The sequence below is a fragment of the Erigeron canadensis genome, chromosome 4 (genome assembly GCF_010389155.1).
Source record: "Erigeron canadensis isolate Cc75 chromosome 4, C_canadensis_v1, whole genome shotgun sequence".
Lineage (NCBI taxonomy): Eukaryota > Viridiplantae > Streptophyta > Magnoliopsida > Asterales > Asteraceae > Erigeron > Erigeron canadensis.
This window is the reverse complement of record NC_057764.1, coordinates 31,649,148-31,721,236: the sequence shown is the minus strand read 5'-3', so window position 1 is coordinate 31,721,236 and position 72,089 is coordinate 31,649,148. Positions and strand designations below refer to the sequence as shown.

At 32.8% G+C, this 72,089-nt stretch overlaps 5 protein-coding genes across 6 annotated transcripts; 2 read left to right on the top strand and 3 right to left on the bottom strand.

The window, feature by feature from the left end:
* Positions 1-4,411: 4,411 nt before the first annotated feature.
* On the bottom strand, positions 4,412-6,572 carry LOC122595095 (expansin-A1-like). Its single transcript, XM_043767400.1, has 3 exons — positions 6,405-6,572; positions 5,526-5,838; positions 4,412-5,120 (listed from the first exon to the last, which is right to left on the bottom strand). Exons 1-3 carry the CDS (start codon positions 6,535-6,537, stop codon positions 4,814-4,816), a joined length of 753 nt encoding a protein of 250 aa, XP_043623335.1. The 5' UTR covers positions 6,538-6,572; the 3' UTR covers positions 4,412-4,813.
* A 25,256-nt stretch (positions 6,573-31,828) lies between these two features.
* Positions 31,829-36,734, top strand: LOC122595560 (RNA-binding KH domain-containing protein RCF3-like). Its single transcript, XM_043767941.1, has 6 exons — positions 31,829-31,905; positions 33,343-33,963; positions 34,486-34,872; positions 35,223-35,477; positions 36,058-36,309; positions 36,414-36,734. The coding sequence occupies exons 2-6, from the start codon at positions 33,382-33,384 to the stop codon at positions 36,504-36,506; spliced, it is 1,569 nt and encodes a 522-aa protein (XP_043623876.1). The 5' UTR covers positions 31,829-31,905; positions 33,343-33,381; the 3' UTR covers positions 36,507-36,734.
* Positions 36,735-38,899: 2,165 nt separating this feature from the next.
* On the top strand, positions 38,900-43,041 carry LOC122596422 (2-hydroxy-palmitic acid dioxygenase MPO1-like). 2 transcript variants are annotated; one of them, XM_043768997.1, is made up of 5 exons: positions 38,900-39,820; positions 40,680-40,719; positions 41,497-41,559; positions 42,024-42,095; positions 42,629-43,041. In XM_043768997.1, the coding sequence occupies exons 1-5, from the start codon at positions 39,771-39,773 to the stop codon at positions 42,743-42,745; spliced, it is 342 nt and encodes a 113-aa protein (XP_043624932.1). In that variant the 5' UTR covers positions 38,900-39,770; the 3' UTR covers positions 42,746-43,041. The 2 variants fall into 2 exon arrangements, with proteins under 2 accessions (XP_043624932.1, XP_043624931.1); XM_043768996.1 differs by lacking the exon at positions 38,900-39,820 and having other exon boundaries at positions 40,304-40,719.
* On the bottom strand, positions 42,763-46,652 carry LOC122596424 (cytochrome P450 704B1). Its single transcript, XM_043768998.1, is given in 6 exon segments — positions 42,763-42,990; positions 43,444-43,644; positions 44,200-44,624; positions 45,095-45,401; positions 45,987-46,202; positions 46,377-46,652. Coding segments are annotated over 6 exon segments (1,605 nt in total). The 3' UTR covers positions 42,763-42,810.
* A 20,470-nt stretch (positions 46,653-67,122) lies between these two features.
* Positions 67,123-68,317, bottom strand: LOC122597409. Its single transcript, XM_043770007.1, has 2 exons — positions 67,852-68,317; positions 67,123-67,769 (listed from the first exon to the last, which is right to left on the bottom strand). The coding sequence occupies exons 1-2, from the start codon at positions 68,315-68,317 to the stop codon at positions 67,123-67,125; spliced, it is 1,113 nt and encodes a 370-aa protein (XP_043625942.1).
* Between the last annotated feature and the right edge of the window lie 3,772 nt (positions 68,318-72,089).

Here is a 72,089-nt window from a genome sequence, read left to right as displayed (position 1 = left end):
GAAGTGGATTATTAAGAGAGGGGGGGAGGGAGGGGGGAGGTTTCGAGAGTCCTGGGTTTCATCTCAGGCATGCGTGGTTCGAGCACCGCATACTACCCAATCAGATGTCACTGTGGTGTTTCGAATGCTAACCGCTAAATACTAACTCGTTGTTCAAAAAAAAATTTGATTTTCATGATTCCTAACAACTTTCAATAATAATAATATGTATGACGATCATGTTCCACCAAAAGTTCATATGAGGATCGATATAACAATTTGGATAATGATTATGGCAACAAATATTAGAATGTTGGATTTTGTTTGCAGTCGTGGTGGGGTGATATATATGCTAATAGCTCCTAATCTACAAAAAGCATATCTTAAACTATAAGCGGACGAAAGAGTTGATGTGGACGTTACTTTCTCAACGACCAATAATTACCAAGAAACGTACATTGCCATCGTTAAACCTGCAATTCTGTCATCAAATATATGAGACATGCAACCAAGACAACTGTTTTATCGATCAATCATTATCTCAAACTTGATTGTTCAGATAGATCATTTTGTATTTTAGTACCTGAGTTGGGTAAAAAACCTCTCACATACCTTTTTTTAAACCATAAAAATCAGGGGGCCGAACATTTATTGAAATATTAGTATGTGAGGGGTTTTTCACCCAAATTGGATGTATAACAGCCCCATACTCACTTTTTTCTTTTTATAATTATTATTATGACTTTAATAGCGTATCAAACGAGTATGGAGTATGGACTAAATTTGTCAATGGTTACATCAAAGCCATAGTTGTTGTTGCCGTTGAGGTTAAACAATGGTGCCTTACTGCCATTATTCAGACTAGTTGATGTAGAAATAAAAACTATATTAAATGAAAACACTCGATCAAAATCAAATCAACAAAAGGTTTTCCCTTTAATTAATTAGTTAAGTCAGAAAGCCTAATATAAGTTTGTAACTATTATAACGGTGGGTTAGTGCCTTCGTGGTTAGGAGCTAATACCTTTCCTAATCACAAGATGTCGTATCTTTAAATCTCCCTTTTATTTTAAAAAAAATGAATAAATTATAAATATAAGTAAAATAACAGAGAACAAAGAACAAAATTAAACACCATTAAAAAATAAAACCACAAAATATTATTTAAAAGCAAAACAAAACCATGCAGCCATAGCCCATAGGCCCATTAGCCCCGGGAAAAAAAAAATTGGTATAAGGAAGGATGAAAGTTTGAGAAAGCCCGGCAAAAAGTTACCAGCAGCCCAAATGCAACTAGCCCATACTAAAAAGGTTTAAGAAAAACCATCTAACCCTAGATAATAGATATATTATGTGCCGGCTTCATATTTCATTTCATAGACCATATATAGACAGAGAGAGGTTAACTGCTACGATACAAATTACAAAAACTACATTACGTGGTCCAACATCTTTGTCTTCAGTTTAATAATAATTCTTTGTGATATTCTCCACATAATCAGGTTCAGAGTTCAAAGATAAAACTAGACTCATTTTTTGGTTTATATGCATGGACAAGTTGCAATGAGCGATTAGTGACAAAGACACGTATTCTTAATAATAATTTACAATTAGTTTTTCAAATATCATCTTAAGCCAACTTATTTAAATATACTAACATGACATCCGCACATTGCAGCGGATATCATAGTACAGATTTGTGTGTGAAAGATGTGTGTGAAATCATGTAAGGGAGTCGGTATGTGTGAAAAATAGAGTTTTGATAGCTATCATGTTCTAGATTCAGGGTAGTTTTTCATGAGGAGGATAGTTTAGACATTTTCTCAATGTAACTTTCAACATAGGGGCTTTTTCCTTTATTATATAAAAAAAGCAATAGTACCCGCGCAATGCGGCGGTGAAATGGTCGGCGTGATAGGTCATAGAAGGTGATAAGTCATAGAGTGTAATAGCCAAATGCCTTAGCCGTACGGGATCCATACTCGGATTTAAAATTCGTCGAAAGTATATCGAATGACATATCTAATAAAAGAGCATGAAATTTTAAAAACACCTGGGAATAAGGATCGGAGGTAACATGAACAAAGTAGCGAGTTGGGACTTTATGTTTGAGATATTCAAATCTAGATTGGCTTTGTGGAAATCACATTGCTTGTCGCTGGCTGGAAGAATAACTGTCATCAAATCGGTCCTTGAAAGTCTCCCGACTCATGTTTTTTCGCTCTTCAAAGTCCCGGAGACGATGGTGAATAAATTAGAAACCATTACACGTAGGTTTCCCTGGAATGGTTCGGGGATTGATAGAAAGGTTCACTGGGTGGCTTGGGATCTGGTGACATCTCCTACCAAATCGGGGGGATTGGGTTTAACCAAATTAAGATAGTCAAATCTAGCTCTCCTTTCAAGATGGCTTTGGAGATATAGAGACGAAGACAAAGCTTTATGGAAAAGGTGATCGATGCTATCCATAACACGATACGATGTTGGGTACCTTTGCCAATCAATTTATCTATAACGGGGGTGTGGAAAAACATTGTAATCGCAATAAGTAAGGTAAAGGTTGCTGGAATGGACATTAACGGACTCTTAAAAAAGGTGGTCAAAAACGGCTCAAGGATAAGATTTTGCATCGACATATGGGCATGTGATGAACCTTTAAAAGAAAATTTTTCTTGCTTGTTTAAATTGGAGAAAGATAAGAAAGTGTGCATCAAGGATCGATTATGTGATTCTGAAAGGAAGTTTGGGAATGCATATAAGTGGGTCAGAGGCCCTTATTCAGCTGAGGAATTAATGAAAATGGGTAATCTTAATAATTTGTTAGATGGGATCGCCCTTAGTGGATAGATGGATTTGGTTGGAGAGAAAGATAAGGCTTTCTCGGTGAAAGAAATTTAAAAATTGTTTATGAATGGTGTGAGTTGTGGTGACTTTTCGGTTTTTTAAATGGATCAAATGGGTCACTAGGGATTGTAACTTATTCATGTGGAGGGTGGCCATGGATCAAATCCTAACAATGGTAGCCCTTCAAAACAGGAACATCGCCTTTAATAACGTGGATTGCTTACTTTGTGAAGGGATGGAAGAGACGATTGAACACATCATGTGTTCATGTGATTCATGTGTTCATGTGAAGTGGCTATGGCGCGATTTGGTATTGAATTGGCATTTGGTGTAAGGTTAACCCGCTTTTTTATTTTCTCAGGAAAAGATATCATTTGTATTGAAGAATTCATGAAGCTTGGAAAAATTACTAAAATGATTTTCAAAGGAATTATTCTCATTGCATGTTAATGCATTTGGCAGGTAAGGAACGGTAGAAGAATCAATGAAGACTCGGTCTACATGGAAAAGATATTCCAAGATATCAAGACTAGTAGTTTCTTTAGTACAAGAATAGAGTTAGGAAGCATAGTATAAATTGGTAAAATTGGAATCAATTCAATATTGATATGTAAATATATATTTGTATCGGTGTCCTTCACACCCGATTTGGAAAACGACACCCTATTTGGATTTGGGTGTGGCGACGTTTTTGACGTGAATAATACTAGTTAACTTTAAAAAAAAAAAAAAAAGCTTCTATAAAGTTTAAACAAAGTACAACAAATGATACATGACACGACTGTACAAGAATAATAGTAATATTTTTTGATGAATATATGGTTGGAAAATGGAATATTGGGTCAAAGATTCTTTTTATTTCCGGGATTGAACTATTGAAGCATTCCACTGTTTCCTAAGTTACCTTTAGGTCTTACACAGACCTCATATAAAAGTAATAAAACTGATCTTGTTGACCATATTTACAAATCTCTAGGCACAAGTTCTATTTGACCAATTTAACTAAGTCTAAAGATTCAAAAGAAACATCTAGAAGACTAGAACGCGCTCACTTCCAAACCCATTCAGTGAGTTCTAAAAAAAAAAAACGTACCCTCTTAAACATGGGTTAAACATATCAGTTAAGGGTTGAATCATTTAAAAGGAAAAACCCATGCTTAAGTTATAAGATAACAGGGTTCTACTTATAGGATTAAAGGCTTAAATTTTAGATAGGTTTTTGTGAGGTTTTTTCTAGAAAGCTAATTTGTTGCCGAAACCACCGGAATTAGCATGTCCGTAAAGAGGAACAGTGTGCATTATACAACTACCATGCGTCATATATGGTGGCATCCTTTTATCGGTAAACTTCCCTTTAAATAAATTAATATAGGTACCAGTTGGTTTCGAACCTGATACATAGTGTCTCTTAAGTGAAACCCCTACCATTAGTGATGATAAAACATGTATAAAACCAAAACTATATTGTGTGACGTTTAGCATGATAAGGCGGAGTACATAACAAAACTGTTTAAAATAAAGCATGTCTTTAAATAAACTAATCCAAACGAGAAGAAAACTAATCGAAATTTTATAACAATTGTACAAATGCATTAAATATAGTAGTGTAGTCACCTTCCATTACTAATAAAAAAAGAGTAAATTTACATCTTTGACTCTTAAAGCAAGAGAAGTAAACTACAAAGTAAAGACCACAGCAAACAAGACACCTCACACATATAACCAAACCATAGTTTCCCAAATAAAGGGCAAAAACGTCGATTAACACTACCTTGGCGGGTGTAAAATACCACCACTGCCCTTGAACACCAAACACAACCTAAACCCCAAAACCAAACAGGGTACCAAACTTACTAATATGTGGTAACTGGTCACCCTTAAAAAAAACAAAATGACTAAAAAGACCTTTTCCAAAACAAGTCTCTAGTCATTGTACCTATTGTAGTTGCTAATAATACCTACCCCCAATATAAAGGGTAAAAACGTCATTTCATCGGAATTGGGCACCCGTGAAAGTCTGACCAAAAGACCAACCAGCAGGAACAACATTGTTGGATACCACAGTCTTACCATCACTAGTGGTGACCTTAAAAGAGAGAGACTGCCCGTTGAGATAAGTATTGGATTGCCAATTTTGACCCCAGTTTCTTGACATTTGTTGCCAACCAGTCTTTGAACCTTTAATAGATACAGAATGTACATCACCAGCACCACCCACGTTTGTGATCAACACTAGATTGAAGTAGGAATGACCATTTATTTGGAACCTGATTCCACCCCTTCTCACACATGGCACCCTGTATTAAACAAAAAACAAAAAGATTATCATCATGCCAAACTGCCAAAGTATACTACAACCAAGATACCTTTATAAATCAGTAAATTACTTAAATACCCTTTTTAACAAAAAAAATATAAGTAAAATTAGCATTCAAATTTTTTTAAACAATCTAATAGGATTAGATAATGTTATCGACAATATAAATAGGTAAATTACTAAAATACCCCTGTAACAACCTTATAGTTTGTTTCTCTTTAATCACAACAAACACTAAATTAGTGAAACCGTCAATTTACCAAAAAAGGCCTTCAATGAAACCATCATAGCTAATGACCAAAATACCCCTTGTAAAAATAGTATTATATCCCTTTTGAAGAGTAAAGGTTGTTTTGGGTAAATACAAATTTTCTTGATTAATTACCTTCTATAAGCAACAGGGACAATTCCAGCTTTGTATTGAGCAATGTGTTGAAAGACAGGTTGGGAGAGATCAAAGTGTTGGTTAGGAGGGTTGCACCAGCCACCATTGTTACTAGGCAAGGCATTGTTTGGTGGGCAGAAGTTAGTGGCAGTGACCTTAATGGATCCAGGCAAACACCATTGATGGTCATTCACACACTTTATTTCAAAACATGAACCACAGCTTAAACCATTGTTGAACAGAGCAGTACTTAGTGCTGCTGTGTTTGTACCATACCCTTGACTATATAAATTCCCATATCCACATGCACCACCTATATGATCCAAATGTCATACAATACAAAAAACATAATTAGTATTAAGAACAAAATTAAAAATGGTTTAAAAAAATATATATATTTTTCTATTTATACTAAGGGGTTACCTTTGTTAGGTAAAGAAAAGGTGGATTATGTAAAATTTAGAGGATACGTATGTTTATCAAATTTAAAAATTTAATTTTTAACCTTTTGTTAAAAGGAAGTAGTCTGAAGTAAGGATCTTATACTAAAATGACATTAATTATTTATGATTTACTTTAATAGATGAGATTACAAATAGTGACAAATATATATGAAGAATAGTACATAAAACAGTCAAATATATATTTTAAAAAAAAGAGAAAAATTACATTAAGGTGATTTGCATTATAAGCTAACTCTAACTACTATCATACTAATTACTAAAACGTTATTTAAAAAAAATGTTGCATTTTTTTATTTTTTATATTACGAACGGCCCAAATGTTGTAATTTATTTCGTAATATCGATAGTAATTGTAAATACTCGACGGGAAATTATAAAATGATAAAAATACCCTTAACATTAAAAGGACACGTACCCATTGTGCCGGAAGCGTCACCACCGCCGTAAAAAGTGGCATGGGCATTGACCCAACCACCATCACCATGAACCGAGGTAGCAAAGGAGAAAAAGCCCACCAGCAAAAACCCTAAAATAGCCATGGAATTCATTTTAAGGAAAATGTGGGTGGTTGTGTGAGTGTGTAAAAGATTGTGTGATGAATAAAAATGGTTGAGCCAGGAAGCATATATATAGAAGTGTTTGTGCAACCAGGGTTAAAAGGAACCCCACTCTATACAAAATATTCAAAATGTTGTCGCGGGCCGTCTTTGATAAATTTAACTTAAAAACATATATATAAATTTTAAGGGTATTTATTCAAAATATAACTTGAAAATAATTCAAATTTCCTCTAATTAATTGTTAGGATTAATTCGTATCAATTTTTTTTCCTTCGAAGTCAAAAGATGGTACGTTATTGGGCGTTACTTACTAAAAGTTGGTACGTTAACTCAATATTGTATTCTTAATTTTTCTCAAAATTAAATCTTTTCTATATATATTTTAACCTCTCTACACTAAGGTGAGGTTGTCTACATCTTAACCTCCCACATACACTGTTGAGGTATTGGGACCCAAAACCCGTGAAAAACGACATTGGGCGTTACTTACTTACTAAAAGATGGTACGTTAACTCAATATTATTCTATTCCTAATTTTTTTCAAAATTAAATCTTTTCTATATATATCTTTTAAATCTTTAAAAAATATTATGTTATCACAATGTTTCTTTATTAATTTAAAAGATTATGATACAATGTACAAGCATTGATACATGTAATAAGCCCTTATACATAGCCTAGGGGGCTATGTTTATTATTTCCTATAATATAATAGACAGTATTTTTTAGAAAAATTAATCTAATAATCTTTTTAATAATTTGAATTATATGACAAGTGTGTGTCACCAAAAAAAAGAATATACTTGCATTTGAGGGTATAAAATACATATTTTATCTTTCTTTTTCCGTTTAATATGTAACATGTACTCTCATGATCATTACTCATTATGATATGTTTTGAATCCAAAATGTTTATGTATATATATATATATATATATATATATATATATATATATATATATATATATATATATATATATATATCAGAAGTGGAGGTTTTTACGCGTAGCCTTGATATGTTCTAACTCGTCTTCATTTATGTCAGTGGGGATTGGCTGCTGCAGAAGCGCGAAAGCCGCCCTGACCTGCTTGCGGAAGCGAGCATCCGCTCTCAACTCCCGCTCATCCTCTATTTTCTGTCTATCCTCATCAATTTTTTTCATCTGCTCTTCTTGCATCAAGAGCATTTGATCAAGCTTGCTCAAAGCCTGTTCTGACCCACTCGAACCACCACGGCTAAAAGTGGCATCCGAACCACTTGACATTTTCCGGCTAACATTACGGCCCAGTGGTCTACGAAGTGCGTTGTCTCCAAACAACCAGTCTGTCGTCACATCCGGGTCCACACTCGACTGCCCCAAATCAACATAATCACTCACGCCTCGTCTGGCAACACTATGTTTTTGCCAAAAGGCGGGACAGTCTTTCAGCACCTCATAACACGCCTCATACTGATATTGGGGCGGTCCATAGAAGTAAAATGTGAAGAAATGGTGGTGAAATGGTGTTGTTTAAATAGGGAAACAAAAAAAAGGGAGGAGCGGGGCATTCCAACACAACGGCTAGGAGAATTTTTTAAAAAAATTGTTTTTTTTTGTTAATGCAACGTTCGACAGGAGCGGGATCCACAATCACCACCACTTTAACGTGTCCAACATTGGAACACATCTTCAGACGCGGGCCTAGACGCCCTTGCTGCTAATAGCATCTTGGACTTGGGTTGCGTCGGACGTGGCTATAAGCATGGGCCTAATAACTTCATATAGTATTTTCCTATTTATATTTATGTTTAAAAGATAAATTTAATTGAAGATATGTGATTTTATGAACATGTTAAATTTAGAGAAGATATTATTTAATAACTTGCCTCATATGAAAATAGAAATAGAAGTTAAACTTTTTAAGTTTTTTTTTTTAAGGTGTGGGTCCTTTATAGATAAACTTTTGATAATTCTCAAAGTTTTATACCAAGACATTTCATCAAGGACATTCCATCATGCATTAAAGTTGTCATCAATAGTTTTCAAAATCATCTGTTCTTAACAACTAATTTTTTTTTAACTAATAGGTTAAAAAAAATAACTTACTATCTTCAGTGATCGTTTTGTGTAAACTTATTTTTCTTATTTCTTAAAAGTCCAATCTAAATTGACTTTATAATAACAATTTCTATTTAATCAACTAATTATATGATAACAGACTAGATACATAATTGAATAATTGGTTGACATATATGTACAAAATATTTAGTCAAAGGTCAGATGTTCATATAATACATTTTGGTAAGTAATACATTGTCAAAGTAAAGATAAGTTTGGTATAATATATGTTGAAGAGAAATTCTTTTTGATAAACCTTTTTTTTTTTTTAATCAAATACATTGACAAAGTGAATATAGACTATAGAGATAGGTATTTAAAAAAGTTTTTATTGGGGAGTTGAAAAAGGGAAGTATTTTGGAGGGATGCGAGCGGGAAATCTGTATAAATATTTGATGGGCCCAACAGAGTACTGTACCCACATGCGAATGTAACGACTTAACCATCGTTTGCCGCAAGCCCGCAACTGCCCTCTTTTTCTTTTCTAGTTTTCTTTCAACATATACGTGAAAGAATTATCTTTTTTTTCTTCTTCTCTTTTCTAGTTTTGAATAATCAATCCTTTTATATTTATAGTTTATTTTGTTGCAAACATTAATCTTTATTAATTCTATTATTTTACTAAGAATTAGTTACTTTAAATTCTTCTTAACTAATTAGTAATTACATAACATGTCTATGTATCAAAAAATGATATGTATATATATATATACTCTGTAGAAACTTTTACACATGTTTCACACATTTTATTTTTTCTTATTAGTTGTCATTAATATGACTGATTCTTTTTGTTAAACACATTTAAATTTCACTGTGAAAAAAAAAAGGAAAGAAAAAAGATTGTTACTTTAACAAGGTTAAGTTAGAGACTTATCCGTTAATTAAAGTGCCTAAGTGACATTATCTGCATTTCAGATGGTACATATATATTAGTTGATGATTTGGTGGTACAGTATAGTTACTGAGCTTGTTTATTTAGATCAAAGCATCGATAACTACCTAGAGTTTAAGTGTTTAACCATGACTACGATATAGTAAATTTTGCCTCTGTCAAACGACTAGCTAGTGACTTGATGAGGATCTCACTCCAAACCAAGATTAACTGAACAAAGTCCTCCTGTACGTGATGTCTTTAGTGCATACGGTCCCAATGGTGTCATGCATCTTATAAATATACATGGATCATTTCAGTCTAAGTTCAATAAACAACTGAGCTTTGTTGTATTAGTGTATGTTTGATAAAATTAATTGATAATAAATAGCTTTTAGTTGTAACAGTTAACTAATTCGATATTTTATAATTATTGTCAGTCTCATTCGGACATATCAATATTTTATACTCCATCCATCCTAATTTAAACATATATGTTTAAATTAGGATATATATTTTATTTTGAATTTTGTAGTCATGCTTTCGCAACTATGAACGTAAATTTTTTGTTTGTGTTATACAATATTTTATATAAAATATATAGATAGATAATTGAGCTTTAGGTTTATTTATCATTGATAGTTTTCATTAATTTTTATGTTGTACAAATAAAAAAACTTACTATCAAAATTAAAATTAGAAAAAAATGCTCACTAAGTTAAATTTGAACACTTAGAGACGAAATTTAGTAAATATTTTAAATGAGTTTTATAATATCAATACAATACATCTTTGGATAGTCACTTTTAATCTCCTTAATTAGCTATATTTTTGTCCTTTGGAGTACGTAGTGAGACAAATACTCGTAAATTACATATTTAAAAACTGCCCGTATAGTTCATACATTAAAAAATGGCATGTCGTAATCAAACATAAAAGTTAAATGCAAGAATTTTAAAATGGCACGTAAATGTCATTGTAATTATAAATGAACCCTTTTGATCAGCAAAATTTTGCAACAAATCAACAACTGGAAATTGCGATAAGGCACGTTACTACTGAACCCCGCAATCATAGATTGAGATGACGGAAATTTCGGAAGGAAGGTCCTAATAAGTTAATGTAGACGTGTTATCATAATCTACAGAGTAATCTACATGGTTGGTCTTGGTCGGTTGGTCCTTGCTAGTGGTTTACACGAATTTCATTAATCGTTCTTGTTTTTAAATTATTACACTCATAATATTCGTGGTTATCACTAGGCTTCATAACTGATCCAAAACTGGAGAGTTGTTGGTCCATGAATGGCACGTGATGGGTAGTTATGTATTTCACTTTAATTTGGTAAATCTAGTTTCAGCTTCTGGGTTGATTAAACTTAATTATCTTAAGAGCGTTTGGTTCATAAAATGTTTTTGAAGGAATTGGAATCTGTCAAAGGAATTAGAATTTGAAGGAATTGAAATCTGAATGTATGAAAATATATTATGTGTTTGATTCACAGAATTCGATGGAATTAACTTAAATGAATTGAAATAAAAACTATAGCAAATGACAATGCTACCCTTTTATTAATTCTTTATAATTTCTTGTTTTAATCTATTCTAATAAATAATAATTTATAATAATAATAATAATATAATGTAAAGATAGATCGATAATGTATTCATCTGTATCCAACAAAAGATCAAAATAACCATCTTCCCAAAAGTCTTTCACCTAACCTTCAACTTTCTCTCTGCAATCAAACTTTTTTTACCACCATCCCTTTTCTTTAATTAATTCATACAAACAAGATCTCAACTTTCCAATCCTACAAGGCTACAAGGATTAGTATTGCTTACCTTGGAAAAACTATGGAGATTTTACTGGAGCGGCTGCTGGAAAGCAAACAAACATAGTGCCGGAAATTTTACAAGGATTAGGACATATAATATATCGATTTGTCCGCCGTTCATACAAATAAACATAAATGAAGTAAAGCTCCAATTTTGGCTTTACTTACAATCTCAATCTGTATGCCTTTTCCATCCAATAAACAGCAGAGACGACCGGAATAAGCAACAACGGTTGCTGGAATAAATACCAGCGGTGGCGGTGGATGGTGATGGTAATTAATATCCGACTATACATCAAATTTGGGAAGAGTTTTTGTTTTGGTATTTAATTGTGAGAAGGTATTTTGGTAAACAAAAATGAATTCCAATGGAATGTTTAACATTCCATCAAGTTCTTGAAGGAATTGTAAATTCTATGTTTAAAGGAATTTGGTGGAATTTTTGCAATTCCAATTCCTATTCTCAACCAAACAAAGGAATTGATGGAATTTAGATTCCAATTCATAAGAATTCCAATGAATTCCAACGAACCAAACACCCTCTTAGTTTTCAGATAATATTTTCAGCCAAAAATTGATTTTAATATAAACTCTAGTTCTCCATCCACCTTGTCGACCCTTATAATTAGTTAACTAAATTTCACAAATCCTTATTAATAAACCCACAACTCGATTTGACTCGTATTTATTTACGGAGTAATCATAACTCATAACTGAAATCAAGTTTAAGATTACAAATTGACCTAATGAGACATTAATCAATGGGAATTGGAGAAAAATAACCATAACCTAGCTAGCTTTACGGATTAATGCCAATTGTTAATAAATTGATTTCTAGTTAGGCAGTTTAGGTATGATAAATAATCATTATGTATTGGGTGACCCTACATCTTTATGTAATTATACTTCTTTATCTACCAATAAACTAAAACGGGATTGAAATATTCTTGAAACGACACGTGGCGTAATTCTTGATCGACATGTGTCTTTTTAATTTAATTTTATTTTATTAAGTTAGTTATTTTAATTGTATATAGATTCAATTTCCTTATTAGACTTATAATTAAATTATAGCTATTGACTTATTAATACAAAATACATTATAACCGATCGTTCTCACCAATAAATTGTCTTTTTTTTTTTATGTTTCAACTCCTATTACTTATATTACTTATAATAAGTTATTAACATGAAGACTTAAAAATTTTGAGGTTATGATCCGAAATTACAAGGCTATTTGCCGTCATCCACTATGCTTACAAGTTTCAATTTTGATGTGATTCTAAAAACTTAAGGTAAATTCAAAACTCCAACTAAACATATATTACGTTTATCATTCGACACTCCTAGTACAATAATAGGCATTAACGATATCTGCTTTATTTTACGTGGCGTCTGTTATGTAATCACCCAACTTCACGCTTAAATCTCAATGCAAAGGTTTGGACATCGACGAAATTTTTTATACTTTATGTCAACATAATGTTGAATTTATTGAGCATCTTTACTCCATATGTACATTTTATACTCAGTTAAAATCTCAGCTGTTTATAAAAATCGGTATCTGCTTGTTGGTAACCTACATTATTAGCTATAAATCTGTGCTGCTTACTCTTGAAATATGTAGTTTGAAATCGTAGATAAGCACAAATACCATATAAGTGGGTAATTGTACGAATAGGCAACATCAAATACCAGTCGAGATACTTAATACATTCGAAGAACTGAAAAAAAAAAAAAAAAAACAAAACTATCACAACAGAAACAAAAAAGAGAAAATTACGGTTCAACCTTTATGACGGGTTATATTCAATTATTCATTCATGGCCGGGTCCGCTGTTTGTACGTTTTTGTAAGAAAAACAAAATATTGCCAAGGTAATGTGTTGTTACCCAATTGACCTCGGTAGATAAGATATATTCTTCATGTACCACTATGCTTTGGTAGCTTGTTTCGGTTTCATATAATATTTCATTAAATACACGAATAATATATAGCAAAAAACAATAAGGCCGGTGTCAAATTACATGAGATTATGCGTCTACATATGAATGTAGCATCTGTTGATTTATATATACAGAATGTTGTATGTAGTGATGAAACTTGAATTTAACCTTGAACCGAAATGACTATATTAAGTTGGTATTTTTTTTTCCCTCTAAACAATATTTTTTTTTTCCCTCTAAACAATATTCTTCCTATTAATACTGATAGTAAAGCAATTTCCTATTAATACTGGTGTAATGCTAGAAGTAAAATAAATTGTAGTTGAATAAATTGGTTACGAAATCCTATGTTTAGTACATTGTAATTATGTTTGCTAGCGTCTTGTTGGATTAATTTTAATAAAACTGCTGTTCAGAAATATATATATATATATATATATATATATATATATCATCAACGGGTAAAGTTATTTTGAAAACTTTTTTTTGTGAGAATCTTTGAACACTTTTCAAATCAAGCTCAATTGATGATTGTTGTTTACATGAAAATTGTTTTTTGATTGTTTTCTGAATAACTTGTGTGTAATTTTGAAGTTTATAATTGTGTGGAACATGTATTATCATCCGTTATACAATTATGTGGAGATTTGAATTATTGATCACATGTGCACGAATATTGCTATAATCACATGTATGCAAATCGATCAAATGTAATCATTGCAATATTCGTACACATGTGATCAAGAATCAAAATCTCCACATAATTGTATAACAGATGATAATCCATGCATCCACACAATTATAAACTTCAAAATTACACATAAGTTATTCAGAAAACAATTAAAAAACAATTTTCATGTAAAGAATAATCATCGATTGGGCTTAACTTGAAAAATTTTCAAAGATTCTCGCAAAAAAAATAGGGTTATCAAAATAACTTTTCATTATCATCAACTAATTATATCTATACTCCCTTATAAAGCAAACTAGCTTTAAGTCATTAAGAACCTGAAAAGTCTAGAATGCCCCTCACCGGCCTTAATACATCTTTTTATACCCATCTCTACAGTTGGATTAAACTACCCCTGAATCTATCTCATTCTTAAAACAAAATTCCGCCGCAACGTGCGGGTATTATGCTTGTGTACATAAAGATGTAATGTAATATGGATAATGATAAATCAACCTAATTGGTGTTCCTAAAGATTTGTCTAATAGTAAGATGATGACACGTGAAAAAATCAGGGGGCAAGATTAGGTTAGAGAATTAGTGGAATCCACATGTTAAAAATCTTAAGGTTTTAAATTGATTTTTAGGCATATAAGTTAGGTTGATTAATCATTTTCCATATAATATATATATCAGAATATTACTTTAGAACACATCTGAAGCACACTAGCTAACCCGAATATAGAAATAATTTGCATTATAGTGACGATCGAAAATGAAATTAAATTTTGTCATATGCTTAAAGTATAAAAGAAATTTGCTTGTGCCGCCTTTCGCGGGTTTTAAGCCCCAATACCTTGACGGTGTATGGGGGAGGGGAAGGCCTTACCTCTACTTAAGTAGAGAGACTGCTTCCATTTCTACCTAAATGTATAAAAGGCCCTCTAACCTTTATATGGGATGAGGATCGAACCCATGACGTCTGTTTCCAGAGGCCAGATAAATCATGTTAAATCATTACCACGTACGTTTTCTCTATATGTAACTTTCCCTACAATCTCCACGTACATATAATATGGACAAATGTCCACCAAAATTTTCCAAATTTGTGTACCGTGGCTGAAGATTGAAATTTGTTAAAGAATTCAAACGATTTACATGAACCAAATTGGTTAGTGTACTATACTTTACATATGATTAAAGCTGAAAGCGCAATTGATGAGTGTCGTGACTTTTTATAACCAACAACATTTTAGAATTTTAATTTACTGGCACGATTATTTAATTAAATAACCTATATATAATGCAGGTACCAAACTCAAAATTTTGTACATAAATAAACATGGTAATGTAAATACTCTATGTACTATCTACCAATAAACTAAAACAGGATTGTAACCTCTTTTAATCGACACGTGGCACTATATTAAAACGACAAGTTTTGCTCGTATAATTTTTGTTAGTACTGGCACTATATCAAAACGACAAGTAGTTACTATTGATGAAAACACTATAAATATTATGGGTCGATCCGTGCACACGTACAGGTATTAGTACTAATATAAAATGAACATGACCGACTAGCGGTCAGCATCATGTGATCCCTTTAAATATTAACGGACTAAACGGTCATAGGGATTTAATCCCAGTCGTTCATATAAATAAAAGTAGGTATATATGTAGAAGTTTTGTTCAGACGAAACGGCAGAGGGTTTTATATTCTTTGCTTCTTCAAATCAATGCCCTTTTACTTTTTGGCTAAAGATTCACACTACTGCTTTATCAAGAAATCAAATTCAAATATCATTTTGCTTAACTTAGAGTAATTAAAAGATAATCTTCCGGTGGCCAAATTACTCAATGGTTATCAATAGGGATTATCAATAGAGCAAACTAGCTGTTAAAAAAAATAATAATAAATGTTTTGTTTTTTTAATAAATGGGTCATAATTTTTATCAAATACTTGAATGTTCAAAGTCTTTATTTTTAAACTTTGATTTTAAATATATTTTGTTGTGTTATATAAAACTTGATAAAAGTTATACCATTAAAAAATATGTATAAAACACAATCAATCCATATAAGTTTTATCATCAAATATTATCTAACACAAATAAAATTATTTATGACCAAAGTTACAAAGGTTAGACTTTGAAAATTCAACACATGACACTTCTAATGAAATGGAGGGAATATTTTTAATATTGCATAATGTAACATAGATGTAGCTATATCATTAAGTTTTCTATAATTTAATTTTAATTGCATGCTCAACATTACGAACACTTTTCTCCATCTACTTTATATACAATACATAAAAATAACATATAACGACCGTTAAACAATACATGGAAAAAACAAGAAGAAAAGAAAAACAAGTGATGTCTCAAATACGACAAATTACCTTATAGGCCATAACTTATAGAAATTATAATCTTTTTATTAGTATCATACGTCAACACAAATTCATATTTTAATTTGTTGTTTATTCTGAGTACGTAGAAAGATTAATTGGTCAAAAAGGCTAGTGTATGCGTTAATGGCCGTAATTAGTGGAAGTTTTGCTTTGGAAAAAACTCATAGTGTATTGCGAAATCTATGTGGCTGCTGGATTGTGTTTTGTTTTGATTTGTAGATATAGATATAGACTTTTCTAAGCCTCCCATGCTTAACATAATTAACCAAAATGCAAAATCACAAACTCACAATACATCCATAACAATGTAAACTAGGGGGTGTTTGGTAGGATTGAATGAAAATGGTGGAAATGGAATGAGAATTACTTCCGTTGTTTTACATGAGACAATGAAAATGAAGAGGTAGAAGAGGTAATCATTTACATTCTCATGATTCCTTCCAAAATGGTGAGAAGTGGTGAGAATGGAATCAAGTTTCCTTATTTTTTAAATTTTTTTTTTCTCATGGATTTAACTATAAATTTTAATTATTTATATCATGGTATTATAATTAATTTATTATAATTTTTTTTTTCATATTAATTTTTTTTTATATTTTTCTTATATTCTTTCTCTGTTGTTACCAAACATTGTAATATATTATCTTTCCAAATATTCGTTCTCTTTCCTACCATTTCCTTTCTTTATTACAATTTCATTCTCTATGATTCCCTCATACCAAACGACCCCTAGGAGTGTTGAAAATAATTAAACCAAAATAACCTGACACAACCCGAATGGGTTTGGGTGAAATGGGTTGGGTTATTCGATTTACAGGTTGTCATTTGGGTTAACCCGAATAACCCAAAGCTTAATCGGTTTAGGTTACGAGTGAAAATTCATTAATTTGGGTCAACCCAATTAACCCGAATAAGATGTTTGTTTGTTTTATATATGCTAATATAACACATCATATTTGTTTAAAGTATATATTCTTGAATATTAACGATAAAACAACCATTTTTTCATTCAATAATTCAAAAAATGCAAAATTACATTTGTTTCAACCGTTTTTGATATAAAAGTTTGTTAATCTAAATAAATATCAATATTAAGTTTTTCAAATTAAAATAACATTATTGCAATGTTGCATAACTAACAAATCTTTTTAAGTTGCACGTAAATTCATCAATCACGTTTTATTTGGGTCACCCAAATCCCGAACCCTAACAACCCAAACCCGGATAACCCAAAGCTTATTCGGTTTGGGTTACGGGTTGATTTATAATTTTTGAAAACCCGAATAACCCCGTCAACACCCCTAATGTAAACACATCTACTATTGACAGATAATACTAGTTTTTCATATAGATTATAGATGAATTCAAATGTGACTTTTCTTTAGTCACCACTCACTAGCCTGTTTTTACTTTTCTTCGATTTAGTGAAATCGTGAATTGAATTGATCGATTGAATGCGAACTTTATAATAATAGAAGTCGAGTAAGTCGTAAAGGGACCATAATAATTAAGTTAGTTATAATTTTGAGGTGTAAATAGACAGGCATATCAAGATTGGATAGTAGAAAACTTTGCTTACACATTAAATTACACCAAACAAAAATTCAACAAATCAGAAATTAGTTATTATTATCATAGAATAATTTTTTAAGCGCGCCTCGTATCCCGACCAGCATTTTTAGTATTTTAACCAGGCAGATTTTGCAGCGAGGGTCGCTGCAAAAACCCATGCCACGTCAGCATTCCACTAAGCCACTTTAAATGGTTTGACCGACTGTTACTCCACTTATTGCAGCGAGGGTCGCTGCAATAAGTTAAACCGGAGCCCTTCAAATAAAAACCGATTCACCCATCTATTCCATCATTTTTCTTCCTCCACCCATCCATTCCATCATTTCCTTACACTTTTTCTTTCGATTTTGTTTAACAAAATTTAACAAATTCATCCACCAAAACACCTCCGGCTACTAACAATCCAGTCCCCTTAGTATAACAATCCGGGTATCACGAAGTGTCGGGATCATCACCCCCGCCAGCCACCACCGCGCAGTACCGCCAGCCGCCGCCGCCGTCCACCGCCACCCATCACCGGGCAGTACCGCCAATGTCGGGATTATCCTCCCCCAAATTTTTCGGCCATTTCAAATTCTGGTATGTATTTTATGCTTTTCCCAATATCCAAACCATTATTTTTTAGTATCTAGACCACTACTAGTTTTTGCAGCGACCCTCGTTGCAAAAAGTGAAAAAATGCGGGCCTCTATGGTATGTTAGTATAGTTTTTGTATATATATTAGTTTTGTTAATTTGTTAGGATTATTAGTTGTTTATAGGATTTTAATAGGTTTGTTAGTATATTGGTATGTTATTATTAGTTTTGTTAATTAGTTAGTTTTGTTAGAATATTGGTATGTTAGTATAGTTTTTGTATATTTATTAGTTTTGTTAGGATTATTAGTTGTTTATAGGATTCTAATAGGTTTGTTAGTATAGTTAGTTTTGATTTGTTGATAATTTAGTGATTTGTTAGGAGCCACTAATTTGTTTTGTTAGTGATTTGTTAGAATATATATCATTAAATGCAAAATTACGTAGATTAAAATTTGTTAAAAAATTGATTAAAATAAATAGGCAAGATTATGTAAAAATTTTGATTAAATAAACTACTTAAGACATAATAAAATTTAGTTCAACAAAAATATAGATAAAAATTAATTATAAAAATTAAGTTCAAAAGTATGACGTATAAAAAATTAAGTTAAAAAGTTAATATATTGATTTGTTAGAATATTTAGTCATTAGTGTTAGGTGTTTTACTTTTTGGTTAGAATATTGACAAATTAAAAATGACGTAGATTAAAATTTGTTAAAAAATTGATTAAAATAAATAGCCAAGATTATGTTAAAAATATATGTATTGAACTAAATATACAAAATATTGTAAAAATTTGAATTAAAAATGTTGATTAAATAAACAACTTAAGACGTATTAAAAATTACTATAAAGTTAAATTTAAAAGCATAAAAGTAAATTTATATTGTATAAACGGAGTTCTAAAAATTATTATCAAGTAAAAAAGATATATATAAAAGTAATAAAATTTGTGATAATTTTGTTATATGATTTGTATTTTGCAAAAAACGTATAATATGATTTGTATTTTGCAGTATAGATGGCGACTTACCATGGCGGTGATGGCGGCAATGAAGACCCACGTCGACCATGGTGGAAGATTACATGGGGCTGCAAAGGCAACGGCGGTAAAGAATTTGGTTTTTTTATAATTCATATTTTAATTTAATATTTTTTTACTAACTTGTCTTTTTAGAATTTGGTTCTTTATAATTCATATTTTAATTTAATATTTTTTTACTAACTTGTTTTTTTAATTTTTGCTAGCCCCACGAAAGGGAAAGGGGAGGGGGCCCTGTCAGAATTTAAATCTGGAGGTCGAGTTCGCGATAAAAGGCCGTCTGTCGATCGACTTTGACACCAGCAACTTAAAAACGTGGCAGGCGATCGACCCAAATTCTTCTATGTATAAGAGCCTCATTGGCACATTGGTCCGCCACATCCCTCAGACATACGACTCCTGGGACCATGTGCCTGCTGAAAGAAAGGAGTTTATCATCCCGACTCTGAACGTAAAATATTATTAATTTTTAACTTCTTCTTTGATGTTTGTATCAATTTTTAATTTCGCTAACTTTTACTTTTATAAATTGCAGACTCGGTTCAAATTGGACCACTTTATTCAGATTCCTAACCCCGAGGATTCTATCAGGCCGGGGTTCAAGCTGTGTGTTGATAGGGATTGCTCGGATCAGTATCGGCTCCGAAAGAGCCAGTTCAAGAGAGCCAGTTCAAGAGAGCCCACTTTTCCAAGAGAGCCCACTTTGCGATTTGACTTCGGTTGATCCTTAAACTGGCCTTTAACATCCTCTAGTAATTCGTCGATAGCTTCGTCATCGTCAGAGTCTTTTCGATGATCGTTGTCCGGAAGGCATGTCGACGGTGTCAGGTCTAGCTTTCTCCAAAAATCATTTATGTTATGCACCTCAACACGTTTGTCTACATTTTTGACGAAAAATAATTACAATATTTGTGCATTTACCAAAAAAAAATAAAATCAATTGCCTATATTTCAATAAACTTACTGCAATGCATGTACGCAGCTAGACGGCAGGCACATGGAAGGCCACAACTAATCCACACCTTACACCCGCACTTTCTCAAGTCTTTTCCGATCTCATTTTTTAATCGTTTAATTTCATCAACCATTATATCAAGAGCTGTCACAGATACAACACAAAGCAGGTCTTTCAAACATGGGTAGTTGTGTTTACCAGCTCTACAAATCATGCTTTCCTCCAGTTGGCCTTTGATTTCTGTATCTTGTCCGAGGAGGATATCATTAACACATTGAATTATTCTTTGAAATGTACATCTCCCCTACAACTCGGACTTGAGGAGTGAATGCTCAGCCTCAACTCTGTTGGTAGTGTAGTTACGGTAGTTGAGGTGCTGATCGACCCAAAAGGACACAAACTTTTCCTAGTACGGGGAAAGCCACTCCTTCTGCAGGTACTTGTAAACCTCTGTCAATTTAACATTTGATTAGCTTGTGTGGGTATATGTGATTTACCAAAAATTAGAAAATAAAAAACTTCAAAAGCACTTCACTTACTGTCTAAACAGGGACCCATCTTCTCTTTTAAATATGATAAATTGTTGGTGTACTCTTTTAGTGTGCGGGACTCGTAAAGTTTTTTCCACCATCAGTAAAAAGGCCCCCATTTCCCTTCCCCTTTTAACGATGGCATGCTAAATTTGTCTATGTTCCTCCATATGTGCACTCTACACAGTAAATGGTATGCTTCAGGCATAACGGTTTTGCATGCTTTCATTAGCGCCAGATCCCGGTCCGTGAGTACCACACGCACAGCAAAGCCTTCACCTAACGTCGACTTCAAACACTCCAACACCCATCTATAATTATGCTCTTGTTCGCTTATGATAAACGCATATGATATGCTAAAGGTCCTGTTTGTTGGAGTGACACCAACGATCTCGACCAACGGCATGTTGTACATATTAGTTTTGTACGTGGCGTCTATTTGGATAACATAAAGAAATGCACGCCACAACTTAAATGATGTCGGATGTATAAAAAACAGATTCTCTAACCGACCAGATACACTGTTTGTTGTATGATAATACAAGTAATTATGCTCCTTAAGCAAACTGAACATAACCTGTTTCGTTTGAACAATATGGCGTACATATGTCGTTTCAGATACTCTATCATAGTAAATAAATAAAAAGATATGTAAATTTGATATAATATACCTGCATTGGAGTGTTCCCATGTTTTTCGGCCGCCTTCTTCCGCATAGCTTTTTGGAGATTGTAAATGTCATCACTTCGGGTCAAGTTTCCTGGAAAATTTTCTTTCAATAGCTTTAATATCTTACGGGGCGTAGTACCGCGATGATATTCTTCTTCCAGAAATAATCTCTCCTCTTCAGTCAACCTTCTTGCGTACGCGTAACCCTCCAGATTCTCAGCTGGATAGTGATTATGTGTGTCGTCTACAACGGTTATCCTCCAACCATCATCAGTCAAACGACCGATTAATCTAAAGGGGCACTGACATTTAAGTGTCTTTTTAACGAGCCCGCCTATCCTATCATCCATTTTCTCAGAAAGATTATAGACTATCGTCACTTTATTTTTTACACCAGCTAAGTTGGAATTTGTTCGTCGTTTGATTAACACATAACCAAGCTGCAATCCTGTACTTTTGGCCCAGTTGAACAATTCTTCGTGTGAATCGAACACCTAAATTAGTTTTTTTTTATAAAAATTATCATTAAATTTTATACTTATAAATATCTAACATTTTAAATATGCAATAAATATAACAACGAAACACAAATTAAATAGTACTAAAATATAAATATTTTAATGATATTTGCCTAAATTAGTTTTTTTTTAAAAAAATTATCATTAATTTGTATACTTATAAATATCTAACATTTTAAAATTGCAATATCTAACATTTTAAAATTGCAATAAATTTAACATCCTAACACAAATTAAATAGTACTAAAATATAAATATTTTAATGATATTTGCATAAATTAGTTTTTTTAAAAAATTATCATTAATTTGTATACTAATAAATATCTAACATTTTAAATATGCAATATCTAACATTTTAAAATTGCAATAAATTTAACAACGAAACACAAATTAAATAGTACTAAAATATAAATATTTTAATGATATTTGCATAAATTAGTTTTTTTTAAAAAAATTATCATTAATTTGTATACTAATAAATATCTAACATTTTAAAATTGCAATATCGAACATTTTAAATATGCAATAAATATAACAACGAAACACAAATTAAATAGTACTAAAATATAAATATTTTAATGATATTTGCCTAAATTAATTTTTTTAAAAATAAATTATCATTAATTTGTATACTTATAAATATCTAACATTTTAAATATGCAATAAATATAACAACGAAACACAAATTAAATAGTACTAAAATATAAATATTTTAATGATATTTGCATAAATTAGTTTTTTTTTTAAAATTATCATTAATTTGTATACTAATAAATATCTAACATTTTAAAATTGCAATATCTAACATTTTAAAATTGCACTAAATTTAACATCCTAACACAAATTAAATAGTACTAAAATTTAAATATTTTAATGATATTTGCCTAAATTAGTTTTTTTTTTTAAAAAAATTATCATTAATTTGTATACTAATAAATATCTAACATTTTAAATATGCAATAAATTTAACAACAAAACACAAATTAAATACTACTAAAATATAAACTAATAATGATATTTACCTAAATTAGTTTTTTTTAAAGTTAACAAGGATACCTGATCGGTGTGGAAAACCCTAGCGTCGTAGTCAAAATGAGGGGCCGCCTCTGGTATCTCAAATTCTTCATCATGTTCTTCTAAGTGAAGCTCAAAACCTTCCGCACCCATTTCGCCCGATATTCTTTCAAAATCCATCTGAAATAATGATAAACTATAATAATAATACTAAAGATCTACAATTTATATAGAAGAAACATATATATAGAACTATAGAAGAAACATATATATAGAAAGATAGATAATACTGAAAGATAGTAATAATAATACTGAAAGATAGATAGAAGAACGATATAATATTAGAACGAAAGATAGAACGAAAGATGGTAATAATAATACTAAAAGATACAACGAAAATGACGCTCATATAGTTTATATTTATAGAACTGTCCGTACACTGTGGACTTGATGGTCCACAGTGGACTTTTGTTTTATTCACTTTTTGCAGCGAGGGTCGCTGCAATAAGTGGATAAAACAAAAGTCCACAGTGTACGGTTACGTACGATGGATTTTTTGCAGCGACCCTCGCTGCAAAAAGTGTGGTCATTTTACTAAAAAACTGGTCGGGTCACCAGGCGACTTTTTTAAGTGATATTATCATACTGTACTTTTCATTAAACCATCTATTATTTAAGATAGTAGACTACTGTACGAGTAGTTGATAAACACTTCAAATTTGGGTCAAACAATAAATGATACAGCTGTAAAACTAACTTAAAACATAACAACGACAGATTTGGGAGAAAAAAGAATTTAAGTCCAATAACTTCAACAGTGATTTTACAATATCTCGTGTGTATTTATTGAGTGAGGATTCTCTCAAGTTAATATTAACTTGATGGGTAAAGTTAAGAGAATCTTAACCATCGATTAAAAATCAAGGGTTAAGATTTGATAATAAACTTTGAATCTTAACCCTTGAGTAAATTGTGACAAATTAAATATGAAAGTTCATCATAAAAAGTGTAAACTTTTAGAATACCATAATTTTAAGTGTAGATTAATTTCTACACACTTTTAGTTTTACATATCTTTACACACATAAAAGCGTGACACATTTTTCAATTTGTTCCCAGTATTTAAAAGTGTAAACAAATACAACATTATTTGTAGTGTAATAAAGAAAAAAATTAATATACACCATAATATACTTTTGTAATACTACCTTTTGGATGTTCAAAGTAATAATGTGTAGATTTGTCATTTAAACGTCTAAACATGCTTAACCGATCATAATATACTTTTGTAATACACATTGGGTCGCGTGAGAAAGGGTGGCGTCACCTATTCATATGGGTGACTTTGGTTTGAGCAAGTTAAAAGATGCAAATGTGGCCCTCCTTTCCAAATGGATATGGAGGTTTCATAATGAACAAAACACCCTTTGGAGGTCAGTTATCATAGCTCTGCACGATACTAAAAGATGTTGGGAATCTCTTCCCATTAACAAAACTATTACGGGAGTCTGGAAGACTATTGTTCATTTTGTTCAGAATGTGAAGGTGGATAGGGTAGGAATAAACAATCTTTTTAAAGGCGTTTGTGGGGATGAGAAGGATATAAGGTTTTGGTTAGATCCTTAGATATCGGAAGTAACTTTGAAAGATTACTTCCCAAGGCTATTTAAACTAGACAAGGAGAAGAAATGTTTGGTTCATGATCGACTCGGTGGTGTTTTTTTCAGTTCTGAAAGGTTGGGGTTGGCGGCTGGTAACGTTTTTTCAGAGGAGGAAGAAATTGAATGGAACAATCTGCACTCAAAGCTTGAAAGGGCACGGTTGAATGAGGGACGAGACAAATGGTTTTGGACGGGAAGCAAAAATGGGGAGTTCGAAGTGAAAGAGGTGAAGAAATTTTTGCGAAGTAACACCGATTATAGCAATAGATACGTTTTTATTGGTCGAAGTGGACTCCTAAGAGGTATAACATTTTCGTGTGGAGAATGGTAATGAACATGATACCCACGGCAATGACGCTCCAAGTAAGGAATTGTAATTTGGATTCGAATGATTGTGTGATGTGTAATGAAGAAGAGGATACGGTCGAACATCTCATGTGTTCATGTGCTACTGCGGTGGGGGGTTTGGCATAAACTCTCTGTTTGGTGCAAAGTTCCACCCATTTTCCTTCTTAGCATCAGAGACATCACGGAATTGCACAAATTTGCGGGTCTTGGGCGAACTGCAAGGAAGGTGTTTAAGGGACTTCTTTTTGTCTCATGCTGGTGTATTTGGAAAGCTAGAAATCGGATGGTTTTCGAAAAAGAAAGATCGGACCCGGATAAAATTTTCTAAGAGATTAGGTCCATTGGTTTTTTATGGTAAAAGAATAGATCAAAGAATAAGAATATAAATTGGGATGATTGAAAAATTTTCAATCTAATGTAACTTTGTTGTAAATATTGGGGATTGTATATTGAGACACTCCATGTTTTGTGTGAGCTGGTCTATGTGAATAAAAGTTTTTTCTCCAAAAAAAAAAAAAAATAATCAAAATATTCTATTTTTTAAATTTTTTTTGTTTTATATGACATTTTATTTTTAGTAAATATATATATATTAAGTGGTCTTGCTGAATTAATAAAAATTTGTAAATATGATAAATAATGCATCACCAAGTTAGAAAGATATAAACTTGCATAAAAAAAACTTAATATTTAATATTTATAAAAATTTAATATTTGCTTACCTTACATGAATTTTATATGTTAAAAAAGAAAAACTTCTACCATTAGGATTTAGGAGTAGTGGGAGAAGCTTTTTAAAAAGCTCCAATCTTCTAGTCATTATGATTTGGAATGAAATGAAGATTGAAGCAGTCTTCTCAAGGCGAATGGATTCTCCGTTAATTAAGGAATCTAAAACCTTGATTTTTGTATAAAAAATGGTTTAACAACAAAGGGCAACATAGAATGTTACCGTTTTACTAAATTATTATACTAGAAAATTAGAAATGTACCAAACAATGTATATAAATGATACACGAGTTCTAAAGTCTTCTAAAATGTTAGTCTAAATCAAAATGGAAAACTAAATTTCATAAACTTAACTTTGACAAGATCGGCAGTTAGCGAAGCAAAATGTAACCAAATGTGAGTGTGTTTGACAACGTTTTTTTAAGACTTAATTGTTTAAGATTTGTGGTTTTGAAAAAAGCAAACTATCAAGATGAGTTATGCTTAGATATAGTTCATGAAAAAGAAGCTTTTGCTTTATCTGCTACGAGTAAAAACAAAACCTTGTAAACAATCTATTAGAAGTAATTTCTAGCACCTATATATCCCAATTACAACCAAAGTTATAATTATTTTTCCCAAGCAATATAATGAAATAACTTAATGTCTTTACATCGTCGGCGAATGACTATAAAGATAAAAACGTGGTGACCATCAGCACATGGGTTTAAGTTTTATTATTATGAACGATATTGAAAGTTGAAGAAGCAAAATTAGAGCGAAACACCTTTCTATATAGAATTTTATGCAACTTTTAATCACTTTTTTTAGTTATTTGTGAAACAACGTGTTTCAAATCATCTTCAACTTATCATACAAGGGTGAATGCCATTCATTATACAGATATGTTCATTGTCTTAAAAATTTTTAATCACTTTTCTTAGTTACTCTTGCTCTACATGGTGAAAATGTGTCTCTAGATACATGTTGTAGTTAATTAGTCATCTTAATTTGTGCCGCTTATGTAATAAATAACATGTACCGTAATTCTTGAATAAAGGATAACGGATTCATTATTGATATCACTATATCAGAATAATACACACACTGATACATAACAAATGATTTGACAAAATAAGTGCATTAAAAGTGATTATGGAAGGTGGCGCAGTGGAATTTGTATAGCGATATAAACATGTTTGGGCCTACTGGGCTTAAGATAGTGTTTTGTTTTGTTTGGTTTTGTTTTGTGTCAACTTCAATAGATTTGTAAACGGATCTTCTTGTCTTATGAAAACAACAGAGAAAATATAAATGAATCTTGGAGTTATTATTAATTGTCTTCACTTTCCGGAGGTGACATATAAACCTTAAAATAATATTTGGGAGGTTTCATATGAAAACAAGAATGCCTACTTTCGAATTAACGTTTACGTATATTATGTTTTACAATCTGTTGTATGCCTATTCATGTTTAAAAAAGTTACTAGCTAGTTACACAATCACGTACAAACATACAAGAACAGAAAGAATATGTTTTTACCTTTTTTCTTTATTAAAAAGTACCAATATACAAACTATATAGTACAATAATGCGTAATATTTTGTTGTTGGACTATTTTTAATTTTTTTTACCTACATAAGGATGGTCCAAATAGTAGCCCGACCCGAGTCTCTAAGTCTGCTTTGTCCGCCCGAAACTCAAGAAGTTGGCTTTGCCAACACAACTTTAGGTTGTCCCCTTCATAGTAGCCCCGGCCCGGCTGGCTTTTTGGGAAGCCCATACCCATGGTACTCACGGCCCTGACCTGCCAATGGTAGTAGGAATCATCACGTTCTCTGGTCAAAGACTTGTCTACTGATAGAACAAAATCTAGAACTAAAGTGATTGAATATATTGATATTTTTGCAGCGATTACTCCTAAATGTCGTCACCACCCTTCTCATCTAGAGAAACTAGAGGTTGGCGTCTCACGCAATGATCCCTCATTAATTTATTCACCAGTTTTGTCATCTCAGTATCACATCAGCACTTTAAAATTGTTGAAATATATAACAATTTTGCCTTCTTTATAATAAAATAAATTAACAAGAATTTTGAGTCCTTGACAATAAATCATTATTAACATCATTAGGTTTTAGTCCATGTATGTACTATACTACTATGTACATGAAAGTCGATACTAAAACACAAGTGAAGTCTTGGGCTTCATTCTTGAGTTTTTTTTCCAAAGGAAAAGAAAAACAAAGATAAAAATTTTTACATTTTTGCATTTTTTTAGTTTTTTTTCCAAAATAAAAGAAAGGGAAGGGAAGGAAAAATCAAGGTTTTTCCCCCCAAAAGTTTTCTAGCCATTTTGGCCTGATTTGGAAGGAAACTCGTGGAAGGGGTGGTTGCAGGTTTCCGGTGGTGGTTGCAGGTGGTAGTTGCAGGTTTCTGGTGGTGGTTGCAGGTTTCCGGTGGTGGTTGTAGGTGGTGGTTGCATTCCGGTGGTGAGCGGGTGAAAGGGGTGGTTGCAGGTTTTCGGTGGTGGTTCTGATTGTTTAGATTATTTTTCTTTCACTTTCCTTTCAAACTCGAGAATGGCTTTTATAAATGTAATCTTCTATCATTTTTTTCCCCTATCCAATTTTCTCCTTTCTTTTCTTTTAATAAAAACTCGAGAATGCAGTGTTGAGTTTGATATCAGACACTTAAAAATTGATATTCGTTCAATGAGATGGAAAACTTCACCAGACACACAATCAATATCTAATTACGTATCTAGTTCATACGCTCAACTATATCAATTATTGCTTCCTTAACGAGATCATATAGAATCAACGGAAGGTCGGGTTTAATCCCTATAAAGAACAGAAGTTCATTAATTTGTTCACATGCTATTTACGTTTAGGACTAATATATATAATATAATACGAGCATGGTACCCGCATAATGCGGCGACGATGACATTAGTTGTGATGTGGTGGTGTCGACGGATGGTGATGGCGTCAGCGTGAAGTGGTGCAGGAAACTGATACAAAGATATTTGAAATTAGGGATAGTGAATATATCTTTTAAAAGTTTATGGAATGATTGTGTAAGTTAATTAATTAAGGGTAAAATGGTAATTTTGCATGTCCCAAAATTGTAAACATTTCAACATAGGGGATTAAGGGTATAATTTTTATATAGTAGTATAAGTATATAGAAGTACTAGCCTTGTACCCGCGTGATGCGGCGTGACATAAGAATAAAGCACCAGTTAAGTAGCGATACCATGTTATTATATGAATTTATGATTCAACTCAAGTGTTTCTTAGTCCGGTAGAAAGTGCAAACCGCCATTATTTGTTTTAGAGTGAGCGTAATTATGTTGATCAATTATTAAATTCAGTAACACGTGTGTTTTTTTTGTTATACTATGTGAGCAACTTCAGTCTTCAGGGAAGGGAAGGGACACGCGTAAGGTTTTTTTATAAGGATATTTTTGGAATTCCAGGGATAAAGAAATGATGGTAGTATAAATTAAAAGGGTAAATTAGAGATTTTAAAGGTAAAGTGTTAAATTTTAAGGAGGTAGTTTGTTTATATAGATAGTATAGATATAGTCATATAGATATATATAGATGATAAATAAATGCATGCATTACCAATTTACCATGTTCCTTATAAAATCGCGCTAGTTAGGCACTTCTTAATTCTTATTCACATGAGAAGTTCCATACAGATCAAGAACATTACTTTGTGATGTAAGTTGCATCTTGTCAAATTGGTCCCCGAGTTAAAGAATTGAGCTAATTAAAAGACGAAGCCGGCATATAACAATTGAATCCCTATTCGGGCTGATTATCTAAGACACTAACACAGCCATTAGAAGGCCAACAAATCAATAAATTATTATAACTGGATGGCCCAACAAATCAATCAACAAATTTGTTTTTAGCCCATGATGCAAAAGATACATGGTCGGCCTGATAGTCTAGCTTAGCCCATTTAATGGAAGTTTGGTTAATATAATGCTTTTTGAAGATTCAAGTGAAAACGGAATGAAAGTCTTTTTTTCATATAAAAGGAATAGAGATTTCATCGAGAATATTTACGTACAACATAATGAGATTTCTCAATATTTGAACAACCAAATACATTAAAGAATGAAGTTTAATTCTAATTAAAGCATATTTCATCGATCATATTCTGTTTATTAAACGCGACCTTAATAATAGATACATACTAAGATATCACATAAATCTTAATCTTTATAATACTTAATCTGGATCGATGGATGAATTTATTTCTTCTTGATTGCAAATGTATCGTGATCATCATTAAAACTCCATTATCAAAGACGATTTTGTTGTCATAAGTTTAAATGTGCTGGCCTGTAACTAGATTTGTTACATAATAAAGTATAATATAATGGAACTAAGCCATCATCAATAACGATATGTATAACTAAAATAAACGCCACAAGCCCCACAATATCAATGAATACCACAATCATAGTTATTGACTCGACTCGAATTCTGATTTTTTGACTCGTAACTCGAAATGTTACTTGAATCTTAAATGTCAGGATATTTGATAATTTTATAATTATATATAAGTATTTATTGTAAAATATAGTATTTTATTGATATATTCAGCTAAAAATAGAAAATACTATTAAAATAATGTCAATTTAATAGCAAATAAAAGAGTTAATTTATTAACAAAAAAAAATGAAAAAAAGTTAAAATTTGTGACTCATGACTCGACTCGTGACTCGGAGCATGACTCGGACCGACTCGCATAACAAAACACGAATAATGTTACGAGTCTGGAGCAAACACGAGTCACCCACCGATTCGCCTCGTTTTCACCTTGTTTTAACTCGACTCGTAACTTGTACGAGTCGACTAGTGACTCGTACGAGTTTGACAACTATGACCACAATATCAATAACGATATGTATAACTAAATCCAACTATACAAAGATTTCAAGTTAACTCATTCACCTATTAAAGTCAACCTCGAATCTATTGTCAATTATCTTCTCAAAATGTTCAAGTGAAACGACACCAAGTTGTTACATCAATATCAATGAATACCATTATTTGTATTAAGAGAATAAGATCTTCCTTTAAAAATCAAAGTAAAACCATTTATGTAGCAATATAATAAAAAGTAAAAATAATTACGTTTTGAGTTAAGATAGAACAATAACACGTTTTTCTTTTATACAACGTTCTATAAAAGACCATCAACTGTTGTCGTGCTTGGCCAACATCGACGTTATACCCATTTGCTAGCTAGTAGCTGTTGGTGGCAACACCTTTAGCCATCATCCCGCATTCCCACTATTTACACCGATCTGGTTGAGTTATTTTTTATTCGTTTTTATTTTTATAAATTACCCCAATAATGTAAACTTTTTAGGCCGGTCAACCTGATGTTGAGAATACTTTATGCGGTGAGCACTCGGAGGGTCACATCGGCCAAGTCGGAGAGTACTCAAAGTAATCAGTCGAATCGAGTCAACTCGGCCCCTACCTTGTGACAACTACTCAGGGAATAATTGGCTCGACTCGATGAAATTTACAACAATTTAAAACTATCTACCATTATTCACGCACTTCACAAATGTCATGAAACATCGTTTCATAAAATTACATATCTTCAAATCTTTAGTTAAGATTAAACACCTCTGAATTCCAATGAAAACATTTAATCAAATAAGAAAATAAACTTTGTGAAAACATAGGTCTAATTAAATTAGACGTATATGAATCAAAGTTTTAACAATTTAAAGGGTGTGAATTGTAAAATAGATTCAAGTAAATAAAACGGTGCCCCTTTTTTGGTAGTCAAAACCCTACTCTTTATAAATAAAAGATCTTTAGAAATCAAAGTAATTGCTACAGTAAAACAAAGACATATCATCCTCAGCTCTACACACAGTAAAACCATTCTTCCCTCAATCTTATTTATTTACTTTTTCTTTTTTTCTTTTTTCCTTTTTTTTGCGATTTCTAACTTTAATTTGAATCTGTGTTATATATAATATATATATATATATCTATATCTACGTTATTAATTGGGATTGTAAGTATGCATTATATGCTTAGTTTATTCATGTAAAGTCATAAGCTCATTCTGTCTATGTGGATAATAAATAATTAAATATATATAGTATATGTCTTTTTTTGTTATGTAAAAGCTGTGCATTATGATTCCTGAATGTGAAAGTTTGTAACTTGATGCCACCATTGATGTGGGTATTGTTGTTTTAGGTTAAGGTTTTGCTATTTGTAGTTATTGAGCTTGTCTTAGGTATTTTTTTTATAAATTTTTCTTGCAAGTTAGGGGAGTGTTTGGTTCGTGAGATTTCGTAGTTTTTTTTTGTCGGATTTGGTATGTAAATCATTAAATCCCATTATAAGAATGTTTGGTTTGTTAAATAGAAACTGGGAATTAAACACAAGTTTGTAGGGTATCAGGGAGGCACGATGTAGACTGTCGTATTCGTAACCCTACTTTAGGATTAAGAGGCTGCTTCTAGAAAGACTTTCGGCTTAAAAAAGTGAAAATTATTTATAGGCTATTAGGTTTGTAAGTTGTTCTTGGAGCATATAGCTTAGGCGCGCTTAGCTGGTTCCACAGATAGGGGCAGTTCAAGAGTATTCCAGGTTCAATCCTCCTATGAGCCAAAGGTTACATGATTTGATAATAAATTTCTTTTGCGAGGTTGGATTAGTTAGTTTGGCCACCATCTTAAAGGGTCATCCATTGGATGAGCTTGATTTGACTCACACGTGATGGGCCTGAGATGGTTTGGTGGGCAGGTTAGGGTTTTTGGGAAATCAACTTTGTGGAAAATACAATTATATATGCTTGACTTTGATTGATTGAAGTGACTACCATGTTATATTCATAATCTTCCAAATAGTATAGTAGCATTCATTTTATTATCTTTCTAACCTAGAAAGACGTTCATTTGTCTATTATGGTCAGATAAGCCATGTACGTTATCTGACTAGTGATATGGCTTATGTAGTTATTTGATAAGCAAACTGAGATTCATCCTAGTTTATAGTTCCTCTAATGTATAGTACACGGTTATCAAATCTGATAAATGCAATCCATCTGCAGTTAAAGTGTAACACTTTTCATGATGAGATTGTAATTTTTGACATGTGTTTACATCTTAACTTTTCGCCGGTTTTGATTTTCGAAGCTAAAATTGTTTACCTCCCTATATGTTTTTTTTTTTTTTGGTTTGTTCCAGGCATTTAGCTAGAGTGATATAGAATTTGATATGTGTTTATATGTTATCTTTTTTCGATTTGTGAAGCTAAATCTGTTTATTGCCCTCTATTTTTCTTGTTATGTTTCAGACATTCAAGCAGAGTGATAGGTCATAGTAGTCCGTTCTAATGGCTGGCCAGAGAAATGACTATGCAAACCGATCTCATTATCAACCTGATTTCCCTGAAAGTGAAGGAGGTAAGAGAACAAATCCATCTGATGAAAGGGAATCACATGGCATTGGACCAGAAGATACGGTGTACCGATACCTGTGCCCTGGTAGAAAAGTTGGAAGCATTATAGGGAGGGGCGGAGAAATTGTGAAGCAAATGAGATCAGAGACGCAGGCAAAGATTAGAATAAGTAACAGTGTGCCTGGATGCGAGGAGCGAGTTGTCATTATCTATAGTTCAAGTGAGGAAAGTAATAATTTTGCAGATAGTGATGATCTTGTTTCACCGGCACTTGATGCGCTCTTTAAGGTGCATGATAGAGTTATTGCTGAAGAAGCACCTCCTGTTGAAGATGAATATGATGAAGTTCAGCAAGTTACTGTGAGAATGCTTGTGCCTTCTGATCAGATTGGATGTGTGATTGGGAAAGGAGGACAGGTGGTCCAAAACATACGTAGTGAAACAGGGGCTCATATCCGTATCCTCAGTGGTGAGCATCTGCCAAATTGTGCATTGAATTCCGATGAGCTTCTCCAGGTATTAAAATCGTTTTTGTTACATATTTGTCCTTCTGTGTAGGTTCTTTCCTAATTTGAGAGGCTGTTACTCTTATTTAACAATATTTGTCAGCTTTAATTTTTCTGCAAGATTGCCCTTTTTTAGCCGATTTATTAATTTGTCAAGTTTTTGAATGTTCTCAAAACTTTTTACACGTCAAAAAAGTATCTTCTATACCCTATTATATTGAAACTAATTATCTGATTATTTTAAATCACATTAATACTTTCAAGTAACACATCCAAGCACACCCTTAGTTAACTACTACTACTTTATGGCTTGATAGTGAGAAAATAGATATTTCTTCGAAATAAGTTTGTTTCTACTACTTCCGCTGAACTTGTGTAATGTTGAATTAGGATCGTAAGTATTTGAGTTATCATTTACTGGAGATAACCTATTATTAGTTCCAGTATTTTAACTATGGCTTTCCTTTCTGTTTGTGAACAAATGGATCAATTCCTAAATAAGCTGAAGATTTTGAAACTCTCTGTTTATTAGGTAAGTGGCGACACTATAGTAGTGAGGAATGCCCTCTATCAGTTAGCATCCTGTCTTCATGATAATCCATCACGATCCCAGCATCTACTTTTGTCTTCTTCCAATCTATATAGAGCCAGTGGTGGGTATATGGGCCCAAATCATGGTGCACCTCCCATGGGCGTGGTTTCTCTAATGGGTCCATACGGGAGCTACAAAAACGATGGGGGTCTTATTGTAAAGGAATTCTCGCTTCGTTTTGTTTGTCCACCTGAGAATATTGGGGCTGTGATTGGTAAAGGTGGTGCAATTATCAAACAAATAAGGCAAGATTCTGGTGCATACATTAAAGTTGATAGTTCTGCTGCTGAAGGAGACGATTGCCTAATAACTGTATCTGCAAAGGAGGTATTTATAGTTCTATCTAGAGGTAGCATGATGGGGGGTACACCAAAACATTTAATTTTGGTACAGGGCGGGTTCACCTATAACAATTTCTAAGCTTGTCAATTATTTTATAGACAATTATCTTTACAAAGGTTATAATACTTGGGGTAAAGTGATGCAGGAGGCTTCGCTTTATGCATTTAAATTTGCACTTGGGGACTATTGACTTTTTTGACTATTTTCCTTTCTAGAAACTGTTACTATTGGTTGGCGCTGCTGTCTCTGTTTTTATTAGATCATTGACTTATGATCAACTAACAAACTCGGAAATTCTTTATGAAGTTAATGCCCTTTGTTTTGTCATCTGACAGGTGTATGAAGAACCATCACAAACAATTGATGCTGCAATGAGACTGCAACCACGATGTAGTGAGAAAAATGAGGGAGATTCTGGAGCTCTTGTTGTCACCACTCGTTTGCTAGTCCCGGGCTCACGAATAGGTTGTTTAATCGGTAAAGGTGGCTCGATTATTTCTGAGATGAGAAACTTAACAAGGGCAAACATTCGTATTATAACGATGGAAAATCTTCCCAAAGTTGCATCTGAAGATGAAGAAATGGTCCAGGTATTTTGTCAATTTCATACAAGTAAAAAACATATCTTTCCTTAATTTATCCTTCATCACACACATGCGCAAATGCAAACTTCTGAAAAATAATAGTGGTAGAACTTACAATTCCATCTATTAATATTAATATACAAATATATTCAATGGGTCAAACATGTAAGATAAAAGTTACTTATTAGGAAACATGCCATGTAGGTTGAACTACATAAACATTACGCAAACTGTATAAAAGTAATCATAATAATGATGGGAAACTATATATCCACATTGAACTGTTCATGTGAGAACTGTTCACCTATGAGCATAGGTAGTATTAAGTATAATCTGATCTGTTCATATGAGAACCAATTTGTTCACATATATATCCACATTGAACATCAAGTTATAATTAAATGGTTCTCATGGTTCTTCCAATTCAAATGGTTCTCACATGAACTTTTTCCTATATGTATATATATATAATTTTGGAGAAAGTCTTTCTGGTTAATCCGTACCATACAGAGTACCCGCTTTGACATGCTAACCTGCCTGAACTGCCATTTTGCCACCTCTAAATCATGGTACCTTTGTTTGCCAGATCAGTGGAGACATTAATGTTGCTAGCAATGCTCTCTTAGAAGTAACCAAACGCTTAAGAGCCAATCTGTTTGAAATGGAAGGATCTAGAGCGGGTGTCCCTTACCATCCCATGTCGATGGACACGTCACATGGAAATCGTGGTAATTTTCGTGGACATGGGCGTGGACGTGGACGTGGAGGTCGACATGCTTCTCACTCTAGCAGATATGATCCAGAGTTACAGGCAGCTGACAATTATGGTGGTCCCCAGGTAACAACCACTCAATAATATATATATATATATATATTTATATCAAGAAGAAATACGGAGTAATATATACTGTTTGATCACCGTTTGTGTACTTTTGCTCTTAGAACTCCGGGAGTGGTTATGGAGCATATGGTGGTAACTCCGGACGTTCTGCTATTTCGAATCCAGTCTCTCATGGGAAACATCATGGCTACTAGTTCCTGGTGATGTCTGAAGCCCATCCATTTTTCCTTTAATGATGTAATTATGCTTTTATTAGGGGACAGATGTAGTTAGAGAAAACTTATGATATCTCCTCCTACCGAAATACCATAATCTCACAACTCTTTGCTTGTCTAAACCATCTTTATGTGGTTGACATTTGTTTTGTAGGAAATTTTTTGATTTTTTATTTGTAAATTGCAATCGCAGTTTTTCTTTTCTTAGTGTGTTATATCCTTCTGAATCTCGGTTTCTACCTACATTTCACCCTGCTAGCAATTTAGTAAGTTTGTGCTCATCACAATTATCGTAGTTCTGTTACTGTATATGGCACAATTTAGTCAAAACACATGCTTTTCCCTCACCCTACGGAGTATATACATTACACCTTAACTTGTGTCTATACATATATAAGTTGGCCTTACTTTTCTTGATAAAACTTTTTTTTTTTTTTATAACATGAAAATGATTACAAGTACCGTGGCTGAGATACTACACCAATTTATATACGGTGGCCTGTATATTGGTTTCTAGCTTAACAAATCACAGCCAAACATATCAGAAAAAACCAACCTATATTAACTTAACAATTACAAGAACGCGAATGTAGGAGCTCGTAAATTAATTTTCCATGTTCATTACAGCATTTGAGATCTTCCATTTCTTATGCAGCAACTATACATTAGGTGTCTCCTTGAATTTAAGCGTAAGATGTTTAAGACTTGAAAATAGCATCCTCAATTTGTGGCATTGTTCATTTATTATTTGTGAATAACCGATTGTTTTGTTCTTGCCATATGAAGTATGCGGCTGCTGAGACCAATAGTCTACCTAAAACACTTTTCTTGATAAAACTTAATCCTTTCCTTGGTATAATTTGTGTAGTGCTTGCCTTTATTAGGTGGTTTAGGTTTCTTGATTCCTAGGTTTTACGTTATTTATGATTTATAACATAATTTATACAGCCTTATAATTGTAAATTTATAACCACAAAAACAATGGCCCGTCCCATTATTGTAAAGACGGTGTGGATGCGGCGGCCGGCGGGAGATGGTGAATCTGGACTAACCACCGTTTCACTAAATTGGGCCCTACTCAAAGATACCCATAATTACCAAAATCACGTGGGCCCAATACAGGCCCAAGTGTCTATAACATCTTAGGCCCACTGTTTTCTGCTTCCTTTTCAGATTTCCTTTTTCTTTGGTCGGCTACTGCACGCCAGAAACAATTAATTTTGATTATAGAAATTTAAAATAAAATGTACGGTCATCATTTGGTTCCATGATATTTTCTGACCATCAAAGATATTTGCATCATTAGTTTTGAGAAGGAAAATGATATGGGTTTAATAATTCTCCTAATAGTGTTTCATCATGGCAATGAAATTAAGAAGAGAAATCAGTGAATTGTAATTACATGCAATTATTCTCCTAATATACGTCTGTCTGAGGCCAATCTTCTCCATTTCGAGCATCTTTACATTTTGAAATTGATCGCTTTGATTATTATCCAATTTTCTAATGCAAACAAGTGATTTCCATTTTGAAACTGATTACTCTGATTATTATCCATTTTTCTAATGCAAACAAGCGATTTAATATAAACAGCTCTGCCCCAAAATTGTTATGTAGACACTAACAAGGTGACAAACTAAAAATGTTCATTCCTTTCAACATATATATAAAATAAATAGATAAGCAATTCTTAGAAAAATATTTAGTATTGATTAACTACTTAGGAAAAAAAGAAGCAGCAATGAACAGATTAGTGACAAAAAGGCGATCCCAAAATCGATGAAAGAACATGAAACCATTCTGTTTGAACGTTCATATCTTAAACTTCGAATCACTAATCATCTTTCTTGTCAAAATTCCTTCCAATTACCTTGCATAGGTACACGACTACACGTATTAAATCCTAGACTTATTTGTATAGTAGTTTATCAATCATGTACGAGTATACATACTCTTTAATATAGAGTAATGTTTCTTGGAGAAACTTTCTTTTGCTCAAAACGTACTTTGTATCAAGTTTCATTATACTTTAGTGTATTTGAAAAGGGAGAAAAACATACTACGTATAGCAATTAAACAAAACACATTCACAAAAGTCATGTTATCCATTTTTATTTTTTGAAATTACAAAAGTAAAGTGATAAGATCTTGATATATAAAGATTGAACAATCCCATAAAGTGGATGAGGAACACCATAGCCATAAGGGACCTCCTTCAACTTGCAACATACCATTGGACCCTTTACATGTCATGTTCGATCCCATACAAAAAATACCATACTACTACCACCATTCTCATCTTCTCACCTTTTATATATATATATGCCCATCCATAAATATTTGTATGAACAAATATAAGACATCTTCCTATATTTGGTAATCAAGTCCCACATTTGACCCTATTTCTCCAACTTCATATTTCCGTAATTGGAAAGAGTTTCTAAATTGACCCACCATCTTAATCATCACCATTTTTCATGAATAGAAAGAATTTTGCACATATGATTCTTTTATGCTTCCGTTCAAGTGAATGATACATTCATCCAAGTTTTTGCATGTGAAGACAAGGTATTCGTAGTGCAGCCAAGGATGACTTGCCGGCAACATTCTTAGTTCTTCTTTCTTTTTTTTTTTTTCTTTTTTCTTTCTTTTTGCTCTTCCTTTTCTTTTCCTTCTCAAAACCCATAAAAACCGCACCCTAAGAGGTAAGACGTGGGAACTATTCATGTTAGTGACATATTATGTATAAATCAATATCAATTTATAAGCTAGTCAAATGTCCGCCCGTGTAGAGGTGTAGTGGCAGCGACGGTGGTGGCGGTAATAGCCGCCGGCGGCGGCAATTGTGGTGGCGATGGTGACGGTGACAGTGGTGTGTTTATTAATGTAAAGAGTAATTGATTTAAAAGGGGTATAATGCACATGTTGTAAATTAAGTTCATTTAAACGTATTTCAAGTAAATATTATAGGTGTTTAAAGAGCTTTTGAGGTTCTCAATAACTTAATTGAAAAGAATTGGAAACCATTAGATGTTTGATAATGTAATGTAGAATAGATATATAGGTTTCTGTGGGTTGCTTGATAAAGTTATAATGTACCATGGGCAGATAGACAAATTATATATGTTTATCATTTTTTCTAATCGTTATCTAGTTCACGTGATCAAAAAGAAAACATAAGGTGTATATTATTGGCAAGTCGTCCTTGGCTACATGTCTATCCGGTAATCACATGCTAGAACTATGATGAGTAATTTTTCCAACTTTGAGGATGCCACAATGTTCTTTTTATTGTAAGTCTCTTTGTTCCTTTCATATGTTATTGTCTTTAAGTTTCATTATTAGAAGTCACTTTTCTTTTATTAGTAATTCTAGATTCACAAACTTGTTACAAACTAATTTTTACAAACACAATTTTTACTGATTAAATCATTTCCATGTATTATCTTTTTTTTTATTCGTCCCCTCTTTATAAACACACGATTTTTTTTTTTTTTTTTTTATAATTTTTTTAATTTTACATGTCTTTCACCACTAGATGATTTTGTAGTGGAGTACAATTAAGGTTTTGTCCCATCAATTACGTAAATATATGACCCTTTGTCAACAAAGTTATGTGTCACATATCTTAAAAAGAATTCCAATACAAATACAATAAAAAACTTCACACAATACACATGACTTTTATTTAACTTGTTTGACTTTACCAAGTCAATCTCTGCTTCTTTTAAAACAAACAACCCATTCATAATTCAGAAATTGATGGGAGAAGCATATATCTTATTCCTTTCATAATTTTGTGGATTGAAAGTTTGAAACTTTTTCCAAAAAACCAAAAAAAGATATGGGCTTTCTTGATCTTGAAAAACACTTTGCATTCTATGCAGCATATCACAGCAATTCAACAAATATATGTATACATATGATATTTGTTTGGCCTATTTTTTTCACTGCTGTTCTTCTTTTTAACTTCATACCAGCCCCATTTGATTTCCCATATATTGATATTTCTTTATTTGGGAATGATTTTTCATTGGTTTTTAATTTTGGGTTTTTGTTTAGTTTAATATATGCTGTGTTTTATGTATGTTTTGATTATAAAGTTGGTTCCTTGGCTGCTTTATTGTGTATCTTTTGTTGGATTTCAAGCAGTGTTCTTGCAAGTGTTCTTGGGTTTCAATTGGCTTGGAAGGTAAATTTTTGTTGACTTTTGACTCTTTTTTTGGGATATGATATTGCTTTTTTTTCTTTTTAATTGTATCATTAAAGATTATAGATGCTCAGTTATGTATAAATTTTGAGACTTACATTGGTTATATCAATAAAAGTTAAGATCTTGATGACCATGGAGCTTTGGCCTTAGTAGTATCACTTCTGGTGTAAATGTTTTGTGTGGCCACTGTGATCACAGATTGTTGAACATTGCATGAGGCTTGTCCTTAGGAAGGTTAATTGGGTCCAAAGGACTGGGGGTCGGGTTTCTCTGCCGTTCGAATTCTGTTTACTAGAAAGTAAAGATCTTGATGATGGATTTGATTATTTGAATTGGGCACCTTTTATTTTTATGCATGAGTGGTTTAAGTTTGGATTTGTTTTAGTTTGATTAAGGTACCAAATAATTTAGTTTTTGCACCAATAGATTGGCCCAGCGGTATCCAAATGAATTTAAAGCTCTTCTGAACCATGTGGTTAAGGTTTGAAGTCCAAACTCGGTGTTTCGGGACGTGTGTGTAGAGTATGTGGCATGTGAGTTACCGCAAAAAAAGTTATATCTAATTCGGTATTTCATCTAATTAATGTCATATAGAGTAGTATGTTGTGTTGTTTGACGAATGCAAGTATTTCCCTTTTTACTAAAATCCAATATATGTGACTATTGTCATTGTTACTTGATATTGATATTTATCAACAAATACCTTCATTTTGACATTGTTGATGTAGTCTTTAGATATTTCATGATTATTTTCAGGTTGTTCTTGTTGTGCAACTGGTTTCATGGATCGCACAATTTATAGGACACGGAGTATTTGAGGTTAGGCAGTTCAGTTTCATTATTTTCAAGATCTCCTATGAAAATTTAAACATTCGGTTTAAGGATTTCAAGTTAAAGTTATATATCTGCTCATTGATCCATTAAAAATTTCATTTGCCTTTGTTAAACTTTGTCAAAAATGAACATAAAATACAATGTCCTGTCAAATATTTAGTTTTCAAGGGACATTATGTTCATATTTTTGTGGCAAAAGGTTGATAACCGGTTACCAAACCGGCCCACAATTGGCTGCCTATCCATAATGTAGGGGTCATACCCAAATCACTCAACGGTTGTGGCTGTGGGTGCTCGGGCTTCAACCCATGAGGCCATGACCTTGTGCTATATGTGGCAAAGATGCCCCCACACATTATCGATTGGGCTACACGCCATCGGCATATGTTCATAATTTTACTGCGATAATGTGCATACGCTTCTACTTTCTAACTATGCAATCTTTGCAGGGAAGAGCACCCGCGCTTCTTGACAACATCTTACAAGCATTCTTGATGGCTCCATTCTTTGTTCTGTTTGAGGTAATTTCTACTCAGTCAAGGAGGTGTTTTGATTGGCATTTTGGAACTGATAATCTGATCATTGTGATTTGGAGTTACAGTAATCAGATTTAGTATTTGGATTGTGTTTTTGGTCTCATTATTGAGTCAATTAGTAAAGTTTGGATTTTTGATTTCGTACTGGTTGCAGCAAATCTATTCTTTGAGGGTGGAAAAATATTACCTATATACGCATCCTTTTAACCTCATTTGATAGACTTTTTTTTCATTTCAAAAGATGTTGCGTTTTGTTTTCTTGAAAATGTCATTTGGGTCATTTTATCTGATAATACTTGAGATCATGATACATCAAACACTCAAACAGCTAGTTATTGGAACTTCAAATATCAAAATCACATCCAGATACTAGTTCCTACAACCTGCTTCACTGTAGTTGATAATTTCATTTTGGGTATTCAAAATAACACATTATCATTTTCAAGACCCCTTATATATGAGTATTCCAGAAGTTGAATCGAGCTAGATTTTATCTTACTATGTTTTTCTTAATTCAGGCACTTCAGATCCTTTTCGGGTACGAACCATATCCAGGATTTCATGCACGTGTTACAGCAATTGTTGATGCTGAAACTGAAGATTGGAGGAACAAGAAGGGAAAATTACTGACTTAGTATAATCAAAATGTCATTAAGATCATACGAAAGTGTTTATACTTTAACAGAGCACGAGTAGAATCTTATGATCGTGCTGAAACTTTAATTTTTAGTCCATTTGCCATTGAGAGAACTGTCATCATTCTATACTGCACATCATGTCCTTCCACCAATTCAAACTTATAAAATCTGCACAAAATGGCAAGCGCCATTTTCATTTGCAGGTATGCAGAGTCTTTGCCGAGGCATATTCTTGGGCCAGCCTGTTACAGAAAAAGCATCAATAAAAACTGTGTTTCTACTGTTTATATATTTTTCGGAGAGTTGGCAAAATGGTTGGTTAGGTAATGGGTCGGTGTTTGTAAAGGTTAAAAAAGGGTCTAGTTGGTTTGAAAGAACACGCTTTCTCGAAAAGGCCTTTTTTTTATTTTAAAACTAGTGTGTTGATAATGATGGTGAAAGTTCTATTTAAGAAAGTTATATTGTGCTGAATAACACAGTTTAATTGTTTAAATGAAGTGATTTATAAGGTTTTATGCATCAAAATTGCACTTTGGGTTACTTTCAGTTCTTTTGACCCATTCCCTATTGAGCTCTCTCTTTTATTTTACTTGTCTGGTCCTTTAGAAATAAACATAACCTGAAGTGAGCCACTCATAAGTAAATGAGTGGAAATGGCCAAATTTGGCTTATGTTATTTGTTCCTATTCTTTTACCTGGAATGCAGTAAACTTGAACGGAGATGCGTTTTGGAAGAAACCATCTTTAAGCCATCTTTCAGGCTTAAATTTATTTGCATCAGGACCCCAGTTGTACTCCATTCGTCCCATTGAGTAAGGTACGTATGTCACCATACCTCCTGCTTTTACTTTCGTTCCATCAGGTAAAATATCATCATTCAAGATTCCTTTCGGGTCCTTTATAACATATAAAAAACAATGTAATATTTAGTACTGTCATCAAGTTTTCAACAACTCTTCATATCGTTTCTTTAAATATAATAAAGGGGGTGTTTGAATTAGCGTTTTGAAAGTGATTATGTAATATTAAAATGTCAGAATTGAAGTAAAATGTAGTAGACAGTTTTGATGATGTTTTGCTGTTTGAAGTTGTAATAGTTAGATTTTTTAGGTGCTTGAAAAATGATCATTATATGACGTATTAATATTTAATATGACCATTAGGTACATTTTTTTTTTGTTGTAAAAAAGTAAACATCATGTGAAATTTCAGTGAATACCTCTTAAATTAGGTTGAAAGAGGTCTGAATAGGTAGTTTTATGACTTTATCCTTTTAGAACAGAGTAAAATTTATCTTATATTTTTTGTTCCAGCACGTATGAAATATTCTCTAAAATGAATATATAATATATAGTTAGACAACAGCATCGGCATTATTCGTAGTTATAAAGTTAATTAGGTCATGACAATCAGATAACCACTTTCGATATGCACATAGAGTTAAGACTTACCTGAGGTACAGCAGGATACAGCCGAAGTGTTTCCGTGACGACAGCGTGCAAATAATACAATTTCCCCAGTGAATCATAACTCATAAGTTCAGCAAATTGCTTTGTTCTGAGGTCAAAAGATTCGGGATCTTTTGTTTCTTCACAAGTTTTCAATGTTATATCCTCTTCTTTTGCACAATCTTGCTCAAAAGACTTGAGTTCTGCATACAGTTTCTCTGCAACATGATTGTGAGTCATAATCATGTAAATGGCCCATGAAAGTGTGGTTGCCGTGGTGTCTCTTCCAGCAATCACAAAGTTCAATACAACATCTCTTAGACTCTTGTCGTTGATGTTGTTTTCGGGGTCTCTTCCTAACTCGATAAATCTTGATAGTATATCATGTTTCATCTGATTAATTCATGGAAACAAAAAGTTAGTTGCATCTGGCTAGCTGCTCTATGCTATCATATTCCATGCTTCAATAGTTGTACCCCCGTGTCAAGTAAATTGAGATACTAAAATGAGTGAGTTGCGTAACATGTTAAAACGTGTAGTTTTTGATACGAGTCAAAACTAGTTGGGTCTGGTTGACTTGAAACACTGTTTGTCCAAATCTTTTAAATTTCTGGAAATGATTAATGTGTAAGATATGATAGCAGAAATATATGCTATTGATAATATGTAGACGGGTGAGATTTTCCCTGTTTTGGGTTATCTGGGGATGTTGAGTTTTTTTACCGTTACTTTTGTTACTGAGATTTTATTCAACTCATTTGATATGCTATCTCATATGTTATCTACTAAGCTATTTTCTTTGTTGTTTCACCTGTTGATTATAATAAACCTTAACGGATCTGTTCATAACGTCCTAAATTTCCTTCTCTAAACATGCCCAAAGCTGTGAGTATTGTACTTGTATTTACCTTACTGTTATTAGGAACCTCCCGAGCGTCTTCTATCTCTTTTTTTCTTCTACGGATGACGGAATATGTGAAATCATCAACGATCTTGATGCTTTGGTCCAGAACCGCTTCAGAACCCACCCTTAGAAATTTCTTTATTTTCCATAACGGATCAATGAACCGAAGAGTGACTATAATGTTTGCAGCATCAAACGCTTTGGCAAACTGGTTATCAGGTAAATTAGGAGCTAAGGTCCCTATCTCTACTCCAAATCCTACCTTACATATAGAGTCCAAAGTCATCCTCATAAATAATTCCTATCATAAAAACAGAAGTTGAGAACATAACCAAACAACAGAAAGATCAAACACTTGCATAGAGAACATAAATTTATTTTCTTCTCTCATTAAGGTTTTGTTAAAAGAACAAAAGGAAAAAGGAGAACATGGATGAAAAAAAGTTATCTCTAACCCTGAATCAGATGAAGTGTTTATAAGACTCCCTACTAGAACATGTATTCACTACCGAAAAGGGAACAATATTATGGTCAGAGATTTTCATTGGTACACAGATTACACATATACAGTGTTTGAGAGTTCAGGGTTCAAATACTTGCTCTGTTGCTCATGACTTATGGATGCTCTTTGGACAGTCTCGGATTCAACATAAGAAAAAATGACCAACCCTTAAGACTGGGGAGTATGTGAAATCTTATAGTTCCAAATTTCAAAATTGATAGTGATAGCCATAGTTTATAGGATTAATTACTCAAGATAACAATCTATTTGAGACTACTCATTTTAGGCTTTATTTGCATCAATATATATACAACAACTTCCAAGTTAAGTTAAAACTCAAGATACTTCTCATCTTAGACTATCATTGTGTGTCTTGTTAGTTACCTGAATGTCTAGTTGTTGGTGCTTATCAGCTGCCTGACTTAGAATAGAAGAGAGCTTGAGGCTATACTCTCTAAAAACCACAGTGCTGAAGTCCCTTAAGTTCCTTGAAGCAAACTCAAAACTTGATGTTTTCCTCTGTTTCCTCCAGTTCTCACCATCTGAATTGAAGATGCCATCTCCAAGCAACACTTCCATATACGAATGATAAACGTCACCCTTTCAAATATAAAAAAATGCCAAAAGTTATGTCTATATTAGAAAGGATAAGTTTTTTTTAGCAGTAAGGATCTTGTGTCCATGCTATTGACACAGACATAAAAATGTTATGCCCATATGAGAATTAAAATATTGAAAACAAATGCAATGAGTTGTACTAATATGAGTAAAGACCTTTGGGTAGTTTGCAAAGTTAGTTTTAAGAACATGTTCTACGTTAGCCGGATCAGCTATGTAAGTGTAAGTAGTGAAGGGCATTGGAACCACTACAGTTCTTGACTTCGATAGGTAGTTGACTAGCCAATCATGCATCCGGTCATAGTTCATTAGTTGCTCAATTGCGGCTCCAACAAGCGGCCAAGTTTTTGGGCCTTTGTTGGTTCGTTGGCTCCATCGATGAAGGAAGATCCAGGTAAAGACTGAACATGCCAAGATCAAGATTGTTTCCATTTTTTGAGGTCAAAGTAATTGAAATTGTAAGGTTATTTTTTTCCCTTCTATTCTAATTTGATGCAGCATAGGAGAAAGATATTATAAGATCAAATTGGGGTAAAAAGATTATAAGATTATAGAAGTTGTTGTAATGTGGTTTACTAAATAGCTAAACAATTTTCAACAATCTTTGTGTGCCAGTTAGATATATTAATTAAAAATGGTTCATAATCTTGGAGACTTTAACCTAAATAGCTCCAAAGTTTCTAAATAGTTGTAGTACAATTACGGGTTGTAATGGATCATATATAAGTAAAATGAATTTATAAATTTGTATCCATATTTATATCCATTTATTCCGTCTTAGTCCATATCCATTGAAAAGTGATGAATAGGCACTTATCGGGTTTCATTACAACTTTTACATTAGAAATTAAGCTTCAAAACTTTTAAGTTTAAATCAAATAGAAAAATATACGGTTTACAAAGTATTCCAATAAAGCGATGGAAGAATATTTTTAGGCACAAACCATGTATACATGCATAACGTTACAGATACAAGTCAATTATGCCATGTCAAATGATTGAAGTATAAGACCAACTAAACAACACTTTTCATATATGCTTATAATACATATCTATATATGTCGTTATTGTATTATTTATAGTTGCTTAATAACACAATACGTTAAGGGTTCTCATAAATTTAAGATCCTCATTTCTTGCAAGGCCAAATGTTTTTTTTTTCTAACGTTAAATAGAATCTGGAAACAGCCTTTTCACTTTAGGTTGGGGTAAGGTTGGCTGCATCTCAACCTTAGCCATACAACGTACGTTGTAGTAGACGGTGTTGACACCCAAAACCTGTAAAATACTGCATTGGATGTTACTTACCTTTATGATATTATTTTATTTACATGTGTTATGCATTTTGAAGATGTACAAATCAACAGTAGTAATAGTAATAGACAATACAATAATTATTAAGAGTATCAATTGATCTGGGCTTGTAGATACTCAAATTATGACCAGAATATATCATAATAAATGAAAACTGAGAAAGAAAACCGGATCTTTTATGAAGGAGGGTAATTGCCTCTTCTGACTTTGTTGACAGCTGACTTGCTGCTATGTTTGCCGCGAACTGTGGTGTAGTCATATATCAAAGTCTCATACCAAATATTGATTTCATTTCATAAATTTTTTGACTTACTATATCTCATTACATTTAGATTTGTGTCATAGAAATAGGTAGCAATATATAAAAGTGTAGTTAAGAAGTCATGTAGTTTTATTTTTCTCTTTCACGTTTTTCAATTCATAAATAGATAAATCACAAAACTATAACATATTCACGGCCATCGCAATGTGCGAATAATATACTAGTAATTTATGTATGTTAAACTAATTAAAGGTGATATTTTTTTCGCTTGTAGATAGATATAATTGGAACACTTTTTTACAAGTTTTAATCCAAAATGCCAAGGGTTCGTAATAATGTCAGTACTTATTACAAGTCGTATATTTTGGTGGATCTGCCAATCATATAAATGCTGATTACGGAAATGAAAAATTAACTAGAGTACTTTTACTTGTGTTCTAAAAAAAAAACGTAAATTAGAGCACTTTTAATTTGCTGAGAAAATTGTGGTACATGTGCTAAAAACAAAAACTCTTCTTCTCTTCGATCATCTATACTCCATTAATAAGCAAACTACCTCACCCCCTTTTAACACCTCTACCTTTAAAATGTCTTTTATGCCCTCCTAATTTACACTACCCTATTTTTTCTCCATCACGCTCATTACACACACATACGTTCATCCGATTTCCGATTTTCTCTCCCTCCCCCCTTCTCTGATTTTCTCCCCCCATAAACACCATCCACCACCGCCCCAAATACCACCATCCACTGCCGCAATCCACCTTCTATGTACGCTATCCCCCGTAAACACCATCCACCACCGCCCAAAAAACCACCATCAAACCACCATCCACTGCCGCCGGCTTATTTTTTTTCTTTTTCATCGCCGCCGCCCCACAAACCACCATCAAACCACCGACGTCTTTTTCTTATTCCCCGCTGCATCGCGCGGGTACAACGTTAGTTGGTATATGGTCATATTGAGTGCTAATTTTTCTTTTTTAATATGAAAAATTTACATCTCAGGAAAGTCATTTTAACAAACTCTGTTTATTTATTTAAGAGTAGTCAGCATTTTATTCATATTAAGATTTGAATTCAAGGCCGGAAGGTATTAAGTCTTCCAAATATCAATGCATTTATTGAGTGCTAACTAATTAAGTAAAATGTAAATTTACAAAGAAAACAATACTTATGGTCACTTGTTCAAATTATAATTTTTGTCGGCTTTAATGAAATTAAATTAAGTATTCCCATTGCTAAGGCACTTGACAAATCCCATATCCATGAGTGATCCTATTAGGGTTATATGTTGAAATTCTCACTAGATGGCACAAATTGTTTTGAGGCCATAACACATCAAATGTTATGAGACTTTAATTTGGACTTTATTAGAAAGTAGTATTTGAATGGATATGACCTCAAAAGAAACTTTCATGCATTCTTTAAAATGCACGATGGAAGGAATGTTACACCATGTAATTATTTGCATTTGATGATCCTTTTGTTTTAGTGTTATATTTTGTTACTAATATATATTACTCGTAATGTATATGTAATGAGACTGATGCCGTTCAGAAAAAAAAAAAAAAAAAAAAAAGGGAAAGTTAGTTTGAATAGAAAGATTGGTAGAATATATATTATTGATACTTAAACTTTACAAGAAATCAAGTTCTCAGTACACCATCACCATAAAACAAGAATTAGAAAAAATATATAATGTTACCTTCTACTTTTTATTTTTTTAATATGCTAAAAAATACATTATAACTCAAACCGCACGACCGATGATTACAATCTTTAGACGATAGATGACGAGGTATTATCCAATTTATCAAGAATTTGGATCCAGTAATCATTGGTATCTTCGAAATCATTGCTTGGGTTACCTAATAAAGGCCGTGTAAGTGCTTCCATCATATAACCACCTTTTATTAATATTAACTTTTGCTATGTTCATTGTTGATATGTTCATTGCTGATTGGGATATTCTAAATTATAGTAAAAAGTTATAATGACCTTGACTTTTGGATTAAAATCAAAAATTAAGATTCAAAAATATTTTTTTTAATATTGTCCATTGATTTTAATCCAATGGTGCACACCAACTTCAACTATAAAGTTCATTTTAACTTTAAAGGATCCCAATCCGTTCATTGCTATAAATTTTATCGTCATTTATGAAAATTATTTTACATAATTTAATTCGTTACATATAAACTAAAGTATTTGTTTCTTTTTACTCATTCTTAATTAGTTAATAAATCCTGATAACCTTCCCCATTTTAACAAAACTTGCAACAAATTAACAGAAGGGAATTCCCTCAAGTTATTTCTTCAACTTGACTCAAGTTGGGAAGATCTTGACCCTTGATTGAAAATCAAGGGACAAGATTCAAAGATTTTGAATCTTGTCCCTTAATTTTCATTTTTGAATCTTGTCCTTTGATTTTCAATCAAGGGTCAAGATTACTCTAACATGATTGTCATGTTAGAGTAACTTGAGAAAATCTTCTCCCCAAATTAACACACGTGATGTAAAAAGACACCACCAAAAGCCCTGCACACGAACAAATATTTATTCCAATAATGCAATTGTATTGGTCCTACACTCCTACCCATCTTTCCCTTGTCTCAATCGCCACTTGCAAATTGGACATTTTGATTATAATGAAAATTTTGATGTTGTGATCATAAATACATAATTTTTTGGGAAGTAATATTAGTACCACAATAATTGGTTTATTTACCACATATATGATTTACTGACTTGTACAGTGTGTTATAAAAGTTGTATTGTTTGGTAAAATAATCAATCTGTGGTATTAATATCACTTCCCTAATTCTTGAGCTCGTGTTTTCACATAATAATTTGTTGAAAGGTGAATTTCGCTTGAAATTTCGTATCGCGATTCGACAGCGAGAGGTCTAGCATACGTTGTCTTAACCGGGTCCGCGCTAGAGAGTTTTCTCGAAGTAGAAATGCATATTTCAAATACCCAATGGGGATAAAACCCCCTACTAATCCGCCCGAATGCACGACGATTAATAGGGGTAAACCCTGCCTCCTCAGACTTGAACCTATGTATACCCAAGTCAAGGCCTCATAGGTAGGACTACCTATATCTCAAAGTTGATGGAATGAGGATTTGAACCTGAGACCTATAGATCACCAGGGGAACTCCAAGTCATTACACCAACTCATCATTAATTTCACATAATAATAATGCTGCGGCGAGCCGACGATGATGGCGGTGTGATGGCGGTGACGGATAGTGATGGGGTGACGACATCAATTGGGGTAGGTAAAGGTATTTGATTTAAAATGGGTTAGTAGAGATATTTTATAATATAATAGACTAATAGTGTAATTTAATATTTAAGGTTAATGGTGATTTAATTCATAAAGATATTTTGGTCAATTCACATGTCTCATTTTTTCTTAATTTGGGATAAAGTTTTTATATAGTAATATTAAGGTATATCTTGGTTATATGATATTAAAAACCAATTAAGAAATGGAAAAACCGTATGTTTAATAGTGTAATATGTTAAGTTATATTACATGCATATATATATGTTTCTCTCTCCAAGCTAGCATGATGATTTTAATGGAAGTGCCCACTTCCCCTAGATTAATTACTAGATACGTACTATACCTACTCCCTAGTATGATATACATATATAATTAAGCATTTGATCATTTGAGTTGACATTCTCAAGCAATAGTTCGTCCATCTCAGCCTACAACTCTTTCCACATCTGTGTAACCCTATATATACACACACACATATATATATAAAATATATATCATGTACATGTTACGTACATAAATGAGTTCATATATAACTCAAATGATCAAATGCTTAATTATATACGTATATTTGTACGTACAGGCTTTAAGAGGCAATGTGCTCCAACTTCCATGTCCAAATTTTTCGACAAAAGCAACTAGCTTTCGATCTTCGTCGGATGTCCATGGCCCTTTCTTTAACCCCATTATGTCAAAACTATTATAGAATGAATTGATCGATGTATTATTATTGATGCAACGAGGTCTTTAAATAGCCAATTACAACTTGTTAAGCCTAAAGATTTTTATGATCTATTAAATAAATATAAGATAAATATAAATATATATCTAATAACATATATTAAGTAACTTTTTTAATACGTTCCAGCAAGATGGCGGATCCACCAATAACGCCCAGCTTGGATCTAAACTTGATAAATGGGCCTCTGGCAAGAGGTTTTGAGACAGAAAAAGTCCAGGGGATGTGGGAATGACTTCAATGCCAAGAAAGTGGTGAAGCATTCTGAGATCTTTGACAGAGAAGCGAGCGGAAAGGGAATGGACAAAATGGTCAATGAAGGAAGAGTCATTTCCAGTAACAAGTATGTCATCAACATAGACAAGGAAATAGATGAGTTTGGAGTCACGGTTGTATATGAAAAGTAAGGCATCGGAACGAGATTTGGTGAAACCAAAACCAAGTAAAAAGGAGGTGAGTTCAAGATACCAAGCGCGTGGTGCCTGTTTTAATCCATATATGGATTTACGCAGACGACAGACATGAATAGGAAATTGCTCATTGACGTAACCCGGTGGTTGTTGCATGTATACCGTTTCGTGTAGTATACCATGCAAGAAGGCATTATTGACATCAAGCTGTCGAAGAGACCAATTATGAGAAAGTGCAATAGACAGGACTAGACGAATGGTAGTGGGTTTGGTGACCGGGCTAAAGGTGTCAAAATAATCTTTCCCATATTGTTGGAGAAAACCTTTGCAACCAGACGAGCTTTGTAGTTATCAATGGATCCGTCGGGTTTGCGTTTAATTCGAACAATCCACTTGTAGCCAATAGGTTTGTGAGAAGAAGATGGAGTAAGTTCCCAAATGCCATTAGCAATGAGTGCATTGTACTCGGCATCCATGGCTTGACGCCATAAAGGATCTTGAACAACTTGTGAGATTGTACACGGCTCAAGTGAGGGTGGGAGTGGATGAGTTGTAGTTGAGTTTACGAAAGATTCATTGTAATAGTCGGTATTTGGTTTGCTGGTATTAGAAGATGTAACAGGTTCTGTACTAGTAGATGTTGACTCGGTGTTAGGGATAAGGACTGGGGCAGTAGGAACCGGTAATGATGTACTAGTTTCAGAAGAGGGAGGGAGGTTAGCTGGGGTTGATGAGGCGGGAGTAAACGGATTCGTTACAACTGTAGGAATGTTAAGGATAGGGCTAGGCATTTGGCTAGATAAGTTGGATGATGGATGTGTGCTTGTGAGTAAAGGTAAACATGTTGGAAGACGATTATTGGTTAAGTGATGGAAGGGAAATTTGTGTTCAATAAACTGAACATGACGAGGGTGATATAGACGGCTTGTGGTAGGATCAAGGCATTTATAGGCCGATTTGGAGTTGGAGTAGCCTAGAAAAACACACCTAATAGATCGAGGTACCAGTTTAGAGTGGGCATAAGGTTTGAGCCACAGGTAACACTCACACCCAAAAGGATTGAGTTTGGTGTATGACGGAGTGGTGCCATAAAGGGCATGAAAGGGGGTGTTAGAACAAAGAACAGGAGTTGGTAAACGGTTGATCAGATAAACAGTCCTTAGAAAAGCATGTGGGCAAAAATGAGTATGGATGCCAGAATAGTGCAGAAGGGCAAGACCGGTCTCAACCACATGACGATGACGGCGTTCAGCCGTTTCATTTTGTTCGGGCGTATGAGGGGGGTGATAAAGTGAGAAATTCCAAGAGATTGGAGTATCTGTGTGAGAGCGATGTATTCGCCTCCATTATCAGAAAAGATGGATACAAGAGGATGTTGGAAATATTTTTCCACCAAAGCTTTGAATTGTGGGAAGAGAACTGATACATCAGACTTATGTTTGAGTGGGTAGAGCCATACAAATTTGGTGTGATAGTCGACGAAGATAACATAATATGAGAAACCATCTATTGATTTTGTAATTGGCCCCCAAACATCAGTATACACAAGTTGTAAAGGCCGCGTGGTATAAAACGAAGTGTTATTAAATGGAAGTTTATGACTTTTACTTAATGAGCAAGAAGTATAATGAAAAGTAAAGCGGTTAACATGAACTTTAAGACCTAACTTGCGAATAATAGAAGTTAATACAAAAATAGATGGGTGCCCTAATTTATGATGAAGCTCTAGAGGAGATGTGGTAGTGGTTGCATTGACTTGAACAAGTGGTGATCGAGGAAGAGTGTAGACATCATTGTGGTTGGTTCCTTGCATTATAGGCTCCCTCGTACGAAGATCCTTAACAAGAAAATGAAAGGGAAAGAATTCAACAGAGACAGAGTTAGTACGACAAAGTTTAGCAACAGAGATAAGATTACATTTCAAAAACGGAGAACACAAGACAGATTCAAGAGTAAGAGGTCTTAAGGAGTTGGTTAAAACAGTGTTGCCAGAGTGAGTGATTTTGAGAGTAGTATCATTACCAAGGACAATTTCGTCTAGGACACCATGGTCACTAAGTTAATGTAGACTCGAACTATCTCCAGAGAAGTGATTTGTGGCTGTAGAATCCATAATCCATGGTGAGATTGGTTGCTAATGTTGATGCATCGTGTTATTGGCCATAGAGTTTGCAATCATGATCTAGTTGTCCCTAAAAAAACGAGCAAGTGTTATGCATTCTATTGTATCATGACCTGCAAGGCGAAAATAGTTATAGTATAAGGGTTGACGGGAGTTCCTTGTACAATTGCCATTCTGCGGTTGGCGATTCTGAGAGTTGTTGAATGGACGCTGTTATGGGTGATATTTCAGGTGTCAATATCCTGAAGGTCCAAGATCTTGACATCCCAGGATCTTAACATAGAAGAATATTCTGATTATTTGTTAATAATTTGCTAACGTTATGTTTTAAATATTATTATCATTTCCACATGAGATAAGCATGCAGGTTCCTAAATATTCGATATAAAGCTAAGGAAAATATCTCAAAGATAAAGGATTTCACACATGGGATTAATCTTCAACACACAAAGAGGACTAGGTCTACCAAGATAATCGGACTTCAAGTTGATTTCAGCATGAGGAGAATATCTTCAACGTTCACTTGACTGGTCAAGATATGTTCCAACTTTCACTTATGAAGACCCAGAAGATCCCTACAAACTCGGATAGTTAGTTAAGATCTTAGGTCTATATAAACAAAGGAGGTTGATCGATTTAGGCATCGTATCTTTATCATATTAACTGCATACTACACATTTGTATTCACACACACTGCTATCATTTTCTTTACACTTAGATACATCGATCAACCGAATTCCACCTTTTGTAAACATTTGACAATCAATAATAAGAGAACAAAGGCATGGACGATTGTTTTCTCTCAAGGTTTTTATGCCGACAATCCTAAAGGATTAATGGTTTTTCCTCGTCAACACAATCGGTTGGATCTTTTCATCACAGCTGCCAAGCAGCGTGCTGAGAAGCATTTTATCTTCACGAAACCATATAGTGTAGTCAGGGTTGGTAGTTGGTTGTTGTGGAGAACCATCTTTATCTTTGTTTTTATCAGTGATATTGGTAATGATTCGAGATGGAGCCGGGTGAGAGCCATCAAGGAATTTGTATAAATCTAGACCAATTAAAATAGAGACAACCTGTTTACGCCATACCGGTAAGTTTGTGGCAGTAAGTTTAATGGGGAAGTGGGAGGTAGCTTTAGTTTGAGAATATTAGGGGAGTGGGATGTTCCAGCTATATGGAAGAGCTAAACAATAATAATAATAATAATAATAATAATAATAATAACAACAACAACAACAACAACAACAACAACAACAACAATAATAATAATAATAATAATAATAATAATAATTTGGAGCAACAAATACACAGAGACTGAACAAGTCCACTTGTTGACGGTGGAATTAAAACCACTTAATTGCTATGGTGGGGTGGTGTTAATAAATTAGAAGTTTTAGGATGATAAAAATAGTCTAATTGAAGTTTTGATTGTTGTAAAATTGGGATTACAAAACAAAGAAGAAAATTGTGAGTTATGGATCGGTTTGCTTGGTGGAGCAATTAGGCTCTGATACCATATTACAGAATGAATTGATGTATTATTATTGATCCAATGGGGGCTTTAAATAGTCAATTACAACTTCTTCTCCAAACCTAAAGATTCTTATGATCTATTAAATAAATAGAAGATAAATATATATATATATATATATATATATATATATATATATATATAATAACATATATTAAGTAACGTCCTTAATAAAAATTTGGTGACCTCCATCCCCATTTTGTTTTGTTGTCTTCTATAATAATTTTAACACTAATTAAATATCTTTCTAATATTATCGAGGGTGGCCGGTGGGTGTTGTAGTTGAAAAGGAAAGGGAGATCGTTATATGTAATGAGATCGATGTGTTAGGGTCGTTACACCAAGATAAGCTACCTAGTTACAATAATTGAATGGGTAAATCAGTAATGTTTTGTACTACTATTTTCACCATTAGATGACTGTCTATACCTATAAATGATATAGATCCCACATTTTCAAGAAAAAAAAGAAATGAAGTTATTACTCGATATATACTCATCCCCAATCCCCATGTTATATATAAAAAAATGTGCTTGATCAGTTCAAATATTTACTTGCGTTGATAACGGGATAATTACGGTAGATTGATAGGAACCGTTTGATTCCATGTACCGAATTGGTACCCATATAACCTCCAACAGGGATAGTGTCAAGGTAATTCAATAACTTAAATTCAATTCTGCCTCTGGCAAGATTCAAACCCAGATTGTTCTTAGAAAATGACAGCTGTTGGCCAACTCTTCTACGAAGAGTTGGTTAGATAACGGGATAATTCATTCCCCATATTATAAAATCATTGTAAAAGTACTACATATATTTCATAAACATGCCGGTTATTATAAATCCGTATGTATAAATAAGTATAGTAATATTTATTGACAGCTATACGTCGAATAGTGATTTAATCCAACTAGTAGTACGTACAAACCTTTTGATACATATACTGATATACAGTACATATTTGGTAGTTGTAGAGAGGAAAAGTATATGTTGTAATATAGTCCTAATACTAGAAATTTTAGCCTCGCGCGTTGGTGTGAGCACAAATTTTTTAATATTGCAAGTAATATACAGATCAAAAGTTTTTGTATATTTTTTAAAATATGAAGGCCTATTAAAAATTACATCATGTTCCTAAGCATTGAAATGTAATACATTTTGACAAAAGTATTCTAAGTTAATGCTAAAGTGGAAGCTTTAGCTTGGCAATATGTATACTATATCACAGTAAACAAATGGGTAGATAAAATTAACATAAATTTAAAAAGATAAAACCATTATAGTTCTTAACATTATTTTTTGTAATTTTATAGTTGATAGAAAGTTTTTATTTTGTTATGTATTGAGTATGTAAAACCATAGTCACCTGAATCGCGGTTCGGCCCGGTACGAATTTGCGGTACGCCAAGTCCTTAAAATTCGGTTTGTAGAGGAGTAGGCTCATTTTGGTTCGCTTGGAAACGATCCGGTATGAATAAATAAAATAATACATTCAAATTAATATTATATACTCCAAATTTAAAGTTGTATTTTATACTTCAAAATTAAAACCGGTTACATCAAATAAAATAAACTAATGTATATATCAATTTATCAAATAGGAAAATGATAAATCCTCCTAAAAATCTTCCTAATTTATCCACTTGTTAACATATGGAATCTACTAATTCTCTTTCCTAATCTCACCCCCTGATTTTTCATATGTCACAATTCTATTAATTAGGAGAATTTTTAGGCTAACAATTTAGGAAGATTTATCATTGCCTATATGATAAATCAAGCACACAGGAAGATATATATATATATATATATATATAATATATATATATATATATATATATAGGGTAAAGTTATTTTGGGAACCTTTTTTTTGTGAGAACGTTTGAGAACTTTTCAAATCAAGCCCAACCGATGATTGTTCTTTACATGAAAATTATTTTTTGATAGTTTTCTGAATAACTTATGCGTAATTTTGAAGTTTATAATTGTATGAAGCATGGATTATCATCCGTTATACAATTATGTGGAGATTTTGATTCTTGATCACATGTGCACGAATATTGCTATGATCAGATGTATACAAGTCGATCACATGTAATTATAGCAATATTCGTGCACATGTGATCAAGAATCCAAATCTCCATATAATTGTATAACGGATGATAATCCATGCCTCCACACAATTATAAACTTCAAAATTACACATAAGTTATTAAGAAACCAATAAAAAAACAATTTTCATGTAAAGAAGAATCGTCGGTTGGGCTCGATTTGAAAAGTTCTCAAAGGTTCTCGCAAAAAAAAGTTTCTCAAAATAACTTTTCAATATATATATATATATATATATACTTGATGCTTATATGTGATGTGAATATTTGTTCGTTCACATATTAACTATCAAGTTATACTTATAATTACCGATGTTCATCTATGATTAATTCTCACATTAATCCTATTTTATACATACATAGAAATATATATATATATATCCTCTAAGCCGTCAACGAAAATGACAAATAAAATTGAAACCAACCAATCGAGAAACACTGAATAGTCATCCTGAATAGCAACCAATATAACGCACCACATAGATGTGCAACACATGGTGGCCCTATACGAGTTTGATAATAGATGTGGCTTTATTTCTGCATGATCACTTCTTCATCAGATATAAAAAAAATTTAGAATAAAATAATATTTAATATAAATAATAAACAATATATAAGATATAGAGACATGGGTTTTCCCAACATGCCACTGAGACCAAATTTATCATTTAAAAAAAAAAATCTAACAAAATTATAAGGTATTCAATGTAATAAAATTACCTTCGGACGTTTCAATTCTCATACATGGGGTAAAAAGATTTGGGTTAAACTGTAGATCTTTGGGCTAAGACATGTAAATAAAAAGGTATACAAAATTTTGGGCTTCCTCGTAATTTTGGTCCTAGCTTAAGCCCTTTTCGCCAAGCCTAAGCCGGCCTTGTATATCCTCATACAGTCATACATATACACTCATACACTCACAAATATCTACTTATAATTTATTACCAGGTAGTATTTATTTGACTGTATATAAGTTTGAGAAAATGATTAATTCACCTAAGAAAATATATATGATGACACTTGAAAAGATAAAAAAGATAAGATTAGGAATGAGTAAAATCCACGTGTCATATATATATATATATATATATATATATATATATATATCTATAACTCTTATAAAACAATAGTTATCCAAGCATTCTAAGACATTCTCCTTATTATAAAGCTACCCTTAAATATTGCCACATAGGATTTATCCTAGGTGGCATCCCCATACTTTTTTACAATATATTTATTTATATTTTCATTTATTTATATTTATAAAAAATACTAAATATATTTTTTGATTTTTTTTTCAAAAATACACACATTACTTGTGGTAAATATATTATTTATTTCTAAAAAAATATTTTTCTAAAAAAACACACATTACTTGTGGTAAATATATTGTTTATTTCTATATAAATATGCTTCCTAATGCCCATCGACACAATTATATAAAATTCTTAGGTTTTCTCTTTAATTTTGTTCTTCACCACTTTCAATATGCAAGTTAACCGATTTGTTATATTTCATGTGTTCTATTGCACGTCTTTTTTTTTATTTTTCTTAATTTATTAGTTATGGCATAACTTAATTACAGTAAGATTTATTTTTTCTTTGCTTTATTGTTATTGTTACTCAACTACAATACTTTTTTTCTTAGATTTTGGGTGACCATTTTTAATGGCAAATCTCATGATGGTTGTTAATCAAAGGTGTTAGTGAAAAATCTATCGTTTTTGTAAATAAAATTTTTGGTTTCAATTAATAATTAACAACATAAATAATAAATAGACTAAGTTTATATATATTATTAAAGCAGAAAAACAATTTGTTAATAATTGTTAGCGTATATATATAGTTTTAGCCAACACTTAATTGAACTATATTTTTAAACAACTGCGCATTACGCGGGGTAAAAGACCTAGTATATATATATATATATATATATAAGGCTTTAAGATAGTTTTAGCCTAATATTTAGGATTATTGTTTACTTTTTATAAGTTGGATATTATAGTGGATTAGAACTCTCTTTGACGTTATGTCAGCAAAATAAAGTGCTCATAATTTGTTGATGTAGTCTTAGGAAACCAATATAATATAATTATTTGGATAATGACAGCTCAAATGATCAGCCAAATGTAACAAATGTGTAGTTTTAATGTAATTATTTTGTAAGTCAAATTATCTATAACGTTTAGACATGCAAGATGATTAGGGGAGTGATACATCTATATAACTTTTTAACCATCTACAACAATTGTATATATTTTATAATACAATATACAACTGTTCAATGCATATACTGTTATAGATGACAAAAAGTAGTCATAGATATATCACTTTCCGAATAATTGTATGCATATAAGAAAGAGACTAGCAAGTTTTCTGCGGCGATTACAATACTTATTTATGAGTACACCAACATAATATAAGTAAGATATATTTTTAAAAAAATAAAAATAATAATTTAAGCATGAATGTAGTATTTAATTAGTTTGGATAAATTATAATATGTTCATATTCTTAATTGAGGATATCATACCTATTGAAGTAGACATGTAATAACTATCTGTTTTTTTTCTCTCTAATGGTAAAAAGAGTTTTAATTTTGTTTTTTTAAAACCTTTTTTGTTATTCAATAAATATAATTAATTGTTTGTGAGGAGAAAAGATGACGTGTTTGTTAAAGCAGACATATTTTTCCTTCTTAACTTTGTGACCTTTTACAAAGCAAATTTATCATCATTAACACTACTAATTTATCTTATTACAACCAAATTATTATTGTTAACAAGTATTTTATGTAAATATATAACATATGATATGATTATCTAATAACTTTTATTACTTTCATCCTTTATGTCGTTTAATCTATGGACTGTGTGATAGATCATTTTCATTTTCAGTTTGGATATATAGCAATTGTTATCTAATTTAATTTGATAAACAGTTTGAATAAGAAAAACCAATAGCACAAATTTATCTAATTGGTAATAAGTAATAACAAAAGGGGAAAAAGTTAAAATTTATATATAGGTTCTGCGCCTCATTTATTTTTACTAAACAACTTTGCTCGATGGAAATTGACAACCCCATCGACATGGACAGCGCCTTTAACTCTAAATAGTGAACTATACAAATGCACACCTAAAAAGTACCATAAACGTAGCCCACCTCTCTCCCAATCGTATCTTCGTAATTTAATTTTATTGCTAAGTTTTGGGACCCATTTCATATCATCATATCGATCGTTTGTATTTACATGACCGCCTCTCGTTATAGGGACCGGTGTGGCTCAAACACTTTGGGACGGGGCTTGTTTTAGTATTTTGTTATCAAAAATCCTTTTATTTCTTACTGTTTTTGATAGTTATCTTATAGAAGCAATTTTCTATGCATTCATATAATTAAATTCTACATATAGTTCACTACTAGCTAGCTTTAGTCCCTCGAACAACATTACAATTAATAATCATGGCTTAGCACACTGTTTATATGTATTTTGAATGGCTCACAATTATTGACCAAAGTTTTGATGAACCTTAATGGGTAAAAATAATTTTATATATGATGATAACAGAAAAATGCTAGAAAACAAGATACCTATACAGTAAAATCAGAAAAAGGCCTGAACCAATTGAAAAGGAAAAGCGCAAGTTGATGGGCCATATTTATGTATTTTTTTACTAAAATATACTGTATAAACATATATTAGGATGAAAGTCCACTAAATAAAATGTAATTATAATAAAGCTTGATGTATGTAGTTCAACGAATACATTGCCAATCTTCTAATTTATGTGCTCATAAAAGTTCAAGTACGTAATGTTTAACTAATTAATTAGAGCAATGGCCTGTCATGTTGATATGTCGAGACACAGCGATCGAACAAGTGTTAGAAATTTTATTTTGTGAAACAGAAAATACAATATATATGTAAACGAATTGAGGACGTGATAATTAATCACTTTCTATAAGAAATATTAGTCTCCACTATAATAACGCTAATGGTTCCAGACTAGTTTCTTCCCCTGATTCACCCCAAAACAAAAAACTTAAACAACGTCTTTTAAACTTCTCTATGAAATAACATTGTATTTGTTTTTTTTTTTCCAGAAAAGAAGATAAGATCAAGAAATAAGAAGATATGATATCACATCCTTATGCATTGTTTATATAGAGTTATGACAGTTGTAAAACTGTTAAATAAACCAACCCAAAACAGTTTAAGGATAATCTTCAAAAATTGTAAAACGTGTTTTGGAAAAAATCCAAAAATAAAAAATAGGTTTTGGATTTTTTTTATATAGGTGAAAAGTACAAAGTGCTAAGTTATAGTATAATATATTATGATTTCCCTCCGAATAAGCATTCAAATGATTTGAATATTACAACCAAACAAAAACTTATAACCCACTTAGGTTTTCATCTTCTTCCAATATGGAACAATACAGAAGCACAAACTAGCTAATAAAGACCATATCTTATAACAAATTTCACTAACTAGAGCACTATAGCAAATGATGGATCAAAAAGAGAAAAGGATATTAGTAGCCCGAGTGAGAACTCCCAAGCCGAATCTGTGCTCTTTTAATTGGCAAATCACTAATTATTTATTTACAGTCACTAACAACATTTAAATGTGACCATTCTTTCATAGGTGGGAATACTTGAAAAATGTAGAATGGGTGGCAAAAGACATTTGCAATATGGTACATATATGTGTGACATCAAAAATTTAAAAAATAACAAAATAAGTATAAATAAGCTAGTGTCACAAGCTAACATCTGTCTCACATAAGTAAAAGTGATTATATTAAGTGTGTTTTGCGTTTACTCCTTAACACACGTTCAACGAGCATTAATTTATGAGAAAATAACCTCAATACTTAATCTTTATAAAAAATATATCAATTTACCCAACTTTTTTTGGTTTTTCACAAAATACCCACAAAAATCGCAATAATTTTCGAAAATCGCTATGAGATTGATAAGATCGCAATGAGATTGTTAAAATCGCATAAAGAAGATTAAATTCGCATAAAGAATATTGAAAATCGCATAAAGATTTAATTTAATCGCATAAAGATTTAGCACAATCGCGTAGAGAAGATTGAAAATCGCTATGAGATTATTAAAATCGCAATATGAACATGAATCGCAATATTTGTACACAATCGCATAAAGATTCTTGCACATCTCAAACCCGACCCAGACCCAAACCCGACCCATAGACAAACCGATATTTACCCTCTTTTAACCCTAAATCGCATTTTCTTCCCCCCAAAACCACAATCTACCAAGACAAACCTTCTGCCCTCACCTTCTGAATAATCAACGACATCAATTATTCAGGCTTACACCACTCTTCAATCTGCTTGCATCTCCACCACCACGCCCCTCTATTCTGCTTGCATCTCCACCACCACGCCCTATTTCTTTCTTCACTGTTCACGGATGCATCACCACCACCAGCCACGACATTAACATAAATACTCATACATTATGGAAATTCAAGAACCTAGGGTTGGTTTTCTTAACTTCTATTTTGAATTTATAAATTTTCTTCTTTTTATGTATAATTAGTTACTCAACTGGTCGTCCTTGTTTTTCCATATAAACTTCACCAATCCTCCTGTTTTAAACCAAAATCATGTTTCTTTAATTATCAAAAATAAGCTTCTTTTTGAAACAAAATTGCCACATTAGTTTATGATCATATGTTACGTACTTATAATATTTAATTACTTATTTGCTTAGGCTACTAGATCATCATGGACTTATGTAACCATTTAGATCTTAATTTCGTCATGAATATATGTATGCTGAGATATCTTAATTAACACATCATTGTGTGTTCACATGCCCATTAGCCTATCTAGATATGTGTTATGTTTCAGCCATTTTTTTATTTTTTTGTTACCCAGATAAAGTTGTTTGAGACTACTTGTTTTGGACCATGGTTGAAAGTGCAACATCCAAATGGAGATCCTTTGTTGTGCCATTTAATTTTGCAAGGTATGATTGATAATGTACCACCAGTGGGGATAGCAACGCACCTGCCTAATATGTGGTTTCATTTTCCTCCGGCATATACACGTTTTGGCCGTGAAGAATTTTGTCTAGTCACGGGTCTACGATTTGGACGACATGACACATTCAGTGAGTACACCAGACATATCCCTAGAGCGTCATGGCCGGAACAAGTTTTTTTTGATTTAGCAGATGGTCAAAGAGTGAAAGTCATTGATTTGAAAAGATCATATGAAAAACTTGATTTCACCATGATGAGTGACATTGATGTTGTCCGACTGTGCCTTTTGTATGTTGTTGATGTCGGTTTTTTAGGAAGACAAGACTCTCAGCCCATTTCTAAGGATATGTTATTACTAGCAGAGAATTTAGATGTATGGAACTTGTTTCCATGGGGCTCATATATATGGGAAACTACTCGGAAACAATTATCCGCTGCTATTGTTAAACGTCCTCATGTGCATCAAAATGGAGTCAAATACACTTTGTCAGGATTTGTTTGGGCGTTTAAGGTATGAAATAGTGTTTCGATAATCATTTTAGAGTTATGTATGTTTATTATAGAACACATCAGTTTGAAGAAATCATTATGTCTACATATAATATTGTAGATATGGATACTTGAGGCATTTCCTAGTATGCGTTCTTTTACCATGAAGACATTATCTCAAGATACACCGAATATCCCTAGGGCTATTACCTGGAAGAGGAAGAAGCAATTGAATTGGACTCAGTTAGTAACCCATGGGACGATCAATGATGTAAGTGACAAAATATATTTACTTTCGTTTTGTATGTAATTTAGGGTTATGTATGTATATCTTGTTTGTATTGTAGGACGCAGATATCCCGATACAAACATTGACACCCACCGAGGCAGAGGCGGCCACTGATTGGTGGCAAGCTAGCAGACGTTTTTTCGATGGGATGGATGAGCAGGATCTCCCAGATCTCTTAGTACCCCAGGAGCGAGATGGAGGTCCATTGGACTTTTCACCTAATCGAGACGATTCTTCTCTCCATAGAGATCAATCACCTCAAAAATGCCATTAATCACGTGTCAGACATCCTGGAACTGCCTACAAGTTTCCTTACACAGCCCCTGGTCCAAGACCATATAAGAAGCAGTCTCTTATTCTTCAGGCTAGTCAAGCTAGTCATGCACCAGTTCCCGTTCCTGTTAGCACACTTGTACAACCTCAGAAGAAAAAAAGAAGCAAATCTAAGGTTGATAAACAACCCCCGAAGAAAAAAAGTAACAAATGTCTTGTTGATAAACCTAATCTGTATCCTCCTATTGTTGAGGCTGGTGAGGCTACTCATGTACAAGCTTCTGTTAGCTTGCCTCTACAACCCCAGAATAAAAAAAAACTCAAAGAGAAACCACCAATGGTGAATAGTATGATGGACCCAATATGGCTTTCATATAAGTTACCACCCAGTACCATTCCTGCCAATCTTAAGGGCAAACTTCCGGTCACAATTAAGGATAATTCCGCTTGGGCTACAACTGCAGTTGATTTTTATCTCCATGAGCGGGGCCAGGGGTGCTATGTGGATCTATGCCGAATCAAAGAAACATATTTGCTTCTTGATCGGTCATAGTGGGGTATTTTATTAGGGGTTGAAAGCAATGGCTATCTCGAGGATTGGGTAAGAATAAATTTCTAAATGTATTAATTATTTGTTTTAGTTTGTTATATAAATTAATATGTTTCTTATATTTAAAATAGCATATTGATGCATGGATGTCAAAACTGGTGATTTTGCGGAAATTTGGATCTTATGGGAAAGAGGAAGAGAGACGATGTACTATCATGCCTTCATCATTTAGTAAAATTGAATTGGAGGTTCCGTCAACTAGCTCATATCAATATGCTAATGGAGAAAATGTGATTCATCCTAAATGGTGGGAAATTGATAAGGTTAGTCCTTATTGACAGTAAAGTCTCTTTATTATTTTCTAAATACATCATTATTTTCTAATAAGGTTATCACATATATTTAATATGCAGGTGTATATCCCCATTTGCTCACATAATCACTGGTTTCTCGTTGAGCTTCGACTCCCGTCATTGGAGGCGGTGGTATATGACAGCATGTTGGGTTACATATCAGAGGGTGTATTGGAGAATTTGTGTACTAGATGGACAAATCTTCTCCCTAAATTCTTAGATAATCTTTCATATTGGAAAAGATCTGGATACAAGAAGCCCAAAGAGATTAAGATTACAATGGATACAATTGTGACAGTGCCACAACAAGCGCAAATAAAAAGAGGAGATTGTGGTATATTTGTATGTATGTGGTTGGAAAGGGTCGCGAAAGACATGGATTTTCATTTTCCGGTAGATTTAGATAAAGCTGCATTTGGGTTATTTTACCGACATTATATGGCTCGAGAGATATATGCAAGGCGTATCCTACCAGAAGTCCAATAGAGTAACACTGTATGCATTTCTATCAGGTACTTGCAACTGTGCACTGTTTATTTGATTGACGACTACCTGTTTTTTGCAGCACATAGGCTGTTTTTTGAGCAGATTTTTGGTGGTTTCGGACAGCAAGTAACTTGATTTTTTGAGCTGGTTTTGGGCTGTTATTTTGTCAACATATAGGCTGACGTTTTGAGCAGTTACTACTGGTTTCATACAGCAAATAGGCTAGGTAATTCGACAGTTTTTTTGCTCGTTTTCGACAGGTTTAGAATCATAACTTTTTGCTCCTCATTTTGACGATTTTTTGCTTGTCTTGGACAGGTCTTAACTAACTTTTGTGGCTGATTAGATCATGGTAAAAGCGTATATGTTACATGAATATGTATTAGTTTTAGTTTAAACTCTAGTAAAGTGAGATGGAGGCATGAAATCAATGTGTTTGGTTTTTTGAAGTCATGTAAACTTTGGATGCATGTTTGATGTTTGCTGTAAACTTTAGTTCTATAGTTTCAATTATGGATGCTTTGTGAAAGAAGCGAGCGTACATATTAAGCTTTGTTGAACATAAAGATCCATTTAAACACAACATAACAGAAATTGGCATACATGACCAAACGATAACAAAGTAACTTTAATACTTAATACAACGTTTACAACTAAAAATCACCCAAGTTAATAGTCCCAAAAGGTGATGAATGTGATTTTGATTGAGATGTGGATTTCCCTTTACTTGGCACATGGTGAGCTTTTGATGAAGATGATGATCCATATTGTGTCGGTGGAGGAAATGATGTTTGTGATGGCATGGGTGCTCTACAAGTCATCCTTGTATGACCGCGTTCCTTGCAACGACTACATGTTATTTTTCTCTTCTCCTCACCCTTAGAAGGTATACGATCGCGGTTTTTGGGTCGGCCGGGTAGCCTTTTGTCCATGACTGGTGGCAAAACTGTTTGTAAGTCATCAGGTATCTCCCATTCAGACGGATGTGGTATGGGATAGACAATCTCAGCATAAGTCTGTCGATATATATCTGAAGTGTAGCAGTCCATTGCGTATACAGTGGAATCATCTTGGTTTAGATGAAGAGCAACTTTTATAACATGGCCACAAGGAAAACCTGAAATTTGCCATTTCCCACAAGTACACGTCTTTGCATCTAGATCGACAAGCCCATTCAAAGTATTATCTGAAACTTCAAACAATGTGTTTGAACATGGTTTAACTCTCCATGATGCTGACTTCACAACACGCTTTGCAATCTTTTTTTCGGTCCATGGTGTAACACGGCGTTCCAATGTTTCTATACATTTAAAACAAGTAATTTACTTATTAAAAGTCATCATCATTTATATATAGAATATACAATGTTAAGGAAGCAATACCTGCAACATTTCTTTTCTTATAGTACCAATCCTGAACTGATGCTCGAAAAAACTCCATTAGCATAGTAATGGGTAGTTTTCTTGCATGACGACTTAGAGAGTTGATTGATTCTGCACTATTAGATGTCATGAAACCATACCTTGCTCCAAGGGCGTGTACTCTTGACCATCTTTCAATCCCAACATTATCTAAAGTTTCGGCACATTGAGGCAACACACGTCTTAGACGATTCATGTGTTTATTAAAATATACTTCTCGATAAGCTTTCACAGCCTTCCAATATTTCCATTTGTGGTTTTTTATACGAGCACACCTTGTTTTTAGATTCCTGAACAAATGAACACCACAAAGTCCATGAAAAGCATCGGGGAAACATCTTCTAATAGCCATATCAATTGAGTTTGCCCTATCTGATATAATTGTCAAATTCCTAACATGACCTATGCAATCTCTAAGATGCCCCATAAACCATGTCTATGAATAAGATGTTTCCGATTTTCCAACCCCGTATGCTATAGGTAGTATCCCATTGTTAGCATCCATGGCTACTACTAATAGGTTTGTTCCAAGATATCGACCTTTCAAATGTGCTCCATCAACTATAATAACCGGCCGCAGACAAGTAAAAAATGAACGAATCTGCAAAATAAAAAATATACACCAAAATAAAAAAATATACACCAAAAAGTTTAATTATTTAAATGCGGAATATAATAAACACAAAAAAAGAGTTAACAAAATTATATTAGTTTACTAACCGCTGCACCAATGGCGATAAATAACAACTCGAAACATCCATCTCCATTTGTTTTGATATGAGTTACTGACCCGGGGTTTTTCAACTTTAGATTGTGACAATAAGCTGGCAATTGCGCAAATGATGCTTCTGGTGATCCCCTTAACAATTCCAAGGCATAACATTTGGCTCTCCAAGCTTGAGAATATGAAATACTAATCTTGAACCGAGCATTTATGTCAGTCATAATTTCATGACTCCGATATACCCTACCATTCACAAACATCAACTCGGCTAAAAATCCACCCAACACCTTTTTGTTTGTCGGTCTGTGGTGAGGATAAACTTGTGTCCTTGAACAAGTATGTTTATCAATAAAACTCCTAACTTGAAACATGTCACAATCTTGTATCCTCTTTGCAACCATACGCCACGTACAATGTTTATCGTGCCTACACCTTGTTTCAAAACGATGTTTGTCTGATTTGTGAACAACTAGCTATCTTCAAATCTTCCTTTGTATCAAAACAATCATGTTTCTTGATACGAATAAATTTTGTGTAACAATCAACAGGTATTCGTACTAACTCTTCTTCGGGTATTGGAAGTAATTCTGGCATATTCCATTTATAATCCCGTGGCTCTTTCTGAACAATCCCAACTTTCTTTTTCTTTTCTTCTTCTTCTTCTTCTTCTTCTTCTTCTTCTTCTTCTTCATAGTTATACGAATTATATAATGGGTGTTCAACTGTCTCTTTCACCATCATATCTTCCTCTTCACTAACATCTACATGCATAGTCTTATCATAATTATCTTCCAGATCTGAGTATTGACTAAGATCAAAACCATCAAAATGAAGATCATTTTTACCCGTGGCTCCATCATCCATATCTTCATATTCTTCAAGATTGTTGTAAGTTGGCATTGATTTTTCTACTTTGTTTTTACCCCAAACTTGATCTGAGTTATCTTCAAGATCAGCGTATTCACTAAGATCAAAAGCAAAATGAATCTTATTCACATTTTTTTCGGTTGGCTCATTATCATCATCATCTAAGTCTTCTATTCGAAACCTGAATTTGGGTCTGTAACTTGATTGAAATTTGAATTATCAAGGAAGAATTGTGGATTTTGAGATTGTTGAGGTTGGATACTAAAACGAGTTGTATGTGTTTGAAAATGTGGTGGAATCATGAAATTTTGATGCTGATTATAGGTATTTTGTTGTTCATTGTGATCTCCATAAGCAGGGGTTGAAGAACTAATATGATTACTTTCGGTTCCTGACCCGAATTCACTACTTTTAGGTGCAACAACATATAATGTAGCAAGATCTCTTGAAACATTAGTATAAGCCATGAAACCATCAACATCTTCATTATCGTTTAATAAATAGACTTTGCCTTCTTTCAAATAAGATAGCTTAAACCCACTTGAGGCTCCAAACTCAATTTTTTTGCAACACGTAACATCAAACCTTTATAAGTTAACTTTTTAAATGATAGTTTTAGTGAAACATTCATAGATAATGGTATATACTGCAAACAACCATTCACATTCTCCCATGATCCACCAAAACATAAATCTACCCAAACACTCTCAACAGTGGATGATTTCATTATACTATGAAACTCAATAACAAATAATTACTAGTAAATTAATAAAAACATACCTTTAATTAGTTGTACACTCAAATATTGGGAGAAATATTGAAAACTTTGAACTAATTATTTTGTTAGAAAGGATAGAATTCATATGATGTACTGGGAAGTTTTTTGTAACTTTACGTACTTAAATTGTCATAAAATCTCGCACAAAATCTTATCCTGAATGGGTAAATCGCATAAAGATATGAAAATCGCATAAAGAACATGTAATATCGCATAAAGATTTACAAATTCGCATAAAGAACTTCAGAATCGCATAAAGAACATGATAATCGCATAAAGATTATCAAAATCGCATAAAGACATGACAATCGCATAAAGATTTTAAAAATCGCGTAAAGAACTTATAATTGCATAAAGATTATCAAAATCGCATAAAGAACTTAGAATAAAGAACTTCAGATTTTACAAAATCTTTACGAGATTTATAAACTCTTTATGCGATTATGTAAACTCTTTATGCGATTTTCATAAATCTTTATGCGATTTTTGTAATCTCATTGCGATTTTGTATAATCTCGTTGCGATTTTGGGAATCTCATTGCAATTTTCGAAAATTATTGCGATTTTTGTGGGTATTTTGTGAAAAACCAAAAAAAGTTGGGTAAATTGATATATCATTTATAAAAATTGGGTATTAAGGCTATTTTCTCTTAATTTATTGCTTATTTGTTGCTTGCCTAGCCGATGTATGTCACCTACAACCCATAGCCCATACCAACAGCCAATAGAAAGTTAGCTTAATATAAGAAAAATACTTCTTGTTCTTAAAGTCCTAAGTTTAATCTTTGTTTGGCAAAAAAAAAACAATAACTTTAAAAGTATCCATTACTAATAAAGTTTAGGCTCGTATATGAAGTTTTAAGGATCGTTTGACCCTTCGGAGTGCCAAATCATGCGGGGATTATGATGAAGGTATTGTATTGGCATTGTATGGCTCATACGAGCAGTGTTTTAAATACCGGTAAATATTGTCCGGTATTACCGGTACCGGAAGGTACACAAGTATTTTAAGCCTAGTATTTTTTCAGTAATTTTACCATTCAATATCGGCCTGTATATTCGGTAATCCCGGTATTTTCAGATATCACTGTCTCGGTATGTCCGGTATTGTCATCTATTTTTTTTTTAAAAAAAATTTAGGATACTTTAATGTTATTTATTGTTATTTGTCAATTTTAAAACATATATTCTGTTACGAAATACCTATATGATATTATTTTTGATAAGATTATAATTATATTTTGACTATTTTTGTTAAATTGTACAGTAACATGTTTTGTATATTTTTATAAAATAGTTGTACCGGCTAGTATTTCCGATAATAACGATAGTACCGGCAAGTTTTAGAACACCGATATGTCTAAAATACTGATTTTTAAAACATTGCATATTACGTCATAAGTCGATGGATATCAAATTGTGATAAAGACGTCATGGTTATCCCATCATTACTTTTTCCAGGATAGAAATTACAATCAAACCTTTACATCTTGAAACTCTAATTAGTTATGATAATAAATTGGGTTAAAGTATCATCTTTTTCTAAAGAGCAACCTACTTTATACAGTAAAGCGACCAAGAATTGTAGACAACTATGAACTATATATGTATGTCTTGAATTGAATTTAATTAAAACCTATGTTTTTTTTAAGAATATATATGAACGGATGTTCCCTACTATGATAACAACTGTAGTAATACACATAGTTTGATTTGATATACCCCTGCATATATATATATATATATATATATATAATGCAAAAGATTCCGGTTTCCAATTATGCATGCATGTATAGCGCCATGCATTGATGCCTTTAGAATCTATATATG

Coding starts and splice junctions, on each gene's coding strand:
- LOC122595095 (XM_043767400.1), bottom strand. CDS start 6,537: ATGAATTCCATGGCTATTTTAGGGTTTTTGCTGGTGGGCTTTTTCTCC. Junction 5,839..6,404: donor TGACGCTTCCGGCACAATGG/GTACGTGTCCTT, acceptor TGGATCATATAG/GTGGTGCATGTGGATATGGG. Junction 5,121..5,525: donor GTCCCTGTTGCTTATAGAAG/GTAATTAATCAA, acceptor TGTTTAATACAG/GGTGCCATGTGTGAGAAGGG.
- LOC122595560 (XM_043767941.1), top strand. CDS start 33,382: ATGGCTGGCCAGAGAAATGACTATGCAAACCGATCTCATTATCAACCT. Junction 34,873..35,222: donor TAACTGTATCTGCAAAGGAG/GTATTTATAGTT, acceptor GTCATCTGACAG/GTGTATGAAGAACCATCACA. Junction 36,310..36,413: donor ACAATTATGGTGGTCCCCAG/GTAACAACCACT, acceptor TTTTGCTCTTAG/AACTCCGGGAGTGGTTATGG.
- LOC122596422 (XM_043768996.1), top strand. CDS start 40,372: ATGGGCTTTCTTGATCTTGAAAAACACTTTGCATTCTATGCAGCATAT. Junction 40,720..41,496: donor GGTTTCAATTGGCTTGGAAG/GTAAATTTTTGT, acceptor GATTATTTTCAG/GTTGTTCTTGTTGTGCAACT. Junction 41,560..42,023: donor TAGGACACGGAGTATTTGAG/GTTAGGCAGTTC, acceptor CAATCTTTGCAG/GGAAGAGCACCCGCGCTTCT.
- LOC122597409 (XM_043770007.1), bottom strand. CDS start 68,317: ATGGGGCATCTTAGAGATTGCATAGGTCATGTTAGGAATTTGACAATT. Junction 67,770..67,851: donor TAAGAAAAGAAATGTTGCAG/GTATTGCTTCCT, acceptor TTAAATGTATAG/AAACATTGGAACGCCGTGTT.